This window comes from Ranitomeya imitator, chromosome 2 (genome assembly GCF_032444005.1).
Source record: "Ranitomeya imitator isolate aRanImi1 chromosome 2, aRanImi1.pri, whole genome shotgun sequence".
Classification (NCBI taxonomy): Eukaryota; Metazoa; Chordata; class Amphibia; order Anura; family Dendrobatidae; genus Ranitomeya; species Ranitomeya imitator.
Genome location: NC_091283.1, coordinates 660552426 through 660621911, shown reverse-complemented (window position 1 = coordinate 660621911; position 69486 = coordinate 660552426).

Genomic DNA, 69486 nt, shown 5'->3' with positions numbered 1-69486 from the left:
GCCTAGCCTGCACTTGTGCCCCTGCCTTATGCCTAGCCTGCACTTGTGCCCCTGCCTTATGCCTAGCCAGCACTTTTGAGCCCCTGGCATTATTGTTTTTTTGTCTTTAGCTTCATGTTGGTTATGCACACAGGGCAGGCTTTACGCTCTTCGCTCTTGTCCCGTCTGAATGCACATGCACGACTGTAATTGGGGACGAAGGCATTACCCATTTACGGAGGACAGACAAGATGTGCCTGGTCGCTTGGAGCATGGGGGTTATGGAGTGGCTCCGCACTGTACAACAAAGTACAGAGTAGAGGGGTGAAAGCTAGCTCTTCACCCCTAAGGGTGCCTATCCCTTTATGCAAAGAGTGCAAAGAGTTAGCCGTATGCCTTATGTGTAGCCATCACTTGTGCCCCTGCCTTATGCCTAGCCTGCACTTGTGCCCCTGCCTTATGCCTAGCCTGCACTTGTGCCCCTGCCTTATGCCTAGCCTGCACTTGTGCCCCTGCCTTATGCCTAGCCAGCACTTGTGCCCCTGCCTTATGCCTAGCCAGCATTTGTGCCCCTGCCTTATGCCTAGCCTGCATTTGTGCCCCTGCCTTATGCCTAGCCCGCACTTGTGCCCCTGCCTTATGCCTAGCCCGCACTTGTGCCCCTGCCTTATGCCTAGCCTGCATTTGTGCCCCTGCCTTATGCCTAGCCCGCACTTGTGCCCCTGCCTTATGCCTAGCCCGCACTTGTGCCCCTGCCTTATGCCTAGCCAGCACTTGTGCCCCTGCCTTATGCCTAGCCAGCATTTGTGCCCCTGCCTTATGCCTAGCCTGCATTTGTGCCCCTGCCTTATGCCTAGCCTGCATTTGTGCCCCTGCCTTATGCCTAGCCTGCATTTGTGCCCCTGCCTTATGCCTAGCCTGCATTTGTGCCCCTGCCTTATGCCTAGCCTGCATTTGTGCCCCTGCCTTATGCCTAGCCCGCACTTGTGCCCCTGCCTTATGCCTAGCCAGCACTTGTACCCTGCCTTATGCCTAGCAAGCACTTGTGCCCCTGCCTTATGCCTAGCCAGCATTTGTGCCCCTGCCTTATGCCTAGCCTGCATTTGTGCCCCTGCCTTATGCCTAGCCTGCACTTGTGCCCCTGTCTTATGCCTAGCCTGCACTTGTGCTCCTGCCTTATGCCTAGCTTGCACTTGTGCCCCTGCCTTATGCCTAGCCTGCACTTGTGCCCCTGCCTTATGCCTAGCCTGCACTTGTGCCCCTGCCTCATGCCTAGCCAGCACTTGTGCCCCTGCCTCATGCCTAGCTTGCACTTGTGCCCCTGCCTTATGCCTAGCCTGCACTTGTGCCCCTGCCTCATGCCTAGCCTGCACTTGTGCTCCTGCCTTATGCCTAGCTTGCACTTGTGCCCCTGCCTTATGCCTAGCCTGCACTTGTGCCCCTGCCTTATGCCTAGCCCGCACTTGTGCCCCTGCCTTATACCTAGCCCCCACTTGTGCCCTGCCTTATGCCAAGCCTGCACTTGTGCCCCTGCCTTATGCCTAGCCCGCACTTGTGCCCCTGCCTTATGCCTAGCCCGCACTTGTGCCCCTGCCTTATGACTAGCCCGCACTTGTGCCCCTGCCTTATGCCTAGCCCGCACTTGTGCCCCTGCCTTATGCCTAGCCCGCACTTGTGCCCCTGCCTTATGCCTAGCCCGCACTTGTGCCCCTGCCTTATGCCTAGCCCGCACTTGTGCCCCTGCCTTATGCCTAGCCCGCACTTGTGCCCCTGCCTTATGCCTAGCCCGCACTTGTGCCCCTGCCTTATGCCTAGCCCGCACTTGTGCCCCTGCCTTATGCCTAGCCAGCACTTGTGCCCCTGCCTTATGCCTAGCCAGCACTTGTGCCCCTGCCTTATGCCTAGCCTGCACTTGTGCCCCTGCCTTATGCCTAGCCTGCACTTGTGCCCCTGCCTTATGCCTAGCCAGCACTTGTGCCCCTGCCTTATGCCTAGCCAGCACTTGTGCCCCTGCCTTATGCCTAGCCAGCACTTGTGCCTCTGCCTTATGCTTAGTTTGTACTTGTGCCCCTGCCTAAAGCTTAGCCCGCACTTGTGCCCCTGCCTTATGCCTAGCCAGCACTTGTGCCCCTGCCTTATGCCTAGCCAGCACTTGTGCCCCTGCCTTATGCCTAGCCAGCACTTGTGCCCCTGCCTTATGCCTAGCCAGCACTTGTGCCCCTGTCTTATGCCTAGCCAGCACTTTTGAGCCCCTTGCATTATTGTTTTTTTGTCTTTAGCTTCATGTTGGTTATGCACAAAGGGCAGGCTTTACGCTCTTCGCTCTTGTCCCGTCTGAATGCACATGCACGACTGTAATTGGGGACGAAGGCGTTACCCATTTACGGAGGACAGACAAGATGTGCCTGGTCGCTTGGAGCATGGGGGTTATGGAGTGGCTCCGCACTGTACAACAAAGTACAGAGTAGAGGGGTGAAAGCTAGCTCTTCACACCCCTAAGGGTGCCTATCCCTTTATGCAAAGAGTGCAAAGAGTTAGCCGTATGCCTTATGTGTAGCCATCACTTGTTCCCCTGCCTTATGCCTAGCCCGCACTTGTGCCTCTGCCTTATGCTTAGTTTGCACTTGTGCCCCTGCCTTATGCCTAGCCAGCACTTGTGCCCCTGCCTTATGCCTAGCCAGCACTTGTGCCCCTGCCTTATGCCTAGCCAGCACTCGTGCCCCTGCCTCATGCCTAGCCAGCACTCGTGCCCCTGCCTCATGCCTAGCCAGCACTCGTGCCCCTGCCTCATGCCTAGCCAGCACTCGTGCCCCTGCCTCATGCCTAGCCAGCACTCGTGCCCCTGCCTTATGCCTAGCCAGCACTCGTGCCCCTGCCTTATGCCTAGCCAGCACTCGTGCCCCTGCCTTATGCCTAGCCAGCACTCGTGCCCCTGCCTTATGCCTAGCCAGCACTCGTGCCCCTGCCTTATGCCTAGCCAGCACTCGTGCCCCTGCCTTATGCCTAGCCAGCACTCGTGCCCCTGCCTTATGCCTAGCCAGCACTCGTGCCCCTGCCTTATGCCTAGCCAGCACTCGTGCCCCTGCCTTATGCCTAGCCAGCACTCGTGCCCCTGCCTTATGCCTAGCCAGCACTCGTGCCCCTGCCTTATGCCTAGCCAGCACTCGTGCCCCTGCCTTATGCCTAGCCAGCACTCGTGCCCCTGCCTTATGCCTAGCCAGCACTCGTGCCCCTGCCTTATGCCTAGCCAGCACTCGTGCCCCTGCCTTATGCCTAGCCAGCACTTGTTTCCCTGCCTTATGCCTAGCCTGCACTTGTGCCCCTGCCTTATGCCTAGCCTGCACTTGTGCCCCTGTCTTATGCCTAGCCTGCACTTGTGCCCCTGCCTTATGCCTAGCCCGCACTTGTGCCCCTGCCTTATGCCTAGCCCGCACTTGTGCCCCTGCCTTATGCCTAGCCCGCACTTGTGCCCCTGCCTTATGCCTCATGCCTCGCCTGCACTCGTGCCCCTGCCTTATGCCTAGCCTGCACTCGTGCCCCTGCCTTATGCCTAGCCTGCACTCGTGCCCCTGCCTTATGCCTAGCCTGCACTCGTGCCCCTGCCTTATGCCTAGCCTGCACTCGTGCCCCTGCCTTATGCCTAGCCTGCACTCGTGCCCCTGCCTTATGCCTAGCCTGCACTCGTGCCCCTGCCTTATGCCTAGCCTGCACTCGTGCCCCTGCCTTATGCCTAGCCTGCACTCGTGCCCCTGCCTTATGCCTAGCCTGCACTCGTGCCCCTGCCTTATGCCTAGCCTGCACTCGCGCCCCTGCCTTATGCCTAGCCAGCACTTGTGCCCCTGCCTTATGCCTAGCCAGCACTCTTGCCCCTGCCTTATGCCTAGCCAGCACTCGTGCCCCTGCCTTATGCCTAGCCAGCACTCGTGCCCCTGCCTTATGCCTAGCCAGCACTCGTGCCCCTGCCTTATGCCTAGCCAGCACTCGTGCCCCTGCCTTATGCCTAGCCAGCACTTGTGCCTCTGCCTTATGCCTAGCCAGCACTTGTGCCCCTGCCTTATGCCTAGCCAGCACTTGTGCCTCTGCCTTATGCCTAGCCAGCACTTGTGCCCCTGCCTTATGCCTAGCCAGCACTTGTGCCCCTGCCTTATGCCTAGCCTGCACTTGTGCCCCTGCCTTATGCCTAGCCCGCACTTGTGCCCCTGCCTTATGCCTAGCCCGCACTTGTGCCCTTGCCTTATGCCTAGCCCGCACTTGTGCCCCTGCCTTATGCCCCTGCCTTATGCCTAGCCCGCACTTGTGCCCCTGCCTTATGCCTAGCCCGCACTTGTGCCCCTGCCTTATGCCTAGCCAGCACTTGTGCCCCTGCCTTATGCCAAGCCAGCACTTGTGCCCCTGCCTTATGCCTAGCCAGCACTTGTGCCCCTGCCTTATGCCTAGCCAGCACTTGTGCCCCTGCCTTATGCCTAGCCAGCACTTGTGCCCCTGCCTTATGCCTAGCCAGCACTTGTGCCCCTGCCTTATGCCTAGCCAGCACTTGTGCCCCTGCCTTATGCCTAGCCAGCACTTGTGCCCCTGCCTTATGCCTAGCCAGCACTTGTGCCCCTGCCTTATGCCTAGCCAGCACTTTTGAGCCCCTTGCATTATTGTTTTTTTTGTCTTTAGCTTCATGTTGGTTATGCACACAGGGCAGGCTTTACGCTCTTCGCTCTTGTCCCGTCTGAATGCACATGCACGACTGTTATTGGGGACAAAGGCATTACCCATTTACGGAGGACAGACAAGATGTGCCTGGTCGCTTGGAGCATGGGGGTTATGGAGTGGCTCCGCACTGTACAACAAAGTACAGAGTAGAGGGGTGAAAGCTAGCTCTTCACACCCCTAAGGGTGCCTATCCCTTTATGCAAAGAGTGCAAAGAGTTAGCCGTATGCCTTATGTGTAGCCATCACTTGTGCCCCTGCCTTATGCCTAGCCTGCACTTGTGCCCCTGCCTTATGCCTAGCCTGCACGTGTGCCCCTGCCTTATGCCTAGCCTGCACTTGTGCCCCTGCCTTATGCCTAGCCTGCACGTGTGCCCCTGCCTTATGCCTAGCCTGCACTTGTGCCCCTGCCTTATGCCTAGCCTGCACTTGTGCCCCTGCCTTATGCCTAGCCTGCACTTGTGCCCCTGCCTTATGCCTAGCCTGCACTTGTGCCCCTGCCTTATGCCTAGCTAGCACTTGTGCCCCTGCCTTATGCCTAGCCAGCACTTGTGCCCCTGCCTTATGCCTAGCCAGCACTTGTGCCCCTGCCTTATGCCTAGCCAGCACTTGTGCCCCTGCCTTATGCCTAGCCAGCACTTGTGCCCCTGCCTTATGCCTAGCCAGCACTTGTGCCCCTGCCTTATGCCTTATGCCTGCCTTATGCCTAGCCCGCACTTGTGCCCCTGCCTTATGCCTAGCCAGCACTTGTGCCCCTGCCTTATGCCTAGCCTGCACTCGTGCCCCTGCCTTATGCCTAGCCAGCACTCGTGCCCCTGCCTTATGCCTAGCCTGCACTCGTGCCCCTGCCTTATGCCTAGCCTGCACTCGTGCCCCTGCCTTATGCCTAGCCTGCACTCGTGCCCCTGCCTTATGCCTAGCCTGCACTCGTGCCCCTGCCTTATGCCTAGCCTGCACTCGTGCCCCTGCCTTATGCCTAGCCTGCACTCGTGCCCCTGCCTTATGCCTAGCCTGCACTCGCGCCCCTGCCTTATGCCTAGCCAGCACTCGTGCCCCTGCCTTATGCCTAGCCAGCACTCGTGCCCCTGCCTTATGCCTAGCCAGCACTCGTGCCCCTGCCTTATGCCTAGCCAGGACTCTTGCCCCTGCCTTATGCCTAGCCAGCACTCGTGCCCCTGCCTTATGCCTAGCCAGCACTCGTGCCCCTGCCTTATGCCTAGCCAGCACTCGTGCCCCTGCCTTATGCCTAGCCAGCACTCGTGCCCCTGCCTTATGCCTAGCCAGCACTCGTGCCCCTGCCTTATGCCTAGCCAGCACTCGTGCCCCTGCCTTATGCCTAGCCAGCACTTGTGCCCCTGCCTTATGCCTAGCCAGCACTTGTTCCCCTGCCTTATGCCTAGCCTGCACTTGTGCCCCTGCCTTATGCCTAGCCCGCACTTGTGCCCCTGCCTTATGCCTAGCCCGCACTTGTGCCCCTGCCTTATGCCTAGCCCGCACTTGTGCCCCTGCCTTCTGCCCCTGCCTTATGCCTAGCCCGCACTTGTGCCCCTGCCTTATGCCTAGCCCGCACTTGTGCCCCTGCCTTATGCCTAGCCAGCACTTGTGCCCCTGCCTTATGCCTAGCCAGCACTTGTGCCCCTGCCTTATGCCTAGCCAGCACTTGTGCCCCTGCCTTATGCCTAGCCAGCACTTGTGCCCCTGCCTTATGCCTAGCCAGCACTTGTGCCCCTGCCTTATGCCTAGCCAGCACTTGTGCCCCTGCCTTATGCCTAGCCAGCACTTGTGCCCCTGCCTTATGCCTAGCCAGCACTTGTGCCCCTGCCTTATGCCTAGCCAGCACTTGTGCCCCTGCCTTATGCCTAGCCAGCACTTGTGCCCCTGCCTTATGCCTAGCCAGCACTTTTGAGCCCCTTGCATTATTGTTTTTTTTGTCTTTAGCTTCATGTTGGTTATGCACACAGGGCAGGCTTTACGCTCTTCGCTCTTGTCCCGTCTGAATGCACATGCACGACTGTTATTGGGGACAAAGGCATTACCCATTTACGGAGGACAGACAAGATGTGCCTGGTCGCTTGGAGCATGGGGGTTATGGAGTGGCTCCGCACTGTACAACAAAGTACAGAGTAGAGGGGTGAAAGCTAGCTCTTCACCCCTAAGGGTGCCTATCCCTTTATGCAAAGAGTGCAAAGAGTTAGCCGTATGCCTTATGTGTAGCCATCACTTGTGCCCCCTGCCTTATGCCTAGCCTGCACTTGTGCCCCTGCCTTATGCCTAGCCTGCACGTGTGCCCCTGCCTTATGCCTAGCCTGCACTTGTGCCCCTGCCTTATGCATAGCCTGCACTTGTGCCCCTGCCTTATGCCTAGCCTGCACTTGTGCCCCTGCCTTATGCCTAGCCAGCACTTGTGCCCCTGCCTTATGCCTAGCCAGCACTTGTGCCCCTGCCTTATGCCTAGCCAGCACTTGTGCCCCTGCCTTATGCCTAGCCAGCACTTGTGCCCCTGCCTTATGCCTAGCCAGCACTTGTGCCCCTGCCTTATGCCTAGCCAGCACTTGTGCCCCTGCCTTATGCCTAGCCAGCACTTGTGCCCCTGCCTTATGCCTTATGCCTGCCTTATGCCTAGCCCGCACTTGTGCCCCTGCCTTATGCCTAGCCAGCACTTGTGCCCCTGCCTTATGCCTAGCCAGCACTTGTGCCCCTGCCTTATGCCTAGCCAGCACTTGTGCCCCTGCCTTATGCCTAGCCAGCACTTGTGCCCCTGCCTTATGCCTAGCCAGCACTTGTGCCCCTGCCTTATGCCTAGCCAGCACTTGTGCCCCTGCCTTATGCCTAGCCAGCACTTGTGCCCCTGCCTTATGCCTAGCCAGCACTTGTGCCCCTGCCTTATGCCTAGCCAGCACTTGTGCCCCTGCCTTATGCCTAGCCAGCACTTGTGCCCCTGCCTTATGCCTAGCCTGCACTTGTGCCCCTGCCTTATGCCTAGCCTGCACTTGTGCCCCTGCCTTATGCCTAGCCTGCACTTGTGCCCCTGCCTTATGCCTAGCCTGCACTTGTGCCCCTGCCTTATGCCTAGCCAGCACTTTTGAGCCCCTGGCATTATTGTTTTTTTGTCTTTAGCTTCATGTTGGTTATGCACACAGGGCAGGCTTTACGCTCTTCGCTCTTGTCCCGTCTGAATGCACATGCACGACTGTAATTGGGGACGAAGGCATTACCCATTTACGGAGGACAGACAAGATGTGCCTGGTCGCTTGGAGCATGGAGGTTATGGAGTGGCTCCGCACTGTACAACAAAGTACAGAGTAGAGGGGTGAAAGCTAGCTCTTCACCCCTAAGGGTGCCTATCCCTTTATGCAAAGAGTGCAAAGAGTTAGCCGTATGCCTTATGTGTAGCCATCACTTGTGCCCCTGCCTTATGCCTAGCCTGCACTTGTGCCCCTGCCTTATGCCTAGCCTGCACTTGTGCCCCTGCCTTATGCCTAGCCTGCACTTGTGCCCCTGCCTTATGCCTAGCCTGCACTTGTGCCCCTGCCTTATGCCTAGCCTGCACTTGTGCCCCTGCCTTATGCCTAGCCTGCACTTGTGCCCCTGCCTTATGCCTAGCCTGCACTTGTGCCCCTGCCTTATGCCTAGCCTGCACTTGTGCCCCTGCCTTATGCCTAGCCTGCACTTGTGCCCCTGCCTTATGCCTAGCCTGCACTTGTGCCCCTGCCTTATGCCTAGCCAGCACTTGTGCCCCTGCCTTTTGCCTAGCCAGCACTTGTGCCCGTGCCTTATGCCTAGCCCGCACTTGTGCCCCTGCCTTATGCCTAGCCCGCACTTGTGCCCCTGCCTTATGCCTAGCCCGCACTTGTGCCCCTGCCTTATGCCTAGCCCGCACTTGTGCCCCTGCCTTATGCCTACCCCGCACTTGTGCCCCTGCCTTATGCCTAGCCCGCACTTGTGCCCCTGCCTTATGCCTAGCCCACACTTGTGCCCCTGCCTTATGCCTAGCCCGCACTTGTGCCCCTGCCTTATGCCTAGCCAGCACTTGTACCCTGCCTTATGCCTAGCCAGCACTTGTACCCTGCCTTATGCCTAGCCAGCACTTGTGCCCCTGCCTTATGCCTAGCCAGCATTTGTGCCCCTGCCTTATGCCTAGCCTGCATTTGTGCCCCTGCCTTATGCCTAGCCTGCACTTGTGCCCCTGTCTTATGCCTAGCCTGCACTTGTGCTCCTGCCTTATGCCTAGCTTGCACTTGTGCCCCTGCCTTATGCCTAGCCTGCACTTGTGCCCCTGCCTTATGCCTAGCCTGCACTTGTGCCCCTGCCTCATGCCTAGCCAGCACTTGTGCCCCTGCCTCATGCCTAGCCAGCACTTGTGCCCCTGCCTTATGCCTAGCCTGCACTTGTGCCCCTGTCTTATGCCTAGCCTGCACTTGTGCCCCTGCCTTATGCCTAGCCTGCACTTGTGCCCCTGCCTTATGCCTAGCCTGCACTTGTGCCCCTGCCTTATGCCTAGCCAGCACTTGTGCCCTGCCTTATGCCTAGCCTGCACTTGTGCCCCTGCCTTATGCCTTGCCCGCACTTGTGCCCCTGCCTTATGCCTAGCCCGCACTTGTGCCCCTGCCTTATGCCTAGCCCGCACTTGTGCCCCTGCCTTATGCCTAGCCCGCACTTGTGCCCCTGCCTTATGCCTAGCCCGCACTTGTGCCCCTGCCTTATGCCTAGCCCGCACTTGTGCCCCTGCCTTATGCCTAGCCAGCACTCGTTCCCCTGCGTTATGCCTAGCCTGCACTTGTGCCCCTGCCTTATGCCTAGCCCGCACTTGTGCCCCTGCCTTATGCCTAGCCAGCACTTGTGCCCCTGCCTTATGCCTAGCCAGCACTTGTGCCCCTGCCTTATGCCTAGCCAGCACTTGTGCCCCTGTCTTATGCCTAGCCAGCATTTTTGAGCCCCTTGCATTATTGTTTTTTTGTCTTTAGCTTCATGTTGGTTATGCACAAAGGGCAGGCTTTACGCTCTTCGCTCTTGTCCCGTCTGAATGCACATGCACGACTGTAATTGGGGACGAAGGCGTTACCCATTTACGGAGGACAGACAAGATGTGCCTGGTCGCTTGGAGCATGGGGGTTATGGAGTGGCTCCGCACTGTACAACAAAGTACAGAGTAGAGGGGTGAAAGCTAGCTCTTCACACCCCTAAGGGTGCCTATCCCTTTATGCAAAGAGTGCAAAGAGTTAGCCGTATGCCTTATGTGTAGCCATCACTTGTTCCCCTGCCTTATGCCTAGCCAGCACTCGTGCCCCTGCCTTATGCCTAGCCAGCACTCGTGCCCCTGCCTTATGCCTAGCCAGCACTCGTGCCCCTGCCTTATGCCTAGCCAGCACTCGTGCCCCTGCCTTATGCCTAGCCAGCACTCGTGCCCCTGCCTTATGCCTAGCCAGCACTCGTGCCCCTGCCTTATGCCTAGCCAGCACTCGTGCCCCTGCCTTATGCCTAGCCAGCACTCGTGCCCCTGTCTTATGCCTAGTCAGCACTCGTGCCCCTGCCTTATGCCTAGTCAGCACTCGTGCCCCTGCCTTATGCCTAGCCAGCACTCGTGCCCCTGCCTTATGCCTAGCCAGCACTCGTGCCCCTGCCTTATGCCTAGCCAGCACTCGTGCCCCTGCCTTATGCCTAGCCAGCACTCGTGCCCCTGCCTTATGCCTAGCCAGCACTCGTGCCCCTGCCTTATGCCTAGCCAGCACTCGTGCCCCTGCCTTATGCCTAGCCAGCACTCGTGCCTCTGCCTTATGCCTAGCCAGCACTTGTTTCCCTGCCTTATGCCTAGCCTGCACTTGTGCCCCTGCCTTATGCCTAGCCTGCACTTGTGCCCCTGCCTTATGCCTAGCCTGCACTTGTGCCCCTGCCTTATGCCTAGCCTGCACTTGTGCCCCTGCCTTATGCCTAGCCTGCACTTGTGCCCCTGCCTTATGCCTAGCCCGCACTTGTGCCCCTGCCTTATGCCTAGCCCGCACTTGTGCCCCTGCCTTATGCCTAGCCCGCACTTGTGCCCCTGCCTTATGCCTAGCCCGCACTTGTGCCCCTGCCTTATGCCTAGCCCGCACTTGTGCCCCTGCCTTATGCCTCGCCTGCACTCGTGCCCCTGCCTTATGCCTCGCCTGCACTCGTGCCCCTGCCTTATGCCTCGCCTGCACTCGTGCCCCTGCCTTATGCCTAGCCCGCACTTGTGCCCCTGCCTTATGCCTAGCCCGCACTTGTGCTCCTGCCTTATGCCTAGCCAGCACTTGTGCCCCTGCCTTATGCCTAGCCAGCACTTGTGCCCCTGCCTTATGCCTAGCCAGCACTTGTGCCCCTGCCTTATGCCTAGCCAGCACTTGTGCCCCTGCCTTATGCCTAGCCAGCACTTGTGCCCCTGCCTTATGCCTAGCCAGCACTTGTGCCCCTGCCTTATGCCTAGCCAGCACTTGTGCCCCTGCCTTATGCCTAGCCAGCACTTGTGCCCCTGCCTTATGCCTAGCCAGCACTTGTGCCCCTGCCTTATGCCTAGCCAGCACTTGTGCCCCTGCCTTATGCCTAGCCAGCACTTTTGAGCCCCTTGCATTATTGTTTTTTTTGTCTTTAGCTTCATGTTGGTTATGCACACAGGGCAGGCTTTACGCTCTTCGCTCTTGTCCCGTCTGAATGCACATGCACGACTGTTATTGGGGACAAAGGCATTACCCATTTACGGAGGACAGACAAGATGTGCCTGGTCGCTTGGAGCATGGGGGTTATGGAGTGGCTCCGCACTGTACAACAAAGTACAGAGTAGAGGGGTGAAAGCTAGCTCTTCACCCCTAAGGGTGCCTATCCCTTTATGCAAAGAGTGCAAAGAGTTAGCCGTATGCCTTATGAGTAGCCATCACTTGTGCCCCTGCCTTATGCCTAGCCTGCACTTGTGCCCCTGCCTTATGCCTAGCCTGCACGTGTGCCCCTGCCTTATGCCTAGCCTGCACTTGTGCCCCTGCCTTATGCCTAGCCTGCACTTGTGCCCCTGCCTTATGCCTAGCCTGCACTTGTGCCCCTGCCTTATGCCTAGCCTGCACTTGTGCCCCTGCCTTATGCCTAGCCTGCACTTGTGCCCCTGCCTTATGCCTAGCCTGCACTTGTGCCCCTGCCTTATGCCTAGCCTGCACTTGTGCCCCTGCCTTATGCCTAGCCTGCACTTGTGCCCCTGCCTTATGCCTAGCCAGCACTTGTGCCCCTGCCTTATGCCTAGCCCGCACTTGTGCCCCTGCCTTATGCCTAGCCCGCACTTGTGCCCCTGCCTTATGCCTAGCCAGCACTTGTGCCCCTGCCTTATGTCTAGCCAGCACTTGTGCCCCTGCCTTATGCCTAGCCAGCACTTGTGCCCCTGCCTTATGCCTAGCCAGCACTTGTGCCCCTGCCTTATGCCTAGCCAGCACTTGTGCTCCTGCCTTATGCCTAGCCAGCACTTGTGCCCCTGCCTTATGCCTAGCCAGCACTTGTGCCCCTGCCTTATGCCTAGCCAGCACTTGTGCCCCTGCCTTATGCCTAGCCAGCACTTGTGCCCCTGCCTTATGCCTAGCCAGCACTTGTGCCCCTGCCTTATGCCTAGCCAGCACTTGTGCCCCTGCCTTATGCCTAGCCAGCACTTGTGCCCCTGCCTTATGCCTAGCCAGCACTTGTGCCCCTGCCTTATGCCTAGCCAGCACTTGTGCCCCTGCCTTATGCCTAGCCAGCACTTGTGCCCCTGCCTTATGCCTAGCCCGCACTTGTGCCCCTGCCTTATGCCTAGCCCGCACTTGTGCCCCTGCCTTATGCCTAGCCAGCACTTGTGCCCCTGCCTTATGCCTAGCCAGCACTTGTGCCCCTGCCTTATGCCTAGCCAGCACTTGTGCCCCTGCCTTATGCCTAGCCAGCACTTGTGCCCCTGCCTTATGCCTAGCCAGCACTTGTGCCCCTGCCTTATGCCTAGCCAGCACTTGTGCCCCTGCCTTATGCCTAGCCAGCACTTTTGAGCCCCTTGCATTATTGTTTTTTTGTTTTTAGCTTCATGTTGGTTATGCACACAGGGCAGGCTTTACGCTCTTCGCTCTTGTCCCGTCTGAATGCACATGCACGACTGTAATTGGGGACGAAGGCATTACCCATTTACGGAGGACAGACAAGATGTGCCTGGTCGCTTGGAGCATGGGGGTTATGGAGTGGCTCCGCACTGTACAACAAAGTACAGAGTAGAGGGGTCAAAGCTAGCTCTTCACCCCTAAGGGTGCCTATCCCTTTATGCAAAGAGTGCAAAGAGTTAGCCGTATGCCTTATGTGTAGCCATCACTTGTGCCCCTGCCTTATGCCTAGCCTGCACTTGTGCCCCTGCCTTATGCCTAGCCTGCACTTGTGCCCCTGCCTTATGCCTAGCCTGCACTTGTGCCCCTGCCTTATGCCTAGCCTGCACTTGTGCCCCTGCCTTATGCCTAGCCTGCATTTGTGCCCCTGCCTTATGCCTAGCCAGCACGTGTGCCCCTGCCTTATGCCTAGCCAGCACTTGTGCCCCTGCCTTATGCCTAGCCAGCACTTGTGCCCCTGCCTTATGCCTAGCCTGCACTTGTGCCCCTGCCTTATGCCTAGCCTGCACTTGTGCCCCTGCCTTATGCCTAGCCTGCACTTGTGCCCCTGCCTTATGCCTAGCCAGCACTTGTGCCCCTGCCTTATGCCTAGCCAGCACTTGTGCCCCTGCCTTATGCCTAGCCAGCACTTGAGCCCCTGCCTTATGCCTAGCCTGCACTTGTTCCTCTGCCTTATGCTTAGTTTGCACTTGTGCCCCTGCCTAAAGCCTAGCCCGCACTTGTGCCCCTGCCTTATGCCTAGCCCGCACTTGTGCCCCTGCCTTATGCCTAGCCCGCACTTGTGCCCCTGCCTTATGCCTAGCCCGCACTTGTGCCCCTGCCTTATGCCTAGCCCGCACTTGTGCCCCTGCCTTATGCCTAGCCCGAACTTGTGCCCCTGCCTTATGCCTAGCCCGCACTTGTGCCCCTGCCTTATGCCTAGCCCGCACTTGTGCCCCTGCCTTATGCCTAGCCCGCACTTGTGCCCCTGCCTTATGCCTAGCCCGCACTTGTGCCCCTGCCTTATGCCTAGCCCGCACTTGTGCCCCTGCCTTATGCCTAGCCCGCACTTGTGCCCCTGCCTTATGCCTAGCCCGCACTTGTGCCCCTGCCTTATGCCTAGCCCGCACTTGTGCCCCTGCCTTATGCCTAGCCCGCACTTGTGCCCCTGCCTTATGCCTAGCCCGCACTTGTGCCCCTGCCTTATGCCTAGCCCGCACTTGTGCCCCTGCCTTATGCCTAGCCCGCACTTGTGCCCCTGCCTTATGCCTAGCCCACACTTGTGCCCCTGCCTTATGCCTAGCCCGCACTTGTGCCCCTGCCTTATGCCTAGCCCGCACTTGTGCCCCTGCCTTATGCCTAGCCCGCACTTGTGCCCCTGCCTTATGCCTAGCCCGCACTTGTGCCCCTGCCTTATGCCTAGCCCTCACTTGTGCCCCTGCCTTATGCCTAGCCCGCACTTGTGCCCCTGCCTTATGCCTAGCCAGCACTTGTGCCCCTGCCTTATGCCTAGCCAGCACTTGTGCCCCTGCCTTATGCCTAGCCAGCACTTGTGCCCCTGCCTTATGCCTAGCCTGCACTTGTGCCCCTGCCTTATGCCTAGCCTGCACTTGTGCCCCTGCCTTATGCCTAGCCTGCACTTGTGCCCCTGCCTTATGCCTAGCCTGCACTTGTGCCTCTGCCTTATGGTTAGTTTGCACTTGTGCCCCTGCCTAAAGACTAGCCTGCACTTGTGCCCCTGCCTTATGCCTAGCCTGCACTCGTGCCCCTGCCTTATGCCTAGCCTGCACTCGTGCCCCTGCCTTATGCCTAGCCTGCACTCGTGCCCCTGCCTTATGCCTAGCCTGCACTCGTGCCCCTGCCTTATGCCTAGCCTGCACTCGTGCCCATGCCTTATGCCTAGCCTGCACTCGTGCCCATGCCTTATGCCTAGCCTGCACTTGTGCCCCTGCCTTATGCCTAGCCTGCACTCGTGCCCCTGCCTTATGCCTAGCCAGCACTCGTGCCCCTGCCTTATGCCTAGCCAGCACTCGTGCCCCTGCCTTATGCCTAGCCAGCACTTGTGCCCCTGCCTTATGCCTAGCCAGCACTTGTGCCCCTGCCTTATGCCTAGCCAGCACTTGTGCCCCTGCTTTATGCCTAGCCAGCACTTGTGCCCCTGCCTTATGCCTAGCCTGCACTTGTGCCCCTGCCTTATGCCTAGCTTGCACTTGTGCCCCTGCCTTATGCCTAGCCTGCACTTGTGCCCCTGCCTTATGCCTAGCCTGCACTTGTGCCCCTCCCTTATGCCTAGCCAGCACTCGTGCCCCTGCCTTATGCCTAGCCAGCACTCGTGCCCCTGCCTTATGCCTAGCCAGCACTTGTGCCCCTGCCTTATGCCTAGCCAGCACTTTTGAGCCCCTTGCATTATTGTTTTTTTGTCTTTAGCTTCATGTTGGTTATGCACACAGGGCAGGCTTTACGCTTTTCGCTCTTGTCCCGTCTGAATGCACATGCACGACTGTAATTGGGGACGAAGGCATTACCCATTTACGGAGGACAGACAAGATGTGCCTGGTCGCTTGGAGCATGGGGGTTATGGAGTGGCTCCGCACTGTACAACAAAGTACAGAGTAGAGGGGTGAAAGCTAGCTCTTCACCCCTAAGGGTGCCTATCCCTTTATGCAAAGAGTGCAAAGAGTTAGCCGTATTCCTTATGTGTAGCCATCACTTGTGCCCCTGCCTTATGCCTAGCCTGCACTTGTGCCCCTGCCTTATGCCTAGCCTGCACGTGTGCCCCTGCCTTATGCCTAGCCTGCACGTGTGCCCCTGCCTTATGCCTAGCCTGCACTTGTGCCCCTGCCTTATGCCTAGCCTGCACTTGTGCCCCTGCCTTATACCTAGCCTGCACTTGTGTTCCTGCCTTATGCCTAGCCTGCACTTGTGCCCCTGCCTTATGCCTAGCCTGCACTTGTGCCCCTGCCTTATGCCTAGCCTGCACTTGTGCCCCTGCCTTATGCCTAGCCTGCACTTGTGCCCCTGCCTTATGCCTAGCCAGCACTTGTGCCCCTGCCTTATGCCTAGCCAGCACTTGTGCCCCTGCCTTATGCCTAGCCAGCACTTGTGCCCCTGCCTTATGCCTAGCCAGCACTTGTGCCCCTGCCTTATGCCTAGCCAGCACTTGTGCCCCTGCCTTATGCCTAGCCAGCACTTGTGCCCCTGCCTTATGCCTAGCCAGCACTTGTGCCCCTGCCTTATGCCTAGCCAGCACTTGTGCCCCTGCCTTATGCCTAGCCAGCACTTGTGCCCCTGCCTTATGCCTAGCCAGCACTTGTGCCCCTGCCTTATGCCTAGCCAGCACTTGTGCCCCTGCCTTATGCCTAGCCAGCACTTGTGCCCCTGCCTTATGCCTAGCCAGCACTTGTGCCCCTGCCTTATGCCTAGCCAGCACTTGTGCCCCTGCCTTAGGCCTAGCCAGCACTTGTGCCCCTGACTTATGCCTAGCCAGCACTTGTGCCCCTGCCTTATGCCTAGCCTGCACTTGTTCCTCTGCCTTATGCTTAGTTTGCACTTGTGCCCCTGCCTAAAGCCTAGCACGCACTTGTGCCCCTGCCTTATGCCTAGCCCGCACTTGTGCCCCTGCCTTATGCCTAGCCCGCACTTGTGCCCCTGCCTTATGCCTAGCCCGCACTTGTGCCCCTGCCTTATGCCTAGCCCGCACTTGTGCCCCTGCCTTATGCCTAGCCCGCACTTGTGCCCCTGCCTTATGCCTAGCCCGCACTTGTGCCCCTGCCTTATGCCTAGCCCGCACTTGTGCCCCTGCCTTATGCCTAGTCCGCACTTGTGCCCCTACCTTATGCCTAGCCCGCACTTGTGCCCCTGCCTTATGCCTAGCCCGCACTTGTGCCCCTGCCGTATGCCTAGCCCGCACTTGTGCCCCTGCCTTATGCCTAGCCCGCACTTGTGCCCCTGCCTTATGCCTAGCCTGCACTTGTGCCCCTGCCTTATGCCTAGCCAGCACTTGTGCCCCTGCCTTATGCCTAGCCAGCACTTGTGCCCCTGCCTTATGCCTAGCCAGCACTTGTGCCCCTGCCTTATGCCTAGCCAGCACTTGTGCCCCTGCCTTATGCCTAGCCAGCACTTGTGCCCCTGCCTTATGCCTAGCCAGCACTTGTGCCCCTGCCTTATGCCTAGCCCGCACTTGTGCCCCTGCCTTATGCCTAGCCCGCACTTGTGCCCCTGCCTTATGCCTAGCCAGCACTTGTGCCCCTGCCTTATGCCTAGCCAGCACTTGTGCCCCTGCCTTATGCCTAGCCAGCACTTGTGCCCCTGCCTTATGCCTAGCCAGCACTTGTGCCCCTGCCTTATGCCTAGCCAGCACTTGTGCCCCTGCCTTATGCCTAGCCAGCACTTGTGCCCCTGCCTTATGCCTAGCCAGCACTTGTGCCCCTGCCTTATGCCTAGCCAGCACTTGTGCCCCTGCCTTATGCCTAGCCAGCACTTGTGCCCCTGCCTTATGCCTAGCCTGCACTTGTGCCCCTGCCTTATGCCTAGCCTGCACTTGTGCCCCTGCCTTATGCCTAGCCTGCACTTGTGCCCCTGCCTTATGCCTAGCCTGCACTTGTGCCCCTGCCTTATGCCTAGCCTGCACTTGTGCCCCTGCCTTATGCCTAGCCTGCACTTGTGCCCCTGCCTTATGCCTAGCCAGCACTTTTGAGCCCCTGGCATTATTGTTTTTTTGTCTTTAGCTTCATGTTGGTTATGCACACAGGGCAGGCTTTACGCTCTTCGCTCTTGTCCCGTCTGAATGCACATGCACGACTGTAATTGGGGACGAAGGCATTACCCATTTACGGAGGACAGACAAGATGTGCCTGGTCGCTTGGAGCATGGGGGTTATGGAGTGGCTCCGCACTGTACAACAAAGTACAGAGTAGAGGGGTGAAAGCTAGCTCTTCACCCCTAAGGGTGCCTATCCCTTTATGCAAAGAGTGCAAAGAGTTAGCCGTATGCCTTATGTGTAGCCATCACTTGTGCCCCTGCCTTATGCCTAGCCTGCACTTGTGCCCCTGCCTTATGCCTAGCCTGCACTTGTGCCCCTGCCTTATGCCTAGCCTGCACTTGTGCCCCTGCCTTATGCCTAGCCTGCACTTGTGCCCCTGCCTTATGCCTAGCCTGCACTTGTGCCCCTGCCTTATGCCTAGCCTGCACTTGTGCCCCTGCCTTATGCCTAGCCTGCACTTGTGCCCCTGCCTTATGCCTAGCCTGCACTTGTGCCCCTGCCTTATGCCTAGCCTGCACTTGTGCCCCTGCCTTATGCCTAGCCAGCACTTGTGCCCCTGCCTTATGCCTAGCCAGCACTTGTGCCCCTGCCTTATGCCTAGCCAGCACTTGTGCCCCTGCCTTATGCCTAGCCAGCACTTGTGCCCCTGCCTTATGCCTAGCCCGCACTTGTGCCCCTGCCTTATGCCTAGCCCGCACTTGTGCCCCTGCCTTATGCCTAGCCCGCACTTGTGCCCCTGCCTTATGCCTAGCCCGCACTTGTGCCCTTGCCTTATGCCTAGCCCGCACTTGTGCCCCTGCCTTATGCCTAGCCCGCACTTGTGCCCCTGCCTTATGCCTAGCCCGCACTTGTGCCCCTGCCTTATGCCTAGCCCGCACTTGTGCCCCTGCCTTATGCCTAGCCAGCACTTGTACCCTGCCTTATGCCTAGCCAGCACTTGTGCCCCTGCCTTATGCCTAGCCAGCATTTGTGCCCCTGCCTTATGCCTAGCCTGCATTTGTGCCCCTGCCTTATGCCTAGCCTGCATTTGTGCCCCTGCCTTATGCCTAGCCTGCATTTGTGCCCCTGCCTTATGCCTAGCCTGCATTTGTGCCCCTGCCTTATGCCTAGCCTGCATTTGTGCCCCTGCCTTATGCCTAGCCCGCACTTGTGCCCCTGCCTTATGCCTAGCCAGCACTTGTACCCTGCCTTATGCCTAGCCAGCACTTGTGCCCCTGCCTTATGCCTAGCCAGCATTTGTGCCCCTGCCTTATGCCTAGCCTGCACTTGTGCCCCTGTCTTATGCCTAGCCTGCACTTGTGCTCCTGCCTTATGCCTAGCTTGCACTTGTGCCCCTGCCTTATGCCTAGCCTGCACTTGTGCCCCTGCCTTATGCCTAGCCTGCACTTGTGCCCCTGCCTCATGCCTAGCCAGCACTTGTGCCCCTGCCTTATGCCTAGCTTGCACTTGTGCCCCTGCCTTATGCCTAGCCTGCACTTGTGCCCCTGCCTCATGCCTAGCCTGCACTTGTGCTCCTGCCTTATGCCTAGCTTGCACTTGTGCCCCTGCCTTATGCCTAGCCTGCACTTGTGCCCCTGCCTTATGCCTAGCCCGCACTTGTGCCCCTGCCTTATACCTAGCCCCCACTTGTGCCCTGCCTTATGCCAAGCCTGCACTTGTGCCCCTGCCTTATGCCTAGCCCGCACTTGTGCCCCTGCCTTATGCCTAGCCCGCACTTGTGCCCCTGCCTTATGACTAGCCCGCACTTGTGCCCCTGCCTTATGCCTAGCCCGCACTTGTGCCCCTGCCTTATGCCTAGCCCGCACTTGTGCCCCTGCCTTATGCCTAGCCCGCACTTGTGCCCCTGCCTTATGCCTAGCCCGCACTTGTGCCCCTGCCTTATGCCTAGCCCGCACTTGTGCCCCTGCCTTATGCCTAGCCCGCACTTGTGCCCCTGCCTTATGCCTAGCCAGCACTTGTGCCCCTGCCTTATGCCTAGCCAGCACTTGTGCCCCTGCCTTATGCCTAGCCTGCACTTGTGCCCCTGCCTTATGCCTAGCCTGCACTTGTGCCCCTGCCTTATGCCTAGCCAGCACTTGTGCTCCTGCCTTATGCCTAGCCAGCACTTGTGCCCCTGCCTTATGCCTAGCCAGCACTTGTGCCTCTGCCTTATGCTTAGTTTGTACTTGTGCCCCTGCCTAAAGCTTAGCCCGCACTTGTGCCCCTGCCTTATGCCTAGCCAGCACTTGTGCCCCTGCCTTATGCCTAGCCAGCACTTGTGCCCCTGCCTTATGCCTAGCCAGCACTTGTGCCCCTGTCTTATGCCTAGCCAGCACTTTTGAGCCCCTTGCATTATTGTTTTTTTGTCTTTAGCTTCATGTTGGTTATGCACAAAGGGCAGGCTTTACGCTCTTCGCTCTTGTCCCGTCTGAATGCACATGCACGACTGTAATTGGGGACGAAGGCGTTACCCATTTACGGAGGACAGACAAGATGTGCCTGGTCGCTTGGAGCATGGGGGTTATGGAGTGGCTCCGCACTGTACAACAAAGTACAGAGTAGAGGGGTGAAAGCTAGCTCTTCACACCCCTAAGGGTGCCTATCCCTTTATGCAAAGAGTGCAAAGAGTTAGCCGTATGCCTTATGTGTAGCCATCACTTGTTCCCCTGCCTTATGCCTAGCCCGCACTTGTGTCTCTGCCTTATGCTTAGTTTGCACTTGTGCCCCTGCCTTATGCCTAGCCAGCACTTGTGCCCCTGCCTTATGCCTAGCCAGCACTTGTGCCCCTGCCTTATGCCTAGCCAGCACTCGTGCCCCTGCCTCATGCCTAGCCAGCACTCGTGCCCCTGCCTCATGCCTAGCCAGCACTCGTGCCCCTGCCTCATGCCTAGCCAGCACTCGTGCCCCTGCCTCATGCCTAGCCAGCACTCGTGCCCCTGCCTTATGCCTAGCCAGCACTCGTGCCCCTGCCTTATGCCTAGCCAGCACTCGTGCCCCTGCCTTATGCCTAGCCAGCACTCGTGCCCCTGCCTTATGCCTAGCCAGCACTCGTGCCCCTGCCTTATGCCTAGCCAGCACTCGTGCCCCTGCCTTATGCCTAGCCAGCACTCGTGCCCCTGCCTTATGCCTAGCCAGCACTCGTGCCCCTGCCTTATGCCTAGCCAGCACTCGTGCCCCTGCCTTATGCCTAGCCAGCACTCGTGCCCCTGCCTTATGCCTAGCCAGCACTCGTGCCCCTGCCTTATGCCTAGCCAGCACTCGTGCCCCTGCCTTATGCCTAGCCAGCACTCGTGCCCCTGCCTTATGCCTAGCCAGCACTCGTGCCCCTGCCTTATGCCTAGCCAGCACTTGTTTCCCTGCCTTATGCCTAGCCTGCACTTGTGCCCCTGCCTTATGCCTAGCCTGCACTTGTGCCCCTGCCTTATGCCTAGCCTGCACTTGTGCCCCTGCCTTATGCCTAGCCCGCACTTGTGCCCCTGCCTTATGCCTAGCCCGCACTTGTGCCCCTGCCTTATGCCTAGCCCGCACTTGTGCCCCTGCCTTATGCCTAGCCCGCACTTGTGCCCCTGCCTTATGCCTCATGCCTCGCCTGCACTCGTGCCCCTGCCTTATGCCTAGCCTGCACTCGTGCCCCTGCCTTATGCCTAGCCTGCACTCGTGCCCCTGCCTTATGCCTAGCCTGCACTCGTGCCCCTGCCTTATGCCTAGCCTGCACTCGTGCCCCTGCCTTATGCCTAGCCTGCACTCGTGCCCCTGCCTTATGCCTAGCCTGCACTCGTGCCCCTGCCTTATGCCTAGCCTGCACTCGTGCCCCTGCCTTATGCCTAGCCTGCACTCGTGCCCCTGCCTTATGCCTAGCCTGCACTCGTGCCCCTGCCTTATGCCTAGCCAGCACTTTTGAGCCCCTTGCATTATTGTTTTTTTTGTCTTTAGCTTCATGTTGGTTATGCACACAGGGCAGGCTTTACGCTCTTCGCTCTTGTCCCGTCTGAATGCACATGCACGACTGTTATTGGGGACAAAGGCATTACCCATTTACGGAGGACAGACAAGATGTGCCTGGTCGCTTGGAGCATGGGGGTTATGGAGTGGCTCCGCACTGTACAACAAAGTACAGAGTAGAGGGGTGAAAGCTAGCTCTTCACACCCCTAAGGGTGCCTATCCCTTTATGCAAAGAGTGCAAAGAGTTAGCCGTATGCCTTATGTGTAGCCATCACTTGTGCCCCTGCCTTATGCCTAGCCTGCACGTGTGCCCCTGCCTTATGCCTAGCCTGCACTTGTGCCCCTGCCTTATGCCTAGCCTGCACGTGTGCCCCTGCCTTATGCCTAGCCTGCACTTGTGCCCCTGCCTTATGCCTAGCCTGCACTTGTGCCCCTGCCTTATGCCTAGCCTGCACTTGTGCCCCTGCCTTATGCCTAGCCTGCACTTGTGCCCCTGCCTTATGCCTAGCTAGCACTTGTGCCCCTGCCTTATGCCTAGCCAGCACTTGTGCCCCTGCCTTATGCCTAGCCAGCACTTGTGCCCCTGCCTTATGCCTAGCCAGCACTTGTGCCCCTGCCTTATGCCTAGCCAGCACTTGTGCCCCTGCCTTATGCCTAGCCAGCACTTGTGCCCCTGCCTTATGCCTTATGCCTGCCTTATGCCTAGCCCGCACTTGTGCCCCTGCCTTATGCCTAGCCAGCACTTGTGCCCCTGCCTTATGCCTAGCCTGCACTCGTGCCCCTGCCTTATGCCTAGCCAGCACTCGTGCCCCTGCCTTATGCCTAGCCTGCACTCGTGCCCCTGCCTTATGCCTAGCCTGCACTCGTGCCCCTGCCTTATGCCTAGCCTGCACTCGTGCCCCTGCCTTATGCCTAGCCTGCACTCGTGCCCCTGCCTTATGCCTAGCCTGCACTCGTGCCCCTGCCTTATGCCTAGCCTGCACTCGCGCCCCTGCCTTATGCCTAGCCAGCACTCGTGCCCCTGCCTTATGCCTAGCCAGCACTCGTGCCCCTGCCTTATGCCTAGCCAGGACTCTTGCCCCTGCCTTATGACTAGCCAGCACTCGTGCCCCTGCCTTATGCCTAGCCAGCACTCGTGCCCCTGCCTTATGCCTAGCCAGCACTCGTGCCCCTGCCTTATGCCTAGCCAGCACTCGTGCCCCTGCCTTATGCCTAGCCAGCACTCGTGCCCCTGCCTTATGCCTAGCCAGCACTTGTGCCCCTGCCTTATGCCTAGCCAGCACTTGTTCCCCTGCCTTATGCCTAGCCTGCACTTGTGCCCCTGCCTTATGCCTAGCCCGCACTTGTGCCCCTGCCTTATGCCTAGCCCGCACTTGTGCCCCTGCCTTATGCCTAGCCCGCACTTGTGCCCCTGCCTTCTGCCCCTGCCTTATGCCTAGCCCGCACTTGTGCCCCTGCCTTATGCCTAGCCCGCACTTGTGCCCCTGCCTTATGCCTAGCCAGCACTTGTGCCCCTGCCTTATGCCTAGCCAGCACTTGTGCCCCTGCCTTATGCCTAGCCAGCACTTGTGCCCCTGCCTTATGCCTAGCCAGCACTTGTGCCCCTGCCTTATGCCTAGCCAGCACTTGTGCCCCTGCCTTATGCCTAGCCAGCACTTGTGCCCCTGCCTTATGCCTAGCCAGCACTTGTGCCCCTGCCTTATGCCTAGCCAGCACTTGTGCCCCTGCCTTATGCCTAGCCAGCACTTGTGCCCCTGCCTTATGCCTAGCCAGCACTTTTGAGCCCCTTGCATTATTGTTTTTTTTGTCTTTAGCTTCATGTTGGTTATGCACACAGGGCAGGCTTTACGCTCTTCGCTCTTGTCCCGTCTGAATGCACATGCACGACTGTTATTGGGGACAAAGGCATTACCCATTTACGGAGGACAGACAAGATGTGCCTGGTCGCTTGGAGCATGGGGGTTATGGAGTGGCTCCGCACTGTACAACAAAGTACAGAGTAGAGGGGTGAAAGCTAGCTCTTCACCCCTAAGGGTGCCTATCCCTTTATGCAAAGAGTGCAAAGAGTTAGCCGTATGCCTTATGTGTAGCCATCACTTGTGCCCCTGCCTTATGCCTAGCCTGCACTTGTGCCCCTGCCTTATGCCTAGCCTGCACGTGTGCCCCTGCCTTATGCCTAGCCTGCACTTGTGCCCCTTCCTTATGCATAGCCTGCACTTGTGCCCCTGCCTTATGCCTAGCCTGCACTTGTGCCCCTGCCTTATGCCTAGCCAGCACTTGTGCCCCTGCCTTATGCCTAGCCAGCACTTGTGCCCCTGCCTTATGCCTAGCCAGCACTTGTGCCCCTGCCTTATGCCTAGCCAGCACTTGTGCCCCTGCCTTATGCCTAGCCAGCACTTGTGCCCCTGCCTTATGCCTAGCCAGCACTTGTGCCCCTGCCTTATGCCTAGCCAGCACTTGTGCCCCTGCCTTATGCCTTATGCCTGCCTTATGCCTAGCCCGCACTTGTGCCCCTGCCTTATGCCTAGCCAGCACTTGTGCCCCTGCCTTATGCCTAGCCAGCACTTGTGCCCCTGCCTTATGCCTAGCCAGCACTTGTGCCCCTGCCTTATGCCTAGCCAGCACTTGTGCCCCTGCCTTATGCCTAGCCAGCACTTGTGCCCCTGCCTTATGCCTAGCCAGCACTTGTGCCCCTGCCTTATGCCTAGCCAGCACTTGTGCCCCTGCCTTATGCCTAGCCAGCACTTGTGCCCCTGCCTTATGCCTAGCCAGCACTTGTGCCCCTGCCTTATGCCTAGCCAGCACTTGTGCCCCTGCCTTATGCCTAGCCTGCACTTGTGCCCCTGCCTTATGCCTAGCCTGCACTTGTGCCCCTGCCTTATGCCTAGCCTGCACTTGTGCCCCTGCCTTATGCCTAGCCTGCACTTGTGCCCCTGCCTTATGCCTAGCCAGCACTTTTGAGCCCCTGGCATTATTGTTTTTTTGTCTTTAGCTTCATGTTGGTTATGCACACAGGGCAGGCTTTACGCTCTTCGCTCTTGTCCCGTCTGAATGCACATGCACGACTGTAATTGGGGACGAAGGCATTACCCATTTACGGAGGACAGACAAGATGTGCCTGGTCGCTTGGAGCATGGAGGTTATGGAGTGGCTCCGCACTGTACAACAAAGTACAGAGTAGAGGGGTGAAAGCTAGCTCTTCACCCCTAAGGGTGCCTATCCCTTTATGCAAAGAGTGCAAAGAGTTAGCCGTATGCCTTATGTGTAGCCATCACTTGTGCCCCTGCCTTATGCCTAGCCTGCACTTGTGCCCCTGCCTTATGCCTAGCCTGCACTTGTGCCCCTGCCTTATGCCTAGCCTGCACTTGTGCCCCTGCCTTATGCCTAGCCTGCACTTGTGCCCCTGCCTTATGCCTAGCCTGCACTTGTGCCCCTGCCTTATGCCTAGCCTGCACTTGTGCCCCTGCCTTATGCCTAGCCTGCACTTGTGCCCCTGCCTTATGCCTAGCCTGCACTTGTGCCCCTGCCTTATGCCTAGCCTGCACTTGTGCCCCTGCCTTATGCCTAGCCAGCACTTGTGCCCCTGCCTTTTGCCTAGCCAGCACTTGTGCCCGTGCCTTATGCCTAGCCCGCACTTGTGCCCCTGCCTTATGCCTAGCCCGCACTTGTGCCCCTGCCTTATGCCTAGCCCGCACTTGTGCCCCTGCCTTATGCCTAGCCCGCACTTGTGCCCCTGCCCTATGCCTAGCCCGCACTTGTGCCCCTGCCTTATGCCTACCCCGCACTTGTGCCCCTGCCTTATGCCTAGCCCGCACTTGTGCCCCTGCCTTATGCCTAGCCCGCACTTGTGCCCCTGCCTTATGCCTAGCCCGCACTTGTGCCCCTGCCTTATGCCTAGCCCGCACTTGTGCCCCTGCCTTATGCCTAGCCAGCACTTGTACCCTGCCTTATGCCTAGCCAGCACTTGTACCCTGCCTTATGCCTAGCCAGCACTTGTGCCCCTGCCTTATGCCTAGCCAGCATTTGTGCCCCTGCCTTATGCCTAGCCTGCATTTGTGCCCCTGCCTTATGCCTAGCCTGCACTTGTGCCCCTGTCTTTTGCCTAGCCTGCACTTGTGCTCCTGCCTTATGCCTAGCTTGCACTTGTGCCCCTGCCTTATGCCTAGCCTGCACTTGTGCCCCTGCCTTATGCCTAGCCTGCACTTGTGCCCCTGCCTTATGCCTAGCCTGCACTTGTGCCCCTGCCTCATGCCTAGCCAGCACTTGTGCCCCTGCCTCATGCCTAGCCAGCACTTGTGCCCCTGCCTTATGCCTAGCCTGCACTTGTGCCCCTGTCTTATGCCTAGCCTGCACTTGTGCCCATGCCTTATGCCTAGCCTGCACTTGTGCCCCTGCCTTATGCCTAGCCTGCACTTGTGCCCCTGCCTTATGCCTAGCCAGCACTTGTGCCCTGCCTTATGCCTAGCCTGCACTTGTGCCCCTGCCTTATGCCTTGCCCGCACTTGTGCCCCTGCCTTATGCCTAGCCCGCACTTGTGCCCCTGCCTTATGCCTAGCCCGCACTTGTGCCCCTGCCTTATGCCTAGCCCGCACTTGTGCCCCTGCCTTATGCCTAGCCCGCACTTGTGCCCCTGCCTTATGCCTAGCCCGCACTTGTGCCCCTGCCTTATGCCTAGCCAGCACTCGTTCCCCTGCGTTATGCCTAGCCTGCACTTGTGCCCCTGCCTTATGCCTAGCCCGCACTTGTGCCCCTGCCTTATGCCTAGCCAGCACTTGTGCCCCTGCCTTATGCCTAGCCAGCACTTGTGCCCCTGCCTTATGCCTAGCCAGCACTTGTGCCCCTGTCTTATGCCTAGCCAGCACTTTTGAGCCCCTTGCATTATTGTTTTTTTGTCTTTAGCTTCATGTTGGTTATGCACAAAGGGCAGGCTTTACGCTCTTCGCTCTTGTCCCGTCTGAATGCACATGCACGACTGTAATTGGGGACGAAGGCGTTACCCATTTACGGAGGACAGACAAGATGTGCCTGGTCGCTTGGAGCATGGGGGTTATGGAGTGGCTCCGCACTGTACAACAAAGTACAGAGTAGAGGGGTGAAAGCTAGCTCTTCACACCCCTAAGGGTGCCTATCCCTTTATGCAAAGAGTGCAAAGAGTTAGCCGTATGCCTTATGTGTAGCCATCACTTGTTCCCCTGCCTTATGCCTAGCCAGCACTCGTGCCCCTGCCTTATGCCTAGCCAGCACTCGTGCCCCTGCCTTATGCCTAGCCAGCACTCGTGCCCCTGCCTTATGCCTAGCCAGCACTCGTGCCCCTGCCTTATGCCTAGCCAGCACTCGTGCCCCTGCCTTATGCCTAGCCAGCACTCGTGCCCCTGCCTTATGCCTAGCCAGCACTCGTGCCCCTGCCTTATGCCTAGCCAGCACTCGTGCCCCTGTCTTATGCCTAGTCAGCACTCGTGCCCCTGCCTTATGCCTAGTCAGCACTCGTGCCCCTGCCTTATGCCTAGCCAGCACTCGTGCCCCTGCCTTATGCCTAGCCAGCACTCGTGCCCCTGCCTTATGCCTAGCCAGCACTCGTGCCCCTGCCTTATGCCTAGCCAGCACTCGTGCCCCTGCCTTATGCCTAGCCAGCACTCGTGCCCCTGCCTTATGCCTAGCCAGCACTCGTGCCTCTGCCTTATGCCTAGCCAGCACTTGTTTCCCTGCCTTATGCCTAGCCTGCACTTGTGCCCCTGCCTTATGCCTAGCCTGCACTTGTGCCCCTGCCTTATGCCTAGCCTGCACTTGTGCCCCTGCCTTATGCCTAGCCTGCACTTGTGCCCCTGCCTTATGCCTAGCCTGCACTTGTGCCCCTGCCTTATGCCTAGCCCGCACTTGTGCCCCTGCCTTATGCCTAGCCCGCACTTGTGCCCCTGCCTTATGCCTAGCCCGCACTTGTGCCCCTGCCTTATGCCTAGCCCGCACTTGTGCCCCTGCCTTATGCCTCGCCTGCACTCGTGCCCCTGCCTTATGCCTCGCCTGCACTCGTGCCCCTGCCTTATGCCTCGCCTGCACTCGTGCCCCTGCCTTATGCCTAGCCCGCACTTGTGCCCCTGCCTTATGCCTAGCCCGCACTTGTGCTCCTGCCTTATGCCTAGCCAGCACTTGTGCCCCTGCCTTATGCCTAGCCAGCACTTGTGCCCCTGCCTTATGCCTAGCCAGCACTTGTGCCCCTGCCTTATGCCTAGCCAGCACTTGTGCCCCTGCCTTATGCCTAGCCAGCACTTGTGCCCCTGCCTTATGCCTAGCCAGCACTTGTGCCCCTGCCTTATGCCTAGCCAGCACTTGTGCCCCTGCCTTATGCCTAGCCAGCACTTGTGCCCCTGCCTTATGCCTAGCCAGCACTTGTGCCCCTGCCTTATGCCTAGCCAGCACTTGTGCCCCTGCCTTATGCCTAGCCAGCACTTTTGAGCCCCTTGCATTATTGTTTTTTTTGTCTTTAGCTTCATGTTGGTTATGCACACAGGGCAGGCTTTACGCTCTTCGCTCTTGTCCCGTCTGAATGCACATGCACGACTGTTATTGGGGACAAAGGCATTACCCATTTACGGAGGACAGACAAGATGTGCCTGGTCGCTTGGAGCATGGGGGTTATGGAGTGGCTCCGCACTGTACAACAAAGTACAGAGTAGAGGGGTGAAAGCTAGCTCTTCACCCCTAAGGGTGCCTATCCCTTTATGCAAAGAGTGCAAAGAGTTAGCCGTATGCCTTATGTGTAGCCATCACTTGTGCCCCTGCCTTATGCCTAGCCTGCACTTGTGCCCCTGCCTTATGCCTAGCCTGCACTTGTGCCCCTGCCTTATGCCTAGCCTGCACGTGTGCCCCTGCCTTATGCCTAGCCTGCACTTGTGCCCCTGCCTTATGCCTAGCCTGCACTTGTGCCCCTGCCTTATGCCTAGCCTGCACTTGTGCCCCTGCCTTATGCCTAGCCTGCACTTGTGCCCCTGCCTTATGCCTAGCCTGCACTTGTGCCCCTGCCTTATGCCTAGCCTGCACTTGTGCCCCTGCCTTATGCCTAGCCTGCACTTGTGCCCCTGCCTTATGCCTAGCCAGCACTTGTGCCCCTGCCTTATGCCTAGCCCGCACTTGTGCCCCTGCCTTATGCCTAGCCCGCACTTGTGCCCCTGCCTTATGCCTAGCCCGCACTTGTGCCCCTGCCTTATGCCTAGCCAGCACTTGTGCCCCTGCCTTATGCCTAGCCAGCACTTGTGCCCCTGCCTTATGCCTAGCCAGCACTTGTGCCCCTGCCTTATGCCTAGCCAGCACTTGTGCCCCTGCCTTATGCCTAGCCAGCACTTGTGCTCCTGCCTTATGCCTAGCCAGCACTTGTGCCCCTGCCTTATGCCTAGCCAGCACTTGTGCCCCTGCCTTATGCCTAGCCAGCACTTGTGCCCCTGCCTTATGCCTAGCCAGCACTTGTGCCCCTGCCTTATGCCTAGCCAGCACTTGTGCCCCTGCCTTATGCCTAGCCAGCACTTGTGCCCCTGCCTTATGCCTAGCCAGCACTTGTGCCCCTGCCTTATGCCTAGCCAGCACTTGTGCCCCTGCCTTATGCCTAGCCAGCACTTGTGCCCCTGCCTTATGCCTAGCCAGCACTTGTGCCCCTGCCTTATGCCTAGCCAGCACTTGTGCCCCTGCCTTATGCCTAGCCTGCACTTGTTCCTCTGCCTTATGCTTAGTTTGCACTTGTGCCCCTGCCTAAAGCCTAGCCCGCACTTGTGCCCCTGCCTTATGCCTAGCCCGCACTTGTGCCCCTGCCTTATGCCTAGCCCGCACTTGTGCCCCTGCCTTATGGCTAGCCCGCACTTGTGCCCCTGCCTTATGCCTAGCCTGCACTTGTGCCCCTGCCTTATGCCTAGCCTGCACTTGTGCCCCTGCCTTATGCCTAGCCTGCACTTGTGCCCCTGCCTTATGCCTAGCCAGCACTTTTGAGCCCCTTGCATTATTGTTTTTTTTGTCTTTAGCTTCATGTTGGTTATGCACACAGGGCAGGCTTTACGCTCTTCGCTCTTGTCCCGTCTGAATGCACATGCACGACTGTTATTGGGGACAAAGGCATTACCCATTTACGGAGGACAGACAAGATGTGCCTGGTCGCTTGGAGCATGGGGGTTATGGAGTGGCTCCGCACTGTACAACAAAGTACAGAGTAGAGGGGTGAAAGCTAGCTCTTCACCCCTAAGGGTGCCTATCCCTTTATGCAAAGAGTGCAAAGAGTTAGCCGTATGCCTTATGTGTAGCCATCACTTGTGCCCCTGCCTTATGCCTAGCCTGCACTTGTGCCCCTGCCTTATGCCTAGCCTGCACGTGTGCCCCTGCCTTATGCCTAGCCTGCACTTGTGCCCCTGCCTTATGCCTAGCCTGCACTTGTGCCCCTGCCTTATGCCTAGCCTGCACTTGTGCCCCTGCCTTATGCCTAGCCTGCACTTGTGCCCCTGCCTTATGCCTAGCCAGCACTTGTGCCCCTGCCTTATGCCTAGCCAGCACTTGTGCCCCTGCCTTATGCCTAGCCAGCACTTGTGCCCCTGCCTTATGCCTAGCCAGCACTTGTGCCCCTGCCTTATGCCTAGCCAGCACTTGTGCCCCTGCCTTATGCCTAGCCAGCACTTGTGCCCCTGCCTTATGCCTAGCCAGCACTTGTGCCCCTGCCTTATGCCTTATGCTTGCCTTATGCCTAGCCCGCACTTGTGCCCCTGCCTTATGCCTAGCCAGCACTTGTGCCCCTGCCTTATGCCTAGCCAGCACTTGTGCCCCTGCCTTATGCCTAGCCAGCACTTGTGCCCCTGCCTTATGCCTAGCCAGCACTTGTGCCCCTGCCTTATGCCTAGCCAGCACTTGTGCCCCTGCCTTATGCCTAGCCAGCACTTGTGCCCCTGCCTTATGCCTAGCCAGCACTTGTGCCCCTGCCTTATGCCTAGCCTGCACTTGTGCCCCTGCCTTATGCCTAGCCTGCACTTGTGCCCCTGCCTTATGCCTAGCCTGCACTTGTGCCCCTGCCTTATGCCTAGCCTGCACTTGTGCCCCTGCCTTATGCCTAGCCTGCACTTGTGCACCTGCCTTATGCCTAGCCAGCACTTTTGAGCCCCTGGCATTATTGTTTTTTTGTCTTTAGCTTCATGTTGGTTATGCACACAGGGCAGGCTTTACGCTCTTCGCTCTTGTCCCGTCTGAATGCACATGCACGACTGTAATTGGGGACGAAGGCATTACCCATTTACGGAGGACAGACAAGATGTGCCTGGTCGCTTGGAGCATGGGGGTTATGGAGTGGCTCCGCACTGTACAACAAAGTACAGAGTAGAGGGGTGACAGCTAGCTCTTCACCCCTAAGGTTGCCTATCCCTTTATGCAAAGAGTGCAAAGAGTTAGCCGTATGCCTTATGTGTAGCCATCACTTGTGCCCCTGCCTTATGCCTAGCCTGCACTTGTGCCCCTGCCTTATGCCTAGCCTGCACTTGTGCCCCTGCCTTATGCCTAGCCTGCACTTGTGCCCCTGCCTTATGCCTAGCCTGTACTTGTGCCCCTGCCTTATGCCTAGCCTGCACTTGTGCCCCTGCCTTATGCCTAGCCTGCACTTGTGCCCCTGCCTTATGCCTAGCCTGCACTTGTGCCCCTGCCTTATGCCTAGCCTGCACTTGTGCCCCTGCCTTATGCCTAGCCTGCACTTGTGCCCCTGCCTTATGCCTAGCCTGCACTTGTGCCCCTGCCTTATGCCTAGCCTGCACTTGTGCCCCTGCCTTATGCCTAGCCTGCACTTGTGCCCCTGCCTTTTGCCTAGCCAGCACTTGTGCCCCTGCCTTATGCCTAGCCAGCACTTGTGCCCCTGCCTTATGCCTAGCCCGCACTTGTGCCCCTGCCTTATGCCTAGCCCGCACTTGTGCCCCTGCCTTATGCCTAGCCCGCACTTGTGCCCCTGCCTTATGCCTAGCCCGCACTTGTGCCCCTGCCTTATGCCTAGCCCGCACTTGTGCCCCTGCCTTATGCCTAGCCCGCACTTGTGCCCCTGCCTTATGCCTAGCCCGCACTTGTGCCCCTGCCTTATGCCTAGCCCGCACTTGTGCCCCTGCCTTATGCCTAGCCAGCACTTGTACCCTGCCTTATGCCTAGCCAGCACTTGTGCCCCTGCCTTATGCCTAGCCAGCACTTGTACCCTGCCTTATGCCTAGCCAGCACTTGTGCCCCTGCCTTATGCCTAGCCAGCATTTGTGCCCCTGCCTTATGCCTAGCCTGCATTTGTGCCCCTGCCTTATGCCTAGCCTGCACTTGTGCCCCTGTCTTATGCCTAGCCTGCACTTGTGCTCCTGCCTTATGCCTAGCTTGCACTTGTGCCCCTGCCTTATGCCTAGCCTGCACTTGTGCCCCTGCCTTATGCCTAGCCTGCACTTGTGCCCCTGCCTCATGCCTAGCCAGCACTTGTGCCCCTGCCTCATGCCTAGCCAGCACTTGTGCCCCTGCCTCATGCCTAGCCTGCACTTGTGCCCCTGTCTTATGCCTAGCCTGCACTTGTGCCCCTGCCTTATGCCTAGCCTGCACTTGTGCCCCTGCCTTATGCCTAGCCTGCACTTGTGCCCCTGCCTTATGCCTAGCCAGCACTTGTGCCCTGCCTTATGCCTAGCCTGCACTTGTGCCCCTGCCTTATGCCTAGCCCGCACTTGTGCCCCTGCCTTATGCTTAGCCCGCACTTGTGCCCCTGCCTTATGCCTAGCCCGCACTTGTGCCCCTGCCTTATGCCTAGCCCGCACTTGTGCCCCTGCCTTATGCCTAGCCAGCACTCGTTCCCCTGCGTTATGCCTAGCCTGCACTCGTGCCCCTGCCTTATGCCTAGCCCGCACTTGTGCCCCTGCCTTATGCCTAGCCAGCACTTGTGCCCCTGCCTTATGCCTAGCCAGCACTTGTGCCCCTGCCTTATGCCTAGCCAGCACTTGTGCCCCTGTCTTATGCCTAGCCAGCACTTTTGAGCCCCTTGCATTATTGTTTTTTTGTCTTTAGCTTCATGTTGGTTATGCACAAAGGGCAGGCTTTACGCTCTTCGCTCTTGTCCCGTCTGAATGCACATGCACGACTGTAATTGGGGACGAAGGTGTTACCCATTTACGGAGGACAGACAAGATGTGCCTGGTCGCTTGGAGCATGGGGGTTATGGAGTGGCTCCGCACTGTACAACAAAGTACAGAGTAGAGGGGTGAAAGCTAGCTCTTCACACCCCTAAGGGTGCCTATCCCTTTATGCAAAGAGTGCAAAGAGTTAGCCGTATGCCTTATGTGTAGCCAGCACTCGTGCCCCTGCCTTATGCCTAGCCAGCACTCGTGCCCCTGCCTTATGCCTAGCCAGCACTCGTGCCCCTGCCTTATGCCTAGCCAGCACTCGTGCCCCTGCCTTATGCCTAGCCAGCACTCGTGCCCCTGCCTTATGCCTAGCCAGCACTCGTGCCCCTGCCTTATGCCTAGCCAGCACTCGTGCCCCTGCCTTATGCCTAGCCAGCACTCTTGCCCCTGCCTTATGCCTAGCCAGCACTCGTGCCCCTGTCTTATGCCTAGCCAGCACTCGTGCCCCTGCCTTATGCCTAGCCAGCACTCGTGCCCCTGCCTTATGCCTAGCCAGCACTCGTGTTCCTGCCTTATGCCTAGCCAGCACTCGTGCCCCTGCCTTATGCCTAGCCAGCACTCGTGCCCCTGCCTTATGCCTAGCCAGCACTCGTGCCCCTGCCTTATGCCTAGCCAGCACTCGTGCCTCTGCCTTATGCCTAGCCAGCACTTGTTTCCCTGCCTTATGCCTAGCCTGCACTTGTGCCCCTGCCTTATGCCTAGCCTGCACTTGTGCCCCTGCCTTATGCCTAGCCTGCACTTGTGCCCCTGCCTTATGCCTAGCCTGCACTTGTGCCCCTGCCTTATGCCTAGCCCGCACTTGTGCCCCTGCCTTATGCCTAGCCCGCACTTGTGCCCCTGCCTTATGCCTAGCCCGCACTTGTGCCCCTGCCTTATGCCTAGCCCGCACTTGTGCCCCTGCCTTATGCCTAGCCCGCACTTGTGCCCCTGCCTTATGCCTAGCCCGCACTTGTGCCCCTGCCTTATGCCTAGCCCGCACTTGTGCCCCTGCCTTATGCCTCGCCCGCACTCGTGCCCCTGCCTTATGCCTAGCCTGCACTCGTGCCCCTGCCTTATGCCTAGCCTGCACTCGTGCCCCTGCCTTATGCCTAGCCTGCACTCGTGCCCCTGCCTTATGCCTAGCCTGCACTCGTGCCCCTGCCTTATGCCTAGCCTGCACTCGTGCCCCTGCCTTATTCCTAGCCTGCACTCGTGCCCCTGCCTTATTCCTAGCCTGCACTCGTGCCCCTGCCTTATGCCTAGCCTGCACTCGTGCCCCTGCCTTATGCCTAGCCTGCACTCGTGCCCCTGCCTTATGCCTAGCCTGCACTCGCGCCCCTGCCTTATGCCTAGCCCGCACTTGTGCCCCTGCCTTATGCCTAGCCAGCACTCTTGCCCCTGCCTTATGCCTAGCCAGCACTCTTGCCCCTGCCTTATGCCTAGCCAGCACTCGTGCCCCTGCCTTATGCCTAGCCAGCACTCGTGCCCCTGCCTTATGCCTAGCCAGCACTCGTGCCCCTGCCTTATGCCTAGCCAGCACTCGTGCCCCTGCCTTATGCCTAGCCAGCACTCGTGCCCCTGCCTTATGCCTAGCCAGCACTCGTGCCTCTGCCTTATGCCTAGCCAGCACTTGTGCCCCTGCCTTATGCCTAGCCAGCACTTGTTCCCCTGCCTTATGCCTAGCCTGCACTTGTGCCCCTGCCTTATGCCTAGCCTGCACTTGTGCCCCTGCCTTATGCCTAGCCCGCACTTGTGCCCCTGCCTTATGCCTAGCCCGCACTTGTGCCCCTGCCTTATGCCTAGCCCGCACTTGTGCCCCTGCCTTATGCCCCTGCCTTATGCCTAGCCCGCACTTGTGCCCCTGCCTTATGCCTAGCCCGCACTTGTGCCCCTGCCTTATGCCTAGCCAGCACTTGTGCCCCTGCCTTATGCCTAGCCAGCACTTGTGCCCCTGCCTTATGCCTAGCCAGCACTTGTGCCCCTGCCTTATGCCTAGCCAGCACTTGTGCCCCTGCCTTATGCCTAGCCAGCACTTGTGCCCCTGCCTTATGCCTAGCCAGCACTTGTGCCCCTGCCTTATGCCTAGCCAGCACTTGTGCCCCTGCCTTATGCCTAGCCAGCACTTTTGAGCCCCTTGCATTATTGTTTTTTTTGTCTTTAGCTTCATGTTGGTTATGCACACAGGGCAGGCTTTACGCTCTTCGCTCTTGTCCCGTCTGAATGCACATGCACGACTGTTATTGGGGACAAAGGCATTACCCATTTACGGAGGACAGACAAGATGTGCCTGGTCGCTTGGAGCATGGGGGTTATGGAGTGGCTCCGCACTGTACAACAAAGTACAGAGTAGAGGGGTGAAAGCTAGCTCTTCACCCCTAAGGGTGCCTATCCCTTTATGCAAAGAGTGCAAAGAGTTAGCCGTATGCCTTATGTGTAGCCATCACTTGTGCCCCTGCCTTATGCCTAGCCTGCACTTGTGCCCCTGCCTTATGCCTAGCCTGCACGTGTGCCCCTGCCTTATGCCTAGCCTGCACTTGTGCCCCTGCCTTATGCCTAGCCTGCACTTTTGCCCCTGCCTTATGCCTAGCCTGCACTTGTGCCCCTGCCTTATGCCTAGCCTGCACTTGTGCCCCTGCCTTATGCCTAGCCTGCACTTGTGCCCCTGCCTTATGCCTAGCCTGCACTTGTGCCCCTGCCTTATGCCTAGCCAGCACTTGTGCCCCTGCCTTATGCCTAGCCCGCACTTGTGCCCCTGCCTTATGCCTAGCCAGCACTTGTGCCCCTGCCTTATGCCTAGCCAGCACTTGTGCCCCTGCCTTATGCCTAGCCAGCACTTGTGCCCCTGCCTTATGCCTAGCCAGCACTTGTGCCCCTGCCTTATGCCTAGCCAGCACTTGTGCCCCTGCCTTATGCCTAGCCAGCACTTGTGCCCCTGCCTTATGCCTAGCCAGCACTTGTGCCCCTGCCTTATGCCTAGCCAGCACTTGTGCCCCTGCCTTATGCCTAGCCAGCACTTGTGCCCCTGCCTTATGCCTAGCCAGCACTTGTGCCCCTGCCTTATGCCTAGCCAGCACTTGTGCCCCTGCCTTATGCCTAGCCAGCACTTGTGCCCCTGCCTTATGCCTAGCCAGCACTTGTGCCCCTGCCTTATGCCTAGCCAGCACTTGTGCCCCTGCCTTATGCCTAGCCAGCACTTGTGCCCCTGCCTTATGCCTAGCCAGCACTTGTGCCCCTGCCTTATGCCTAGCCAGCACTTGTGCCCCTGCCTTATGCCTAGCCTGCACTTGTTCCTCTGCCTTATGCTTAGTTTGCACTTGTGCCCCTGCCTAAAGCCTAGCCCGCACTTGTGCCCCTGCCTTATGCCTAGCCCGCACTTGTGCCCCTGCCTTATGCCTAGCCCGCACTTGTGCCCCTGCCTTATGCCTAGCCCGCACTTGTGCCCCTGCCTTATGCCTAGCCTGCACTTGTGCCCCTGCCTTATGCCTAGCCTGCACTTGTGCCCCTGCCTTATGCCTAGCCTGCACTTGTGCCCCTGCCTTATGCCTAGCCTGCACTTGTGCCCCTGCCTTATGCCTAGCCTGCACTTGTGCCTCTGCCTTATGGTTAGTTTGCACTTGTGCCCCTGCCTAAAGACTAGCCCGCACTCGTGCCCCTGCCTTATGCCTAGCCTGCACTCGTGCCCCTGCCTTATGCCTAGCCTGCACTCGTGCCCCTGCCTTATGCCTAGCCCGCACTCGTGCCCCTGCCTTATGCCTAGCCCGCAATCGTGCCCCTGCCTTATGCCTAGCCCGCACTCGTGCCCCTGCCGTATGCCTAGCCCGCACTCGTGCCCCTGCCGTATGCCTAGCCCGCACTCGTGCCCCTGCCTTATGCCTAGCCCGCACTCGTGCCCCTGCCTTATGCCTAGCCTGCACTTGTGCCCCTGCCTTATGCCTAGCCAGCACTTGTGCCCTTGCCTTATGCCTAGCCAGCACTTGTGCCCCTGCCTTATACCTAGTCAGCACTTGTGCCCCTGCCTTATGCCTAGCCAGCACTTGTGCCCCTGCCTTATGCCTAGCCTGCACTTGTTCCTCTGCCTTATGCTTAGTTTGCACTTGTGCCCCTGCCTAAAGCCTAGCCCGCACTTGTGCCACTGCCTTATGCCTAGCCCGCACTTGTGCCCCTGCCTTATGCCTAGCCCGCACTTGTGCCCCTGCCTTATGCCTAGCCCGCACTTGTGCCCCTGCCTTATGCCTAGCCCGCACTTGTGCCCCTGCCTTATGCCTAGCCCGCACTTGTGCCCCTGCCTTATGCCTAGCCCGCACTTGTGCCCCTGCCTTATGCCTAGCCCGCACTTGTGCCCCTGCCTTATGCCTAGCCTGCACTTGTGCCCCTGCCTTATGCCTAGCCTGCACTTGTGCCCCTGCCTTATGCCTAGCCTGCACTTGTGCCCCTGCCTTATGCCTAGCCTGCACTTGTGCCCCTGCCTTATGCCTAGCCTGCACTTGTGCCCCTGCCTTATGCCTAGCCTGCACTTGTGCCTCTGCCTTATGGTTAGTTTGCACTTGTGCCCCTGCCTAAAGACTAGCCCGCACTCGTGCCCCAGCCTTATGCCTAGCCCGCACTCGTGCCCCTGCCTTATGCCTAGCCCGCACTCGTGCCCCAGCCTTATGCCTAGCCCGCACTTGTGCCCCTGCCTTATGCCTAGCCCTCACTTGTGCCCCTGCCTTATGCCTAGCCCGCACTTGTGCCCCTGCCTTATGCCTAGCCCGCACTTGTGCCCCTGCCTTATGCCTAGCCAGCACTCGTGCCCCTGCCTTATGCCTAGCCTGCACTCGTGCCCCTGCCTTATGCCTAGCCTGCACTCGTGCCCCTGCCTTATGCCTAGCCTGCACTCGTGCCCCTGCCTTATGCCTAGCCTGCACTCGTGCCCCTGCCTTATGCCGAACCTGCACTCGTGCCCCTGCCTTATGCCTAGCCTGCACTCGTGCCCATGCCTTATGCCTAGCCAGCACTCGTGCCCCTGCCTTATGCCTAGCCAGCACTCGTGCCCCTGCCTTATGCCTAGCCAGCACTCGTGCCCCTGCCTTATGCCTAGCCAGCACTCGTGCCCCTGCCTTATGCCTAGCCAGCACTTGTGCCCCTGCCTTATGCCTAGCCAGCACTTGTGCCCCTGCCTTATGCCTAGCCAGCACTTGTGCCCCTGCCTTATGCCTAGCCTGCACTTGTGCCCCTGCCTTATGCCTAGCCTGCACTTGTGCCCCTGCCTTATGCCTAGCCTGCACTTGTGCCCCTGCCTTATGCCTAGCCTGCACTTGTGCCCCTGCCTTATGCCTAGCCTGCACTTGTGCCCCCTGCCTTATGCCTAGCCTACACTTGTGCCCCTGCCTTATGCCTAGCCTGCACTTGTGCCCCTGCCTTATGCCTAGCCTGCACTTGTGCCCCTGCCTTATGCCTAGTCTGCACTTGTGCCCCTGCCTTATGCCTAGCCCGCACTTGTGCCCCTGCCTTATGCCTAGCCAGCACTTGTGCCCCTGCCTTATGCCTAGCCAGCACTTGTGCCCCTGCCTTATGCCTAGCCCGCACTTGTGCCCCTGCCTTATGCCTAGCCTGCACTTGTGCCCCTGCCTTATGCCTAGCCCGCACTTGTGCCCCTGCCTTATGCCTAGCCAGCACTTGTGCCCCTGCCTTATGCCTAGCCAGCACTTGTGCCCCTGCCTTATGCCTAGCCAGCACTTGTGCCCCTGCCTTATGCCTAGCCAGCACTTGTGCCCCTGCCTTATGCCTAGCCAGCACTTGTGCCCCTGCCTTATGCCTAGCCAGCACTTGTGCCCCTGCCTTATGCCTAGCCAGCACTTGTGCCCCTCCCTTATGCCTAGCCAGCACTTGTGCCCCTGCCTTATGCCTAGCCAGCACTTGTGCCCCTGCCTTATGCCTAGCCAGCACTTGTGCCCCTGCCTTATGCCTAGCCAGCACTTGTGCCCCTGCCTTATGCCTAGCCAGCACTTGTGCCCCTGCCTTATGCCTAACCAGCACTTGTGCCCCTGCCTTATGCCTAGCCAGCACTTGTGCTCCTGCCTTATGCCTAGCCAGCACTTGTGCCCCTGCCTTATGCCTAGCCAGCACTTGTGCCCCTGCCTTATGCCTAGCCAGCACTTGTGCCCCTGCCTTATGCCTAGCCAGCACTTGTGCCCCTGCCTTATGCCTAGCCAGCACTTTTGAGCCCCTTGCATTATTGTTTTTTTGTCTTTAGCTTCATGTTGGTTATGCACACAGGGCAGGCTTTACGCTCTTCGCTCTTGTCCCGTCTGAATGCACATGCACGACTGTAATTGGGGACGAAGGCATTACCCATTTACGGAGGACAGACAAGATGTGCCTGGTCGCTTGGAGCATGGGGGTTATGGAGTGGCTCCGCACTGTACAACAAAGTACAGAGTAGAGGGGTGAAAGCTAGCTCTTCACCCCTAAGGGTGCCTATCCCTTTATGCAAAGAGTGCAAAGAGTTAGCCGTATGCCTTATGTGTAGCCATCACTTGTGCCCCTGCCTTATGCCTAGCCTACACTTGTGCCCCTGCCTTATGCCTAGCCTGCACGTGTGCCCCTGCCTTATGCCTAGCCTGCACTTGTGCCCCTGCCTTATGCCTAGCCTGCACTTGTGCCCCTGCCTTATGCCTAGCCTGCACTTGTGCCCCTGCCTTATGCCTAGCCTGCACTTGTGCCCCTGCCTTATGCCTAGCCTGCACTTGTGCCTCTGCCCTATGCTTAGTTTGCACTTGTGCCCCTGCCTAAAAACTATCCCGCACTTGTGCCCCTGCCTTATGCCTAGCCAGCACTTGTGCCCCTGCCTTATGCCTAGCCAGCACTTGTGCCCCTGCCTTATGCCTAGCCAGCACTTGTGCCCCTGCCTTATGCCTAGACAGCACTTGTGCCCCTGCCTCATGCCTAGCCAGCACTTGTGCCCCTGCCTTATGCCTAGCCAGCACTTGTGCCCCTGCCTTATGCCTAGCCCGCACTTGTGCCCCTGCCTTATGCCTAGCCAGCACTTGTGCCCCTGCCTTATGCCTAGCCAGCACTTGTGCTCCTGCCTTATGCCTAGCCAGCACTTGTGCCCATGCCTTATGCCTAGCCAGCACTTGTGCCCCTGCCTTATGCCTAGCCAGCACTTGTGCCCCTGCCTTATGCCTAGCCAGCACTTGTGCCCCTGCCTTATGCCTAGCCAGCACTTTTGAGCCCCTTGCATTATTGTTTTTTTGTCTTTAGCTTCATGTTGGTTATGCACACAGGGCAGGCTTTACGCTCTTCGCTCTTGTCCCGTCTGAATGCACATGCACGACTGTAATTGGGGACGAAGGCATTACCCATTTACGGAGGACAGACAAGATGTGCCTGGTCGCTTGGAGCATGGGGGTTATGGAGTGGCTCCGCACTGTACAACAAAGTACAGAGTAGAGGGGTGAAAGCTAGCTCTTCACCCCTAAGGGTGCCTATCCCTTTATGCAAAGAGTGCAAAGAGTTAGCCGTATGCCTTATGTGTAGCCATCACTTGTGCCCCTGCCTTATGCCTAGCCTACACTTGTGCCCCTGCCTTATGCCTAGCCTGCACGTGTGCCCCTGCCTTATGCCTAGCCTGCACGTGTGCCCCTGCCTTATGCCTAGCCTGCACTTGTGCCCCTGCCTTATGCCTAGCCTGCACTTGTGCCCCTGCCTTATGCCTAGCCTGCACTTGTGCCCCTGCCTTATGCCTAGCCTGCACTTGTGCCCCTGCCTTATGCCTAGCCTGCACTTGTGCCCCTGCCTTATGCCTAGCCTGCACTTGTGCCCCTGCCTTATGCCTAGCCTGCACTTGTGCCCCTGCCTTATGCCTAGCCTGCACTTGTGCCCCTGCCTTATGCCTAGCCTGCACTTGTGCCCATGCCTTATGCCTAGCCTGCACTTGTGCCCCTGCCTTATGCCTAGCCAGCACTTGTGCCCCTGCCTTATGCCTAGCCAGCACTTGTGCCCCTGCCTTATGCCTAGCCAGCACTTGTGCCCCTGCTTTATGCCTAGCCAGCACTTGTGCCCCTGCCTTATGCCTAGCCAGCACTTGTGCCCCTGCCTTATGCCTAGCCAGCACTTGTGCCCCTGCCTTATGCCTAGCCAGCACTTGTGCCCCTGCCTTATGCCTAGCCAGCACTTGTGCCCCTGCCTTATGCCTAGCCAGCACTTGTGCCCCTGCCTTATGCCTAGCCAGCACTTGTGCCCCTGCCTTATGCCTAGCCAGCACTTGTGCCCCTGCCTTATGCCTAGCCAGCACTTGTGCCCCTGCCTTATGCCTAGCCAGCACTTGTGCCCCTGCCTTATGCCTAGCCAGCACTTGTGCCCCTGCCTTATGCCTAGCCAGCACTTGTGCCCCTGCCTTATGCCTAGCCAGCACTTGTGCCCCTGCCTTATGCCTAGCCAGCACTTGTGCCCCTGCCTTATGCCTAGCCTGCACTTGTGCCCCTGCCTTATGCTTAGTTTGCACTTGTGCCCCTCCCTAAAGCCTAGCCCGCACTTGTGCCCCTGCCTTATGCCTAGCCCGCACTTGTGCCCCTGCCTTATGCCTAGCCCGCCCGCACTTGTGCCCCTGCCTTATGCCTAGCCCGCACTTGTGCCCCTGCCTTATGCCTAGCCCGCACTTGTGCCCCTGCCTTATGCCTAGCCCGCACTTGTGCCCCTGCCTTATGCCTAGCCCGCACTTGTGCCCCTGCCTTATGCCTAGCCCGCACTTGTGCCCCTGCCTTATGCCTAGCCCGCACTTGTGCCCCTGCCTTATGCCTAGCCCGCACTTGTGCCCCTGCCTTATGCCTAGCCCGCACTTGTGCCCCTGCCTTATGCCTAGCCCGCACTTGTGCCCCTGCCTTATGCCTAGCCCGCACTTGTGCCCCTGCCTTATGCCTAGCCTGCACTTGTGCCACTGCCTTATGCCTAGCCTGCACTTGTGCCCCTGCCTTATGCCTAGCCAGCACTTGTGCCCCTGCCTTATGCCTAGCCAGCACTTCTGCCCCTGCCTTATGCCTAGCCAGCACTTGTGCCCCTGCCTTATGCCTAGCCAGCACTTGTGCCCCTGCCTTATGCCTAGCCAGCACTTGTGCCCCTGCCTTATGCCTAGCCAGCACTTGTGCCCCTGCCTTATGCCTAGCCAGCACTTGTGCCCCTGCCTTATGCCTAGCCAGCACTTGTGCCCCTGCCTTATGCCTAGCCAGCACTCGTGCCCCTGCCTTATGCCTAGCCAGCACTCGTGCCCCTGCCTTATGCCTAGCCTGCACTCGTGCCCCTGCCTTATGCCTAGCCTGCACTCGTGCCCCTGCCTTATGCCTAGCCTGCACTCGTGCCCCTGCCTTATGCCTAGCCTGCACTCGTGCCCCTGCCTTATGCCTAGCCTGCACTCGTGCCCCTGCCTTATGCCTAGCCTGCACTTGTGCCCCTGCCTTATGCCTAGCCAGCACTTGTGCCCCTGCCTTATGCCTAGCCAGCACTTGTGCCCCTGCCTTATGCCTAGCCAGCACTTGTGCCCCTGCCTTATGCCTAGCCAGCATTTGTGCCCCTGCCTTATGCCTAGCCCGCACTTGTGCCCCTGCCTTATGCCTAGCCCGCACTTGTGCCCATGCCTTATGCCTAGCCCGCACTTGTGCCCTGCCTTATGCCTAGCCTGCACTTGTGCCCCTGCCTTATGCCTAGCCCGCACTTGTGCCCCTGCCTTATGCCTAGCCTGCACTTGTGCCCCTGCCTTATGCCTAGCCCGCACTTGTGCCCCTGCCTTATGCCTAGCCCGCACTTGTGCCCCTGCCTTATGCCTAGCCCGCACTTGTGCCCCTGCCTTATGCCTAGCCCGCACTTGTGCCCCTGCCTTATGCCTAGCCCGCACTTGTGCCCCTGCCTTATGCCTAGCCCGCACTTGTGCCCCTGCCTTATGCCTAGCCTGCACTTGTGCCCCTGCCTTATGCCTAGCCTGCACTTGTGCCCCTGCCTTATGCCTAGCCAGCACTTGTGCCCCCTGCCTTATGCCTAGTCTGCACTTGTGCCCCTGCCTTATGCCTAGTCTGCACTTGTGCTCCTGCCTTATGCCTAGTCTGCACTTGTGCCCCTGCCTTATGCCTAGTCTGCACCTGTGCCCCTGCCTTATGCCTAGTCTGCACTTGTGCCCCTGCCTTATGCCTAGTCTGCACTTGTGCCCCTGCCTTATGCCTAGCCAGCACTTGTGCCCCTGCCCTATGCCTAGCCAGCACTTGTGCCCCTGCCTTATGCCTAGCCCGCACTTGTGCCCCTGCCTTATGCCTAGCCCGCACTTGTGCCCCTGCCTTATGCCTAGCCAGCACTTGTGCCCCTGCCTTATGCCTAGCCAGCACTTGTGCCCCTGCCTTATGCCTAGCCAGCACTTGTGCCCCTGCCTTATGCCTAGCCAGCACTTGTGCCCCTGCCTTATGCCTAGCCAGCACTTGTGCCCCTGCCTTATGCCTAGCCAGCACTTGTGCCCCTGCCTTATGCCTAGCCAGCACTTGTGCCCCTGCCTTATGCCTAGCCAGCACTTGTGCCCCTGCCTTATGCCTAGCCAGCACTTGTGCCCCTGCCTTATGCCTAGCCAGCACTTGTGCCCCTGCCTTATGCCTAGCCAGCACTTGTGCCCCTGCCTTATGCCTAGCCAGCACTTGTGCCCCTGCCTTATGCCTAGCCAGCACTTGTGCCCCTGCCTTATGCCTAGCCAGCACTTGTGCCCCTGCCTTATGCCTAGCCAGCACTTGTGCCCCTGCCTTTTGCCTAGCCAGCACTTGTGCCCCTGCCTTATGCCTAGCCAGCACTTTTGAGCCCCTTGCATTATTGTTTTTTTGTCTTTAGCTTCATGTTGGTTATGCACACAGGGCAGGCTTTACGCTCTTCGCTCTTGTCCCGTCTGAATGCACATGCACGACTGTAATTGGGGACGAAGGCATTACCCATTTACGGAGGACAGACAAGATGTGCCTGGTCTCTTGGAGCATGGGGGTTATGGAGTGGCTCCGCACTGTACAACAAAGTACAGAGTAGAGGGGTGAAAGCTAGCTCTTCACCCCTAAGGGTGCCTATCCCTTTATGCATAGAGTGCAATGAGTTAGCCGTATGCCTTGTGTAGCCATCACTTGTGCCCCAGCCTTATGCCTAGCCTGCACTTGTGCCCCTGCCTTATGCCTAGCCTGCACTTGTGCCCCTGCCTTATGCCTAGCCTGCACTTGTGCCCCTGCCTTATGCCTAGCCTGCACTTGTGCCCCTGCCTTATGCCTAGCCAGCACTTGTGCCCCTGCCTTATGCCTAACCAGCACTTGTGCCCCTGCCTTATGCCTAGCCAGCACTTGTGCCCCTGCCTTATGCCTAGCCAGCACTTGTGCCCCTGCCTTATGCCTAGCCAGCACTTGTGCCCCTGCCTTATGCCTAGCCAGCACTTGTGCCCCTGCCTTATGCCTAGCCCGCACTTGTGCCCCTGCTTTATGCCTAGCCCGCACTTGTGCCCATGCCTTATGCATAGCCCGCACTTCTGCCCTGCCTTATGCCTAGCCTGCACTTGTGCCCCTGCTTTATGCCTAGCCCGCACTTGTGCCCCTGCCTTATGCCTAGCCCGCACTTGTGCCCCTGCCTTATGCCTAGCCCGCACTTGTGCCCCTGCCTTATGCCTAGCCCGCACTTGTGCCCCTGCCTTATGCCTAGCCCGCACTTGTGCCCATGCCTTATGCCTAGCCCGCACTTATGCCCTGCCTTATGCCTAGCCTGCACTTGTGCCCCTGCCTTATGCCTAGCCTGCACTTGTGCCCCTGCCTTATGCCTAGCCTGCACTTGTGCCCCCTGCCTTATGCCTAGCCTGCACTTGTGCCCCTGCCTTATGCCTAGCCAGCACTTGTGCCCCTGCCTTATGCCTAGCCAGCACTTGTGCCCCTGCCTTATGCCCAGCCAGCACTTGTGCCCCTGCCTTATGCCTAGCCAGCACTTTTGAGCCCCTTGCATTATTGTTTTTTTGTCTTTAGCTTCATGTTGGTTATGCACACAGGGCAGGCTTTACGCTCTTCGCTCTTGTCCCGTCTGAATGCACATGCACGACTGCAATTGGGTACGAAGGCATTACCCATTTACGGAGGACAGACAAGATGTGCCTGGTCGCTTGGAGCATGGGGGTTATAAAGTGGCTCCGCACTGTACAACAAAGTACAGAGTAGAGGGGTGAAAGCTAGCTCTTCACCCCTAAGGGTGCCTATCCCTTTATGCAAAGAGTGCAAAGAGTTAGCCGTATGCCTTATGTGTAGCCATCACTTGTGCCCCTGCCTTATGCCTAGCCTGCACTTGTGCCCCTGCCTTATGCCTAGCCTGCACTTGTGCCCCTGCCTTATGCCTAGCCTGCACTTGTGCCTCTGCCTTATGCCTAGCCTGCACTTGTGCCCCTGCCTTATGCCTAGCCTGCACTTGTGCCCCTGCCTTATGCCTAGCCTGCATTTGTGCCCCTGCCTTATGCCTAGCCAGCACTTGTGCCCCTGCCTTATGCCTAGCCAGCACTTGTGCCCCTGCCTTATGCCTAGCCAGCACTTGTGCCCCTGCCTTATGCCTAGCCAGCACTTGTGCCCCTGCCTTATGCCTAGCCAGCACTTGTGCCCCTGCCTTATGCCTAGCCAGCACTTGTGCCCCTGCCTTATGCCTAGCCAGCACTTGTGCCCCTGCCTTATGCCTAGCCAGCACTTGTGCCCCTGCCTTATGCCTAGCCAGCACTTGTGCCCCTGCCTTATGCCTAGCCAGCACTTGTGCCCCTGCCTTATGCCTAGCCAGCACTTGTGCCCCTGCCTTATGCCTAGCCAGCACTTGTGCCCCTGCCTTATGCCTAGCCAGCAATTGTGCCCCTGCCTTATGCCTAGCCTGCACTTGTGCCCCTGCCTTATGCCTAGCCTGCACTTGTGCCCCTGCCTTATGCCTAGCCTGCATTTGTGCCCCTGCCTTATGCCTAGCCAGCACTTGTGCCCCTGCCTTATGCCTAGCCAGCACTTGTGCCCCTGCCTTATGCCTAGCCTGCACTTGTGCCCCTGCCTTATGCCTAGCCTGCACTTGTGCCCCTGCCTTATGCCTAGCCTGCACTTGTGCCCCTGCCTTATGCCTAGCCAGCACTTGTGCCCCTGCCTTATGCCTAGCCAGCACTTGTGCCCCTGCCTTATGCCTAGCCTGCACTTGTGCCCCTGCCTTATGCCTAGCCTGCACTTGTGCCCCTGCCTTATGCCTAGCCTGCATTTGTGCCCCTGCCTTATGCCTAGCCAGCACTTGTGCCCCTGCCTTATGCCTAGCCAGCACTTGTGCCCCTGCCTTATGCCTAGCCAGCACTCGTGCCCCTGCCTTATGCCTAGCCCGCACTTGTGCCCCTGCCTTATGCCTAGCCAGCACTCGTGCCCATGCCTTATGCCTAGCCCGCACTTGTGCCCCTGCCTTATGCCTAGCCCGCACTTGTGCCCCTGCCTTATGCCTAGCCAGCACTTGTGCCCCTGCCTTATGCCTAGCCAGCACTTGTGCCCCTGCCTTATGCCTAGCCAGCACTTGTGCCCCTGCCTTATGCCTAGCCAGCACTTGTGCCCCTGCCTTATGCCTAGCCAGCACTTGTGCCCCTGCCTTATGCCTAGCCAGCACTTGTGCCCCTGCCTTATGCCTAGCCAGCACTTGTGCCCCTGCCTTATGCCTAGCCAGCACTTGTGCCCCTGCCTTATGCCTAGCCAGCACTTGTGCCCCTGCCTTATGCCTAGCCAGCACTTGTGCCCCTGCCTTATGCCTAGCCAGCACTTGTGCCCCTGCCTTATGCCTACCAGCACTTGTGCCCCTGCCTTATGCTTAGTTTGCACTTGTGCCCCTGCCTAAAGCCTAGCCCGCACTTGTGCCCCTGCCTTATGCCTAGCCCGCACTTGTGCCCCTGCCTTATGCCTAGCCCGCACTTGTGCCCATGCCTTATGCCTAGCCCGCACTTGTGCCCTGCCTTATGCCTAGCCTGCACTTGTGCCCCTGCCTTATGCCTAGCCCGCACTTGTGCCCCTGCCTTATGCCTAGCCCGCACTTGTGCCCCTGCCTTATGCCTAGCCCGCACTTGTGCCCATGCCTTATGCCTAGCCTGCACTTGTGCCCCTGCCTTATGCCTAGCCTGCACTTGTGCCCCCTGCCTTATGCCTAGTCTGCACTTGTGCCCCTGCCTTATGCCTAGTCTGCACTTGTGCCCCTGCCTTATGCCTAGTCTGCACTTGTGCCCCTGCCTTATGCCTAGCCCGCACTTGTGCCCCTGCCTTATGCCTAGCCAGCACTTGTGCCCTGCCTTATGCCTAGCCAGCACTTGTGCCCATGCCTTATGCCTAGCCAGCACTTGTGCCCCTGCCTTATGCCTAGCCCGCACTTGTGCCCCTGCCTTATGCCTAGCCCGCACTTGTGCCCCTGCCTTATGCCTAGCCAGCACTTGTGCCCCTGCCTTATGCCTAGCCAGCACTTGTGCCCCTGCTTTATGCCTAGCCAGCACTTGTGCCCCTGCCTTATGCCTAGCCAGCACTTGTGCCCCTGCCTTATGCCTAGCCAGCACTTGTGCCCCTGCCTTATGCCTAGCCAGCACTTGTGCCCCTGCCTTATGCCTAGCCAGCACTTGTGCCCCTGCCTTATGCCTAGCCAGCACTTGTGCGCCTGCCTTATGCCTAGCCTGCACTTGTGCCCCTGCCTTATGCCTAGCCTGCACTTGTGCCCCTGCCTTATGCCTAGCCAGCACTTGTGCCCCTGCCTTATGCCTAGTCATCACTTGTGCCCCTGCCTTATGCCTAGCCAGCACTTGTGCCCCTGCCTTATGCCTAGCCAGCACTTGTGCCCCTGCCTTATGCCTAGCCAGCACTACTGCCCCTGCCTTATGCCTAGCCAGCACTTTTGAGCCCCTTGCATTATTGTTTTTTTGTCTTTAGCTTCATGTTGGTTATGCACACAGGGCAGGCTTTACGCTCTTCGCTCTTGTCCCGTCTGAATGCACATGCACGACTGTAAATGGGGACGAAGGCATTACCCATTTACGGAGGACAGACAAGATGTGCCTGGTCGCTTGGAGCATGGGGGTTATGGAGTGGCTCCGCACTGTACAACAAAGTACAGAGTAGAGGGGTGAAAGCTAGCTCTTCACCCCTAAGGGTGCCTATCCCTTTATGCAAAGAGTGCAAAGAGTTAGCCGTATGCCTTATGTGTAGCCATCACTTGTGCCCCTGCCTTATGCCTAGCCGGCACTTGTGCCCCTGCCTTATGCCTAGCCTGCACTTGTGCCCCTGCCTTATGCCTAGCCCGCTCTTGTGCCCCTGCCTTATGCCTAGCCCGCACTTGTGCCCCTGCCTTATGCCTAGCCCGCACTTGTGCCCCTGCCTTATGCCTAGCCCGCACTTGTGCCCCTGCCTTATGCCTAGCCCGCACTTGTGCCCCTGCCTTATGCCTAGCCCGCACTTGTGCCCCTGCCTTATGCCTAGCCCGCACTTGTGCCCCTGCCTTATGCCTAGCCCGCACTTGTGCCCCTGCCTCATGCCTAGCCCGCACTTGTGCCCCTGCCTCATGCCTAGCCCGCACTTGTGCCCCTGCCTTATGCCTAGCCAGCACTTGTGCCCCTGCCTTATGCCTAGCCAGCACTTGTGCCCCTGCCTTATGCCTAGCCTGCACTTGTGCCCCTGCCTTATGCCTAGCCTGCACTTGTGCCCCTGCCTTATGCCTAGCCTGCACTTGTGCCCCTGCCTTATGCCTAGCCTGCACTTGTGCCTCTGCCTTATGGTTAGTTTGCATTTGTGCCCCTGCCTAAAGACTAGCCCGCACTTGTGCCCCTGCCTTATGCCTAGCCTGCACTCGTGCCCCTGCCTTATGCCTAGCCTGCACTCGTGCCCCTGCCCTATGCCTAGCCTGCACTTGTGCCCCTGCCTTTTGCCTAGCCAGCACTTGTGCCCCTGCCTTATGCCTAGCCAGCACTTGTGCCCCTGCCTTATGCCTAGCCTGCACTTGTGCCCCTGCCTTATGCCTAGCCTGCACTTGTGCCCCTGCCTTATGCCTAGCCTGCGCTTGTGCCCCTGCCTTATGCCTAGCCTGCACTTGTGCCTCTGCCTTATGGTTAGTTTGCATTTGTGCCCCTGCCTAAAGACTAGCCCGCTCTTGTGCCCCTGCCTTATGCCTAGCCTGCACTCGTGCCCCTGCCTTATGCCTAGCCTGCACTCGTGCCCCTGCCTTATGCCTAGCCTGCACTCGTGCCCCTGCCCTATGCCTAGCCTGCACTCGTGCCCCTGCCTTATGCCTAGCCTGCACTCGTGCCCCTGCCTTATGCCTAGCCTGCACTCGTGCCCCTGCCTTATGCCTAGCCTGCACTCGTGCCCCTGCCTTATGCCTAGCCTGCACTCGTGCCCCTGCCTTATGCCTAGCCTGCACTCGTGCCCCTGCCTTATGCCTAGCCAGCACTCGTGCCCCTGCCTTATGCCTAGCCAGCACTCGTGCCCCTGCCTTATGCCTAGCCAGCACTCGTGCCCCTGCCTTATGCCTAGCCAGCACTCGTGCCCCTGCCTTATGCCTAGCCAGCACTCGTGCCCCTGCCTTATGCCTAGCCAGCACTCGTGCCCCTGCCTTATGCCTAGCCAGCACTCGTGCCCCTGCCTTATGCCTAGCCAGCACTCGTGCCCCTGCCTTATGCCTAGCCAGCACTCGTGCCCCTGCCTTATGCCTAGCCAGCACTCGTGCCCCTGCCTTATGCCTAGCCAGCACTCGTGCCCCTGCCTTATGCCTAGCCAGCACTCGTGCCCCTGTCTTATGCCTAGCCAGCACTCGTGCCCCTGCCTTATGCCTAGCCTGCACTCGTGCCCCTGCCTTATGCCTAGCTTGCACTCGTGCCCCTGCTTTATGCCTAGCCTGCACTCGTGCCCATGCCTTATGCCTAGCCTGCACTCGTGCCCCTGCCTTATGCCTAGCCTGCACTCGTGCCCCTGCCTTATGCCTAGCCCGCACTCGTGCCCCTGCCTTATGCCTAGCCTGCACTCGTGCCCCTGCCTTATGCCTAGCCTGCACTCGTGCCCCTGCCTTATGCCTAGCCTGCACTCGTGCCCCTGCCTTATGCCTAGCCTGCACTCGTGCCCCTGCCTTATGCCTAGCCTGCACTCGTGCCTCTGCCTTATGCCTAGCCAGCACTCGTGCCCCTGCCTTATGCCTAGCCAGCACTCGTGCCCCTGCCTTATGCCTAGCCTGCACTTGTGCCCCTGCCTTATGCCTAGCCTGCACTTGTGCCCCTGCCTTATGCCTAGCCTGCACTTGTGCCCCTGCCTTATGCCTAGCCTGCACTTGTGCCTCTGCCTTATGGTTAGTTTGCATTTGTGCCCCTGCCTAAAGACTAGCCCGCACTTGTGCCCCTGCCTTATGCCTAGCCTGCACTCGTGCCCCTGCCTTATGCCTAGCCTGCACTCGTGCCCCTGCCCTATGCCTAGCCTGCACTTGTGCCCCTGCCTTTTGCCTAGCCAGCACTTGTGCCCCTGCCTTATGCCTAGCCAGCACTTGTGCCCCTGCCTTATGCCTAGCCTGCACTTGTGCCCCTGCCTTATGCCTAGCCTGCACTTGTGCCCCTGCCTTATGCCTAGCCTGCGCTTGTGCCCCTGCCTTATGCCTAGCCTGCACTTGTGCCTCTGCCTTATGGTTAGTTTGCATTTGTGCCCCTGCCTAAAGACTAGCCCGCTCTTGTGCCCCTGCCTTATGCCTAGCCTGCACTCGTGCCCCTGCCTTATGCCTAGCCTGCACTCGTGCCCCTGCCCTATGCCTAGCCTGCACTCGTGCCCCTGCCTTATGCCTAGCCTGCACTCGTGCCCCTGCCTTATGCCTAGCCTGCACTCGTGCCCCTGCCTTATGCCTAGCCTGCACTCGTGCCCCTGCCTTATGCCTAGCCTGCACTCGTGCCCCTGCCTTATGCCTAGCCAGCACTCGTGCCCCTGCCTTATGCCTAGCCAGCACTCGTGCCCCTGCCTTATGCCTAGCCAGCACTCGTGCCCCTGCCTTATGCCTAGCCAGCACTCGTGCCCCTGCATTATGCCTAGCCAGCACTCGTGCCCCTGCCTTATGCCTAGCCAGCACTCGTGCCCCTGCCTTATGCCTAGCCAGCACTCGTGCCCCTGCCTTATGCCTAGCCAGCACTCGTGCCCCTGCCTTATGCCTAGCCAGCACTCGTGCCCCTGCCTTATGCCTAGCCAGCACTCGTGCCCCTGCCTTATGCCTAGCCAGCACTCGTGCCCCTGCCTTATGCCTAGCCAGCACTCGTGCCCCTGCCTTATGCCTAGCCAGCACTCGTGCCCCTGCCTTATGCCTAGCCAGCACTCGTGCCCCTGCCTTATGCCTAGCCAGCACTCGTGCCCCTGCCTTATGCCTAGCCAGCACTCGTGCCCCTGCCTTATGCCTAGCCAGCACTCGTGCCCCTGCCTTATGCCTAGCCAGCACTCGTGCCCCTGCCTTATGCCTAGCCAGCACTCGTGCCCCTGCCTTATGCCTAGCCAGCACTCGTGCCCCTGCCTTATGCCTAGCCAGCACTCGTGCCCCTGCCTTATGCCTAGCCAGCACTCGTGCCCCTGCCTTATGCCTAGCCAGCACTCGTGCCCCTGCCTTATGCCTAGCCAGCACTCGTGCCCCTGCCTTATGCCTAGCCTGCACTCGTGCCCCTGCCTTATGCCTAGCTTGCACTCGTGCCCCTGCTTTATGCCTAGCCTGCACTCGTGCCCATGCCTTATGCCTAGCCTGCACTCGTGCCCCTGCCTTATGCCTAGCCTGCACTTGTGCCCCTGCCTTATGCCTAGCCCGCACTCGTGCCCCTGCCTTATGCCTAGCCTGCACTCGTGCCCCTGCCTTATGCCTAGCCTGCACTCGTGCCCCTGCCTTATGCCTAGCCTGCACTCGTGCCCCTGCCTTATGCCTAGCCTGCACTCGTGCCTCTGCCTTATGCCTAGCCAGCACTTGTGCCCCTGCATTATGCCTAGCCAGCACTTGTGCCCCTGCCTTAAGCCTAGCCTGCACTTGTTCCTCTGCCTTATGCTTAGTTTGCACTTGTGCCCCTGCCTAAAGCCTAGCCCGCACTTGTGCCCCTGCCTTATGCCTAGCCCGCACTTGTGCCCCTGCCTTATGCCTAGCCCGCACTTGTGCCCCTGCCTTATGCCTAGCCCGCACTTGTGCCCCTGCCTTATGCCTAGCCCGCACTTGTGCCCCTGCATTATGCCTAGCCCGCACTTGTGCCCCTGCCTTATGCCTAGCCTGCACTTGTGCCCCTGCCTTATGCCTAGCCTGCACTTGTGCCTCTGCCTTATGGTTAGTTTGCACTTGTGCCCCTGCCTAAAGACTAGCCCGCACTTGTGCCCCTGCCTTATGCCTAGCCTGCACTCGTGCCCCTGCCTTATGCCTAGCCTGCACTCGTGCCCCTGCCTTATGCCTAGCCTGCACTCGTGCCCATGCCTTATGCCTAGCCTGCACTCGTGCCCCTGCCTTATGCCTAGCCCGCACTTGTGCCCCTGCCTTATGCCTAGCCTGCACTCCTGCCCATGCCTTATGCCTAGCCCGCACTTGTGCCCCTGCCTTATGCCTAGCCATCACTCGTGCCCATGCCTTATGCCTAGCCTGCACTCGTGCCCCTGCCTTATGCCTAGCCTGCACTCGTGCCCCTGCCTTATGCCTAGCCTGCACTCGTGCCCCTGCCTTATGCCTAGCCTGCACTCGTGCCCCTGCCTTATGCCTAGCCTGCACTCGTGCCCCTGCCTTATGCCTAGCCAGCACTTGTGCCCCTGCCTTATGCCTAGCCAGCACTTGTGCCCCTGCCTTATGCCTAGCTAGCACTTGTGCCCCTGCCTTATGCCTAGCCAGCACTTGTGCCCCTGCCTTATGCCTAGCCAGCACTTGTGCCCCTGCCTTATGCCTAGCCAGCACTTGTGCCCCTGCCTTATGCCTAGCCTGCACTTGTGCCCCTGCCTTATGCCTAGCCAGCACTTGTGCCCCTGCCTTATGCCTAGCCAGCACTTGTGCCCCTGCCTTTTGCCTAGCCAGCACTTGTGCCCCTGCCTTATGCCTAGCCAGCACTTGTGCCCCTGCCTTATGCCTAGCCAGCACTTGTGCCCCTGCCTTATGCCTAGCCAGCACTTGTGCCCCTGCCTTATGCCTAGCCAGCACTTGTGCCCCAGCCTTATGCCTAGCCCGCACTTGTGCCCCTGCCTTATGCCTAGCCCTCACTTGTGCCCCTGCCTTATGCCTAGCCCGCACTTGTGCCCCTGCCTTATGCCTAGCCAGCACTTGTGCCCCTGCCTTATGCCTAGCCAGCACTTGTGCCCCTGCCTTATGCCTAGCCAGCACTTGTGCCCCTGCCTTATGCCTAGCCAGCACTTGTGCCCCTGCCTTATGCCTAGCCAGCACTTGTGCCCCTGCCTTATGCCTAGCCAGCACTCGTGCCCCTGCCTTATGCCTAGCCTGCACTCGTGCCCCTGCCTTATGCCTAGGCTGCACTCGTGCCCCTGCCTTATGCCTAGCCTGCACTCGTGCCCATGCCTTATGCCTAGCCTGCACTCGTGCCCCTGCCTTATGCCTAGCCTGCACTCGTGCCCCTGCCTTATGCCTAGCCAGCACTCGTGCCCCTGCCTTATGCCTAGCCAGCACTCGTGCCCCTGCCTTATGCGTAGCCAGCACTCGTGCCCCTGCCTTATGCCTAGCCAGCACTCGTGCCCCTGCCTTATGCCTAGCCAGCACTCGTGCCCCTGCCTTATGCCTAGCCAGCACTTGTGCCCCTGCCTTATGCCTAGCCTGCACTCGTGCCCCTGCCTTATGCCTAGCCTGCACTTGTGCCCCTGCCTTATGCCTAGCCAGCACTTGTGCCCCTGCCTTATGCCTAGCCAGCACTTGTGCCCCTGCCTTATGCCTAGCTAGCACTTGTGCCCCTGCCTTATGCCTAGCCAGCACTTGTGCCCCTGCCTTATGCCTAGCCAGCACTTGTGCCCCTGCCTTATGCCTAGCCAGCACTTGTGCCCCTGCCTTATGCCTAGCCAGCACTTGTGCCCCTGCCTTATGCCTAGCCTGCACTTGTGCCCCTGCCTTATGCCTAGCCAGCACTTGTGCCCCTGCCTTTTGCGTAGCCAGCACTTGTGCCCCTGCCTTATGCCTAGCCAGCACTTGTGCCCCTGCCTTATGCCTAGCCAGCACTTGTGCCCCTGCCTTATGCCTAGCCAGCACTTGTGCCCCTGCCTTATGCCTAGCCAGCACTTGTGCCCCTGCCTTATGCCTAGCCAGCACTTGTGCCCCAGCCTTATGCCTAGCCCGCACTTGTGCCCCTGCCTTATGCCTAGCCCTCACTTGTGCCCCTGCCTTATGCCTAGCCCGCACTTGTGCCCCTGCCTTATGCCTAGCCAGCACTTGTGCCCCTGCCTTATGCCTAGCCAGCACTTGTGCCCCTGCCTTATGCCTAGCCAGCACTTGTGCCCCTGCCTTATGCCTAGCCAGCACTTGTGCCCCTGCCTTATGCCTAGCCAGCACTTGTGCCCCTGCCTTATGCCTAGCCAGCACTTGTGCCCCTGCCTTATGCCTAGCCTGCACTCGTGCCCCTGCCTTATGCCTAGGCTGCACTCGTGCCCCTGCCTTATGCCTAGCCTGCACTCGTGCCCATGCCTTATGCCTAGCCTGCACTCGTGCCCCTGCCTTATGCCTAGCCTGCACTCGTGCCCCTGCCTTATGCCTAGCCTGCACTCGTGCCCCTGCCTTATGCCTAGCCAGCACTCGTGCCCCTGCCTTATGCCTAGCCAGCACTCGTGCCCCTGCCTTATGCGTAGCCAGCACTCGTGCCCCTGCCTTATGCCTAGCCAGCACTCGTGCCCCTGCCTTATGCCTAGCCAGCACTTGTGCCCCTGCCTTATGCCTAGCCAGCACTTGTGCCCCTGCCTTATGCCTAGCCAGCACTTGTGACCCTGCCTTATGCCTAGCCAGCACTTGTGCCCCTGCCTTATGCCTAGCCAGCACTTGTGCCCCTGCCTTATGCCTAGCCTGCACTTGTTCCCCTGCCTTATGCCTAGCCTGCACTTGTGCCCCTGCCTTATGCCTAGCCTGCACTTGTGCCCCCTGCCTTATGCCTAGCCTGCACTTGTGCCCCCTGCCTTATGCCTAGCCTGCACTCGTGCCCCTGCCTTATGCCTAGCCTGCACTCGTGCCCATGCCTTATGCCTAGCCTGCACTCGTGCCCCTGCCTTATGCCTAGCCCGCACTTGTGCCCCTGCCTTATGCCTAGCCTGCACTCCTGCCCATGCCTTATGCCTAGCCTGCACTCCTGCCCATGCCTTATGCCTAGCCCGCACTTGTGACCCTGCCTTATGCCTAGCCTGCACTCCTGCCCATGCCTTATGCCTAGCCTGCACTCGTGCCCCTGCCTTATGCCTAGCCTGCACTCGTGCCCCTGCCTTATGCCTAGCCTGCACTCGTGCCCCTGCCTTATGCCTAGCCTGCACTCGTGCCCCTGCCTTATGCCTAGCCTGCACTCGTGCCCCTGCCTTATACCTAGCCTGCACTTGTGCCCCTGCCTTATGCCTAGCCAGCACTTGTGCCCTGCACTCGTGCCCCTGCCTTATGCCTAGCCAGCACTTGTGCCCCTGCCTTATGCCTAGCCAGCACTTGTGCCCCTGCCTTAAGCCAAGCCTGCACTTGTTCCTCTGCCTTATGCTTAGTTTGCACTTGTGCCCCTGCCTAAAGCCTAGCCCGCACTTGTGCCCCTGCCTTATGCCTAGCCCGCACTTGTGCCCCTGCCTTATGCCTAGCCCGCACTTGTGCCCCTGCCTTATGCCTAGCCCGCACTTGTGCCCCTGCCTTATGCCTAGCCCGCACTTGTGCCCCTGCCTTATGCCTAGCCCGCACTTGTGCCCCTGCCTTATGCCTAGCCTGCACTTGTGCCCCTGCCTTATGCCTAGCCTGCACTTGTGCCTCTGCCTTTTGGTTAGTTTGCACTTGTGCCCCTGCCTAAAGACTAGCCCGCACTTGTGCCCCTGCCTTATGCCTAGCCTGCACTCGTGCCCCTGCCTTATGCCTAGCCTGCACTCGTGCCCCTGCCTTATGCCTAGCCTGCACTCGTGCCCCTGCCTTATGCCTAGCCTGCACTCGTGCCCATGCCTTATGCCTAGCCTGCACTCGTGCCCCTGCCTTATGCCTAGCCTGCACTCGTGCCCCTGCCTTATGCCTAGCCCGCACTTGTGCCCCTGCCTTATGCCTAGCCAGCACTCGTGCCCATGCCTTATGCCTAGCCTGCACTCGTGCCCCTGCCTTATGCCTAGCCTGCACTCGTGCCCCTGCCTTATGCCTAGCCTGCACTCGTGCCCCTGCCTTATGCCTAGCCTGCACTTGTGCCCCTGCCTTATGCCTAGCCAGCACTTGTGCCCCTGCCTTATGCCTAGCCAGCACTTGTGCCCCTGCCTTATGCCTAGCTAGCACTTGTGCCCCTGCCTTATGCCTAGCCAGCACTTGTGCCCCTGCCTTATGCCTAGCCAGCACTTGTGCCCCTGCCTTATGCCTAGCCTGCACTTGTGCCCCTGCCTTATGCCTAGCCAGCACTTGTGCCCCTGCCTTTTGCCTAGCCAGCACTTGTGCCCCTGCCTTATGCCTAGCCAGCACTTGTGCCCCTGCCTTATGCCTAGCCAGCACTTGTGCCCCTGCCTTATGCCTAGCCAGCACTTGTGCCCCTGCCTTATGCCTAGCCAGCACTTGTGCCCCAGCCTTATGCCTAGCCCGCACTTGTGCCCCTGCCTTATGCCTAGCCCTCACTTGTGCCCCTGCCTTATGCCTAGCCCGCACTTGTGCCCCTGCCTTATGCCTAGCCAGCACTTGTGCCCCTGCCTTATGCCTAGCCAGCACTTGTGCCCCTGCCTTATGCCTAGCCAGCACTTGTGCCCCTGCCTTATGCCTAGCCAGCACTTGTGCCCCTGCCTTATGCCTAGCCAGCACTTGTGCCCCTGCCTTATGCCTAGCCTGCACTCGTGCCCCTGCCTTATGCCTAGGCTGCACTCGTGCCCCTGCCTTATGCCTAGCCTGCACTCGTGCCCATGCCTTATGCCTAGCCTGCACTCGTGCCCCTGCCTTATGCCTAGCCTGCACTCGTGCCCCTGCCTTATGCCTAGCCAGCACTCGTGCCCCTGCCTTATGCCTAGCCAGCACTCGTGCCCCTGCCTTATGCCTAGCCAGCACTCGTGCCCCTGCCTTATGCCTAGCCAGCACTCGTGCCCCTGCCTTATGCCTAGCCAGCACTTGTGCCCCTGCCTTATGCCTAGCCAGCACTTGTGCCCCTGCCTTATGCCTAGCCTGCACTTGTGCCCCTGCCTTATGCCTAGCCAGCACTTGTGCCCCTGCCTTTTGCCTAGCCAGCACTTGTGCCCCTGCCTTATGCCTAGCCAGCACTTGTGCCCCTGCCTTATGCCTAGCCAGCACTTGTGCCCCTGCCTTATGCCTAGCCAGCACTTGTGCCCCTGCCTTATGCCTAGCCAGCACTTGTGCCCCTGCCTTATGCCTAGCCTGCACTCGTGCCCCTGCCTTATGCCTAGGCTGCACTCGTGCCCCTGCCTTATGCCTAGCCTGCACTCGTGCCCATGCCTTATGCCTAGCCTGCACTCGTGCCCCTGCCTTATGCCTAGCCTGCACTCGTGCCCCTGCCTTATGCCTAGCCTGCACTCGTGCCCCTGCCTTATGCCTAGCCAGCACTCGTGCCCCTGCCTTATGCCTAGCCAGCACTCGTGCCCCTGCCTTATGCGTAGCCAGCACTCGTGCCCCTGCCTTATGCCTAGCCAGCACTCGTGCCCCTGCCTTATGCCTAGCCAGCACTTGTGCCCCTGCCTTATGCCTAGCCAGCACTTGTGCCCCTGCCTTATGCCTAGCCAGCACTTGTGACCCTGCCTTATGCCTAGCCAGCACTTGTGCCCCTGCCTTATGCCTAGCCAGCACTTGTGCCCCTGCCTTATGCCTAGCCTGCACTTGTTCCCCTGCCTTATGCCTAGCCTGCACTTGTGCCCCTGCCTTATGCCTAGCCTGCACTTGTGCCCCCTGCCTTATGCCTAGCCTGCACTTGTGCCCCCTGCCTTATGCCTAGTCTGCACTTGTGCCCCTGCCTTATGCCTAGTCTGCACTTGTGCCCCTGCCTTATGCCTAGTCTGCACTTGTGCCCCTGCCTTATGCCTAGCCCGCAATTGTGCCCCTGCCTTATGCCTAGCCAGCACTTGTGCCCCTGCCTTATGCCTAGCCAGCACTTGTGCCCCTGCCTTATGCCTAGCCCGCACTTGTGCCCCTGCCTTATTCCTAGCCCGCACTTGTGCCCCTGCCTTATTCCTAGCCCGCACTTGTGCCCCTGCCTTATGCCTAGCCCGCACTTGTGCCCCTGCCTTATGCCTAGCCAGCACTTGTGCCCCTGCCTTATGCCTAGCCAGCACTTGTGCCCCTGCCTTATGCCTAGCCAGCACTTGTGCCCCTGCCTTATGCCTAGCCAGCACTTGTGCCCCTGCCTTATGCCTAGCCAGCACTTGTGCCCCTGCCTTATGCCTAGCCAGCACTTGTGCCCCTGCCTTATGCCTAGCCAGCACTTGTGCCCCTGCCTTATGCCTAGCCAGCACTTGTGCCCCTGCCTTATGCCTAGCCAGCACTTGTGCCCCTGCCTTATGCCTAGCCAGCACTTGTGCCCCTGCCTTATGCCTAGCCAGCACTTGTGCCCCTGCCTTATGCCTAGCCAGCACTTGTGCCCCTGCCTTATGCCTAGCCAGCACTCGTGCCCCTGCCTTATGCCTAGCCTGCACTCGTGCCCCTGCCTTATGCCTAGCCTGCACTCGTGCCCCTGCCTTATGCCTAGCCTGCACTTGTGCCCCTGCCTTATGCCTAGCCAGCACTTGTGCCCCTGCCTTATGCCTAGCCAGCACTTGTGCCCCTGCCTTATGCCTAGCTAGCACTTGTGCCCCTGCCTTATGCCTAGCCAGCACTTGTGCCCCTGCCTTATGCCTAGCCAGCACTTGTGCCCCTGCCTTATGCCTAGCCAGCACTTGTGCCCCTGCCTTATGCCTAGCCTGCACTTGTGCCCCTGCCTTATGCCTAGCCAGCACTTGTGCCCCTGCCTTTTGCCTAGCCAGCACTTGTGCCCCTGCCTTATGCCTAGCCAGCACTTGTGCCCCTGCCTTATGCCTAGCCAGCACTTGTGCCCCTGCCTTATGCCTAGCCAGCACTTGTGCCCCTGCCTTATGCCTAGCCAGCACTTGTGCCCCAGCCTTATGCCTAGCCCGCACTTGTGCCCCTGCCTTATGCCTAGCCCTCACTTGTGCCCCTGCCTTATGCCTAGCCCGCACTTGTGCCCCTGCCTTATGCCTAGCCAGCACTTGTGCCCCTGCCTTATGCCTAGCCAGCACTTGTGCCCCTGCCTTATGCCTAGCCAGCACTTGTGCCCCTGCCTTATGCCTAGCCAGCACTTGTGCCCCTGCCTTATGCCTAGCCTGCACTCGTGCCCCTGCCTTATGCCTAGGCTGCACTCGTGCCCCTGCCTTATGCCTAGCCTGCACTCGTGCCCATGCCTTATGCCTAGCCTGCACTCGTGCCCCTGCCTTATGCCTAGCCTGCACTCGTGCCCCTGCCTTATGCCTAGCCTGCACTCGTGCCCCTGCCTTATGCCTAGCCAGCACTCGTGCCCCTGCCTTATGCCTAGCCAGCACTCGTGCCCCTGCCTTATGCGTAGCCAGCACTCGTGCCCCTGCCTTATGCCTAGCCAGCACTTGTGCCCCTGCCTTATGCCTAGCCAGCACTTGTGCCCCTGCCTTATGCCTAGCCAGCACTTGTGCCCCTGCCTTATGCCTAGCCAGCACTTGTGACCCTGCCTTATGCCTAGCCAGCACTTGTGCCCCTGCCTTATGCCTAGCCAGCACTTGTGCCCCTGCCTTATGCCTAGCCTGCACTTGTTCCCCTGCCTTATGCCTAGCCTGCACTTGTGCCCCTGCCTTATGCCTAGCCTGCACTTGTGCCCCCTGCCTTATGCCTAGCCTGCACTTGTGCCCCCTGCCTTATGCCTAGTCTGCACTTGTGCCCCTGCCTTATGCCTAGTCTGCACTTGTGCCCCTGCCTTATGCCTAGTCTGCACTTGTGCCCCTGCCTTATGCCTAGCCCGCAATTGTGCCTCTGCCTTATGCCTAGCCAGCACTTGTGCCCCTGCCTTATGCCTAGCCAGCACTTGTGCCCTTGCCTTATGCCTAGCCCGCACTTGTGCCCCTGCCTTATGCCTAGCCCGCACTTGTGCCCCTGCCTTATGCCTAGCCCGCAATTGTGCCCCTGCCTTATGCCTAGCCAGCACTTGTGCCCCTGCCTTATGCCTAGCCAGCACTTGTGCCCCTGCCTTATGCCTAGCCAGCACTCGTGCCCCTGCCTTATGCGTAGCCAGCACTCGTGCCCCTGCCTTATGCCTAGCCAGCACTTGTGCCCCTGCCTTATGCCTAGCCTGCACTCGTGCCCCTGCCTTATGCCTAGCCTGCACTCGTGCCCCTGCCTTATGCCTAGCCTGCACTCGTGCCCCTGCCTTATGCCTAGCCTGCACTCGCGCCCCTGCCTTATGCCTAGCCAGCACTCGTGCCCCTGCCTTATGCCTAGCCAGCACTCGTGCCCCTGCCTTATGCCTAGCCAGGACTCTTGCCCCTGCCTTATGCCTAGCCAGCACTCGTGCCCCTGCCTTATGCCTAGCCAGCACTCGTGCCCCTGCCTTATGCCTAGCCAGCACTCGTGCCCCTGCCTTATGCCTAGCCAGCACTCGTGCCCCTGCCTTATGCCTAGCCAGCACTCGTGCCTCTGCCTTATGCCTAGCCAGCACTTGTGCCCCTGCCTTATGCCTAGCCAGCACTTGTTCCCCTGCCTTATGCCTAGCCTGCACTTGTGCCCCTGCCTTATGCCTAGCCCGCACTTGTGCCCCTGCCTTATGCCTAGCCCGCACTTGTGCCCCTGCCTTATGCCTAGCCCGCACTTGTGCCCCTGCCTTATGCCTAGCCCGCACTTGTGCCCCTGCCTTCTGCCCCTGCCTTATGCCTAGCCCGCACTTGTGCCCCTGCCTTATGCCTAGCCCGCACTTGTGCCCCTGCCTTATGCCTAGCCAGCACTTGTGCCCCTGCCTTATGCCTAGCCAGCACTTGTGCCCCTGCCTTATGCCTAGCCAGCACTTGTGCCCCTGCCTTATGCCTAGCCAGCACTTGTGCCCCTGCCTTATGCCTAGCCAGCACTTGTGACCCTGCCTTATGCCTAGCCAGCACTTGTGCCCCTGCCTTATGCCTAGCCAGCACTTGTGCCCCTGCCTTATGCCTAGCCAGCACTTGTGCCCCTGCCTTATGCCTAGCCAGCACTTGTGCCCCTGCCTTATGCCTAGCCAGCACTTTTGAGCCCCTTGCATTATTGTTTTTTTTGTCTTTAGCTTCATGTTGGTTATGCACACAGGGCAGGCTTTACGCTCTTCGCTCTTGTCCCGTCTGAATGCACATGCACGACTGTTATTGGGGACAAAGGCATTACCCATTTACGGAGGACAGACAAGATGTGCCTGGTCGCTTGGAGCATGGGGGTTATGGAGTGGCTCCGCACTGTACAACAAAGTACAGAGTAGAGGGGTGAAAGCTAGCTCTTCACCCCTAAGGGTGCCTATCCCTTTATGCAAAGAGTGCAAAGAGTTAGCCGTATGCCTTATGTGTAGCCATCACTTGTGCCCCTGCCTTATGCCTAGCCTGCACTTGTGCCCCTGCCTTATGCCTAGCCTGCACGTGTGCCCCTGCCTTATGCCTAGCCTGCACTTGTGCCCCTGCCTTATGCCTAGCCTGCACTTGTGCCCCTGCCTTATGCCTAGCCTGCACTTGTGCCCCTGCCTTATGCCTAGCCAGCACTTGTGCCCCTGCCTTATGCCTAGCCAGCACTTGTGCCCCTGCCTTATGCCTAGCCAGCACTTGTGCCCCTGCCTTATGCCTAGCCAGCACTTGTGCCCCTGCCTTATGCCTAGCCAGCACTTGTGCCCCTGCCTTATGCCTAGCCAGCACTTGTGCCCCTGCCTTATGCCTAGCCAGCACTTGTGCCCCTGCCTTATGCCTAGCCAGCACTTGTGCCCCTGCCTTATGCCTTATGCCTGCCTTATGCCTAGCCCGCACTTGTGCCCCTGCCTTATGCCTAGCCAGCACTTGTGCCCCTGCCTTATGCCTAGCCAGCACTTGTGCCCCTGCCTTATGCCTAGCCAGCACTTGTGCCCCTGCCTTATGCCTAGCCAGCACTTGTGCCCCTGCCTTATGCCTAGCCAGCACTTGTGCCCCTGCCTTATGCCTAGCCAGCACTTGTGCCCCTGCCTTATGCCTAGCCAGCACTTGTGCCCCTGCCTTATGCCTAGCCAGCACTTGTGCCCCTGCCTTATGCCTAGCCTGCACTTGTGCCCCTGCCTTATGCCTAGCCTGCACTTGTGCCCCTGCCTTATGCCTAGCCTGCACTTGTGCCCCTGCCTTATGCCTAGCCTGCACTTGTGCCCCTGCCTTATGCCTAGCCTGCACTTGTGCCCCTGCCTTATGCCTAGCCTGCACTTTTGAGCCCCTGGCATTATTGTTTTTTTGTCTTTAGCTTCATGTTGGTTATGCACACAGGGCAGGCTTTACGCTCTTCGCTCTTGTCCCGTCTGAATGCACATGCACGACTGTAATTGGGGACGAAGGCATTACCCATTTACGGAGGACAGACAAGATGTGCCTGGTCGCTTGGAGCATGGGGGTTATGGAGTGGCTCCGCACTGTACAACAAAGTACAGAGTAGAGGGGTGAAAGCTAGCTCTTCACCCCTAAGGGTGCCTATCCCTTTATGCAAAGAGTGCAAAGAGTTAGCCGTATGCCATATGTGTAGCCATCACTTGTGCCCCTGCCTTATGCCTAGCCTGCACTTGTGCCCCTGCCTTATGCCTAGCCTGCACTTGTGCCCCTGCCTTATGCCTAGCCTGCACTTGTGCCCCTGCCTTATGCCTAGCCTGCACTTGTGCCCCTGCCTTATGCCTAGCCTGCACTTGTGCCCCTGCCTTATGCCTAGCCTGCACTTGTGCCCCTGCCTTATGCCTAGCCTGCACTTGTGCCCCTGCCTTATGCCTAGCCTGCACTTGTGCCCCTGCCTTATGCCTAGCCTGCACTTGTGCCCCTGCCTTATGCCTAGCCAGCACTTGTGCCCCTGCCTTTTGCCTAGCCAGCACTTGTGCCCGTGCCTTATGCCTAGCCCGCACTTGTGCCCCTGCCTTATGCCTAGCCCGCACTTGTGCCCCTGCCTTATGCCTAGCCCGCACTTGTGCCCCTGCCTTATGCCTAGCCCGCACTTGTGCCCCTGCCTTATGCCTACCCCGCACTTGTGCCCACCCCGCACTTGTGCCCCTGCCTTATGCCTAGCCCGCACTTGTGCCCCTGCCTTATGCCTAGCCCACACTTGTGCCCCTGCCTTATGCCTAGCCCGCACTTGTACCCCTGCCTTATGCCTAGCCAGCACTTGTACCCTGCCTTATGCCTAGCCAGCACTTGTGCCCCTGCCTTATGCCTAGCCAGCACTTGTACCCTGCCTTATGCCTAGCCAGCACTTGTGCCCCTGCCTTATGCCTAGCCAGCATTTGTGCCCCTGCCTTATGCCCAGCCTGCATTTGTGCCCCTGCCTTATGCCTAGCCTGCACTTGTGCCCCTGTCTTATGCCTAGCCTGCACTTGTGCTCCTGCCTTATGCCTAGCTTGCACTTGTGCCCCTGCCTTATGCCTAGCCTGCACTTGTGCCCCTGCCTTATGCCTAGCCTGCACTTGTGCCCCTGCCTCATGCCTAGCCAGCACTTGTGCCCCTGCCTCATGCCTAGCCAGCACTTGTGCCCCTGCCTTATGCCTAGCCTGCACTTGTGCCCCTGTCTTATGCCTAGCCTGCACTTGTGCCCCTGCCTTATGCCTAGCCTGCACTTGTGCCCCTGCCTTATGCCTAGCCTGCACTTGTGCCCCTGCCTTATGCCTAGCCAGCACTTGTGCCCTGCCTTATGCCTAGCCTGCACTTGTGCCCCTGCCTTATGCCTAGCCCGCACTTGTGCCCCTGCCTTATGCCTAGCCCGCACTTGTGCCCCTGCCTTATGCCTAGCCCGCACTTGTGCCCCTGCCTTATGCCTAGCCCGCACTTGTGCCCCTGCCTTATGCCTAGCCAGCACTCGTTCCCCTGCGTTATGCCTAGCCTGCACTTGTGCCCCTGCCTTATGCCTAGCCCGCACTTGTGCCCCTGCCTTATGCCTAGCCAGCACTTGTGCCCCTGCCTTATGCCTAGCCAGCACTTGTGCCCCTGCCTTATGCCTAGCCAGCACTTGTGCCCCTGTCTTATGCCTAGCCAGCACTTTTGAGCCCCTTGCATTATTGTTTTTTTGTCTTTAGCTTCATGTTGGTTATGCACAAAGGGCAGGCTTTACGCTCTTCGCTCTTGTCCCGTCTGAATGCACATGCACGACTGTAATTGGGGACGAAGGCGTTACCCATTTACGGAGGACAGACAAGATGTGCCTGGTCGCTTGGAGCATGGGGGTTATGGAGTGGCTCCGCACTGTACAACAAAGTACAGAGTAGAGGGGTGAAAGCTAGCTCTTCACACCCCTAAGGGTGCCTATCCCTTTATGCAAAGAGTGCAAAGAGTTAGCCGTATGCCTTATGTGTAGCCATCACTTGTTCCCCTGCCTTATGCCTAGCCAGCACTCGTGCCCCTGCCTTATGCCTAGCCAGCACTCGTGCCCCTGCCTTATGCCTAGCCAGCACTCGTGCCCCTGCCTTATGCCTAGCCAGCACTCGTGCCCCTGCCTTATGCCTAGCCAGCACTCGTGCCCCTGCCTTATGCCTAGCCAGCACTCGTGCCCCTGCCTTATGCCTAGCCAGCACTCGTGCCCCTGCCTTATGCCTAGCCAGCACTCGTGCCCCTGTCTTATGCCTAGTCAGCACTCGTGCCCCTGCCTTATGCCTAGTCAGCACTCGTGCCCCTGCCTTATGCCTAGCCAGCACTCGTGCCCCTGCCTTATGCCTAGCCAGCACTCGTGCCCCTGCCTTATGCCTAGCCAGCACTCGTGCCCCTGCCTTATGCCTAGCCAGCACTCGTGCCCCTGCCTTATGCCTAGCCAGCACTCGTGCCCCTGCCTTATGCCTAGCCAGCACTCGTGCCTCTGCCTTATGCCTAGCCAGCACTTGTTTCCCTGCCTTATGCCTAGCCTGCACTTGTGCCCCTGCCTTATGCCTAGCCTGCACTTGTGCCCCTGCCTTATGCCTAGCCTGCACTTGTGCCCCTGCCTTATGCCTAGCCTGCACTTGTGCCCCTGCCTTATGCCTAGCCCGCACTTGTGCCCCTGCCTTATGCCTAGCCCGCACTTGTGCCCCTGCCTTATGCCTAGCCCGCACTTGTGCCCCTGCCTTATGCCTAGCCCGCACTTGTGCCCCTGCCTTATGCCTAGCCCGCACTTGTGCCCCTGCCTTATGCCTCGTCTGCACTCGTGCCCCTGCCTTATGCCTCGCCTGCACTCGTGCCCCTGCCTTATGCCTCGCCTGCACTCGTGCCCCTGCCTTATGCCTCGCCTGCACTCGTGCCCCTGCCTTATGCCTCGCCTGCACTCGTGCCCCTGCCTTATGCCTCGCCTGCACTCGTGCCCCTGCCTTATGCCTAGCCTGCACTCGTGCCCCTGCCTTATGCCTAGCCTGCACTCGTGCCCCTGCCTTATGCCTAGCCTGCACTCGTGCCCCTGCCTTATGCCTAGCCTGCACTCGTGCCCCTGCCTTATGCCTAGCCTGCACTCGTGCCCCTGCCTTATGCCTAGCCTGCACTCGTGCCCCTGCCTTATGCCTAGCCTGCACTCGCGCCCCTGCCTTATGCCTAGCCAGCACTTGTGCCCCTGCCTTATGCCTAGCCAGCACTCGTGCCCCTGCCTTATGCCTAGCCAGCACTCTTGCCCCTGCCTTATGCCTAGCCAGCACTCGTGCCCCTGCCTTATGCCTAGCCAGCACTCGTGCCTCTGCCTTATGCCTAGCCAGCACTTGTGCCCCTGCCTTATGCCTAGCCAGCACTTGTTCCCCTGCCTTATGCCTAGCCTGCACTTGTGCCCCTGCCTTATGCCTAGCCTGCACTTGTGCCCCTGCCTTATGCCTAGCCCGCACTTGTGCCCCTGCCTTATGCCTAGCCCGCACTTGTGCCCCTGCCTTATGCCTAGCCCGCACTTGTGCCCCTGCCTTATGCCCCTGCCTTATGCCTAGCCCGCACTTGTGCCCCTGCCTTATGCCTAGCCCGCACTTGTGCCCCTGCCTTATGCCTAGCCCGCACTTGTGCCCCTGCCTTATGCCTAGCCCGCACTTGTGCCCCTGCCTTATGCCTAGCCAGCACTTGTGCCCCTGCCTTATGCCTAGCCAGCACTTGTGCCCCTGCCTTATGCCTAGCCAGCACTTGTGCCCCTGCCTTATGCCTAGCCAGCACTTGTGCCCCTGCCTTATGCCTAGCCAGCACTTGTGCCCCTGCCTTATGCCTAGCCAGCACTTGTGCCCCTGCCTTATGCCTAGCCAGCACTTGTGCCCCTGCCTTATGCCTAGCCAGCACTTGTGCCCCTGCCTTATGCCTAGCCAGCACTTGTGCCCCTGCCTTATGCCTAGCCAGCACTTTTGAGCCCCTTGCATTATTGTTTTTTTTGTCTTTAGCTTCATGTTGGTTTTGCACACAGGGCAGGCTTTACGCTCTTCGCTCTTGTCCCGTCTGAATGCACATGCACGACTGTTATTGGGGACAAAGGCATTACCCATTTACGGAGGACAGACAAGATGTGCCTGGTCGCTTGGAGCATGGGGGTTATGGAGTGGCTCCGCACTGTACAACAAAGTACAGAGTAGAGGGGTGAAAGCTAGCTCTTCACCCCTAAGGGTGCCTATCCCTTTATGCAAAGAGTGCAAAGAGTTAGCCGTATGCCTTATGTGTAGCCATCACTTGTGCCCCTGCCTTATGCCTAGCCTGCACTTGTGCCCCTGCCTTATGCCTAGCCTGCACGTGTGCCCCTGCCTTATGCCTAGCCTGCACTTGTGCCCCTGCCTTATGCCTAGCCTGCACTTGTGCCCCTGCCTTATGCCTAGCCTGCACTTGTGCCCCTGCCTTATGCCTAGCCTGCACTTGTGCCCCTGCCTTATGCCTAGCCTGCACTTGTGCCCCTGCCTTATGCCTAGCCTGCACTTGTGCCCCTGCCTTATGCCTAGCCTGCACTTGTGCCCCTGCCTTATGCCTAGCCAGCACTTGTGCCCCTGCCTTATGCCTAGCCCGCACTTGTGCCCCTGCCTTATGCCTAGCCCGCACTTGTGCCCCTGCCTTATGCCTAGCCAGCACTTGTGCCCCTGCCTTATGCCTAGCCAGCACTTGTGCCCCTGCCTTATGCCTAGCCAGCACTTGTGCACCTGCCTTATGCCTAGCCAGCACTTGTGCCCCTGCCTTATGCCTAGCCAGCACTTGTGCCCCTGCCTTATGCCTAGCCAGCACTTGTGCCCCTGCCTTATGCCTAGCCAGCACTTGTGCCCCTGCCTTATGCCTAGCCAGCACTTGTGCCCCTGCCTTATGCCTAGCCAGCACTTGTGCCCCTGCCTTATGCCTAGCCAGCACTTGTGCCCCTGCCTTATGCCTAGCCAGCACTTGTGCCCCTGCCTTATGCCTAGCCAGCACTTGTGCCCCTGCCTTATGCCTAGCCAGCACTTGTGCCCCTGCCTTATGCCTAGCCAGCACTTGTGCCCCTGCCTTATGCCTAGCCAGCACTTGTGCCCCTGCCTTATGCCTAGCCTGCACTTGTTCCTCTGCCTTATGCTTAGTTTGCACTTGTGCCCCTGCCTAAAGCCTAGCCCGCACTTGTGCCCCTGCCTTATGCCTAGCCCGCACTTGTGCCCCTGCCTTATGCCTAGCCCGCACTTGTGCCCCTGCCTTATGCCTAGCCCGCACTTGTGCCCCTGCCTTATGGCTAGCCCGCACTTGTGCCCCTGCCTTATGCCTAGCCCGCACTTGTGCCCCTGCCTTATGCCTAGCCTGCACTTGTGCCCCTGCCTTATGCCTAGCCTGCACTTGTGCCCCTGCCTTATGCCTAGCCAGCACTTTTGAGCCCCTTGCATTATTGTTTTTTTTGTCTTTAGCTTCATGTTGGTTATGCACACAGGGCAGGCTTTACGCTCTTCGCTCTTGTCCCGTCTGAATGCACATGCACGACTGTTATTGGGGACAAAGGCATTACCCATTTACGGAGGACAGACAAGATGTGCCTGGTCGCTTGGAGCATGGGGGTTATGGAGTGGCTCCGCACTGTACAACAAAGTACAGAGTAGAGGGGTGAAAGCTAGCTCTTCACCCCTAAGGGTGCCTATCCCTTTATGCAAAGAGTGCAAAGAGTTAGCCGTATGCCTTATGTGTAGCCATCACTTGTGCCCCTGCCTTATGCCTAGCCTGCACTTGTGCCCCTGCCTTATGCCTAGCCTGCACTTGTGCCCCTGCCTTATGCCTAGCCTGCACTTGTGCCCCTGCCTTATGCCTAGCCTGCACTTGTGCCCCTGCCTTATGCCTAGCCAGCACTTGTGCCCCTGCCTTATGCCTAGCCCGCACTTGTGCCCCTGCCTTATGCCTAGCCCGCACTTGTGCCCCTGCCTTATGCCTAGCCAGCACTTGTGCCCCTGCCTTATGCCTAGCCAGCACTTGTGCCCCTGCCTTATGCCTAGCCAGCACTTGTGCACCTGCCTTATGCCTAGCCAGCACTTGTGCCCCTGCCTTATGCCTAGCCAGCACTTGTGCCCCTGCCTTATGCCTAGCCAGCACTTGTGCCCCTGCCTTATGCCTAGCCAGCACTTGTGCCCCTGCCTTATGCCTAGCCAGCACTTGTGCCCCTGCCTTATGCCTAGCCAGCACTTGTGCCCCTGCCTTATGCCTAGCCAGCACTTGTGCCCCTGCCTTATGCCTAGCCAGCACTTGTGCCCCTGCCTTATGCCTAGCCAGCACTTGTGCCCCTGCCTTATGCCTAGCCAGCACTTGTGCCCCTGCCTTATGCCTAGCCAGCACTTGTGCCCCTGCCTTATGCCTAGCCAGCACTTGTGCCCCTGCCTTATGCCTAGCCTGCACTTGTTCCTCTGCCTTATGCTTAGTTTGCACTTGTGCCCCTGCCTAAAGCCTAGCCCGCACTTGTGCCCCTGCCTTATGCCTAGCCCGCACTTGTGCCCCTGCCTTATGCCTAGCCCGCACTTGTGCCCCTGCCTTATGCCTAGCCCGCACTTGTGCCCCTGCCTTATGGCTAGCCCGCACTTGTGCCCCTGCCTTATGCCTAGCCCGCACTTGTGCCCCTGCCTTATGCCTAGCCTGCACTTGTGCCCCTGCCTTATGCCTAGCCTGCACTTGTGCCCCTGCCTTATGCCTAGCCAGCACTTTTGAGCCCCTTGCATTATTGTTTTTTTTGTCTTTAGCTTCATGTTGGTTATGCACACAGGGCAGGCTTTACGCTCTTCGCTCTTGTCCCGTCTGAATGCACATGCACGACTGTTATTGGGGACAAAGGCATTACCCATTTACGGAGGACAGACAAGATGTGCCTGGTCGCTTGGAGCATGGGGGTTATGGAGTGGCTCCGCACTGTACAACAAAGTACAGAGTAGAGGGGTGAAAGCTAGCTCTTCACCCCTAAGGGTGCCTATCCCTTTATGCAAAGAGTGCAAAGAGTTAGCCGTATGCCTTATGTGTAGCCATCACTTGTGCCCCTGCCTTATGCCTAGCCTGCACTTGTGCCCCTGCCTTATGCCTAGCCTGCACGTGTGCCCCTGCCTTATGCCTAGCCTGCACTTGTGCCCCTGCCTTATGCCTAGCCTGCACTTGTGCCCCTGCCTTATGCCTAGCCTGCACTTGTGCCCCTGCCTTATGCCTAGCC